This window comes from Plectropomus leopardus, chromosome 17 (assembly GCF_008729295.1).
Source record: "Plectropomus leopardus isolate mb chromosome 17, YSFRI_Pleo_2.0, whole genome shotgun sequence".
NCBI lineage: Eukaryota > Metazoa > Chordata > Actinopteri > Perciformes > Serranidae > Plectropomus > Plectropomus leopardus.
In genome coordinates this window covers 13,226,495-13,295,479 of record NC_056479.1, presented here as the reverse complement: position 1 = coordinate 13,295,479, position 68,985 = coordinate 13,226,495, and the positions used below count along the sequence as shown (strand labels likewise).

The following is a 68,985-nucleotide window of genomic DNA, read 5'->3' as shown; positions in this document are numbered from 1 at the left end:
ACAACAGCTGAACTGTAATTAAGTACATTTATTCAAATACTGTCCATAAGTACAAATCTTAGATTACTTGATCATCTTAATGTCATGCCACTGTCCACTTTTGGCACTTTTCAGCTGTAGTATGGCATTATTGTTCATTTTTTCGCAATGCTATAATGTGTGTGTGTTGGGACGTTGTTGCGACATTCTATGCTATGACGTGTCTCAGCACGCTACCTTATGTGGTTTTCAGCTGTTTTGTTGGACATGTCATATTTTGACATTTTTGGACATACTATGCCATGACGTCTTCTGTGTTTTTTTCGACATGCAAAATTATGTTGTTGGCCGTTTTTTCCACATGCTTTGTGATTTTCAGCTGTTTTTTCAACATGTCTTATTTTGACATTTTTTCGACATATTATACTATGATGTTTTTCTTTGTTTTTTTCAGTATGCTATATTATGATGTTTTTGGACGTTCTTGCAACATTCTATGCTATGGCATGTCTCAGCACGCTATTTTGGGCAGTTCTCAGGCTGTTTTTGGGACATGTCGTATTTTGACATTTTTTGCCATACTATAGTATGGCATTTTTGGTCATTTTTCCAACATGCTATGTTACGGTGTTTTTGGCCATTTTTGCAACTTTCTATGTGATGGCGTGTCTTGGCATGCCATTTTTCGCCATTTTAGGTTAGTTTTTTCGACATGCTATATAATCATGTGTTGAGCCGTTTTTGCAACATTCTATGCTATGGCATGTCGAAAAAAGTCAAATTTTGACTGCTTTTAAAAATGATTCAAAATGGGGCAGAATACCCTGTAGAGATGCGTCATAGTACACAAAGTGGGAATTAAGTCTATAAATTGCTCAGAATCTCATAATTCAGCATATGGCCGACAGAGCAATAGTATAGTATGTTGGAAAAAAGTCAAAATTTGACTGCCCCTAAAATGACTGAAAATGATGGAGAATTGCCTGTAGAGACGCGTCATGGTATGCAAAGTGGGAATGAAGGCCCAAAAAGCCCAAAAGCCTCATATTTTACCATGTCAAAAAATTGAACAAAAAGGCAATAGTATAGTATGGCGAAAAAATTCAAAATTTGACCGCTCCTAAAAATGGCTGGAAACGACATAGAATAGCTTGTAGAGACGCGTCATGGTATGCAAAGTGGAAATGAAGGACAAAAAATCCAAAAAACCCAATGTTTTACCATGTCAAAAAATTGGCCAAAAAGGCATTAGTACAGTATGGCGAAAAAAGTCAAAATTTGACCACTCCTAAAAATGGCTGAAAACCACATAGAATAGCTTGTAGAAACACGTCATGGTATGCAAAGTAGGAATGAGGGCCAAAAAAAGCCCCAAAACCTCATATTTTAGCATATCCAAAAATCGGACAAAAAGGCAATACTATAGTCTGGCGAAAAAATTCAAAATTTGACCGCTTCTAAAAATGGCTGAAAACCACATAGAATACCTTGTAGAGACGCATCATGGTATGCAAAGTAGGAATAAAGGCCAAAAAAAGCCCAAAAATCTCATATTTTAGCATGTCCAAAAATCGGACAAAAAGGCAATAGTATAGTAAGGCGAAAAAATTCAAAATTTGACCACTCCTAAAAATGGCTGGAAACCACATAGAATAGCCTGTAGAGACGCGTCATGGTATGCAAATTCGGAATGAAGGCCAAAAAAACAAATTAACCTCATATTTTAGCATGACAAAAAAATGGCCAAAAAGGCAATAGTATAGTATGGCGAAAAAAGTCAAGCTTTCACCGCTCCTAAAAAATGGCTGAAAACGACATAGAATAGCTTGTAGAAACACGTCATGGTATGCAAAGTAGAAATAAAGGCCAAAAAAATCCCAAAAACCTCATATTTTAGCATGTCCAAAAATTGGACAAAAAGGCAATAGTATAGTATGGCAAAAAAATTCCAAATTTGACCGCTCCCAAAAATGGCTGAAAACGACATAGGATAGCTTGTAGAGACACGTCATAGTATGCAAAGTGAAAATGAATGCCAAAACGGCTCAAAAACCTCAGATTTTAGCATGACAAAAAAATGGCCAAAAAGGCAATAGTATAGTATGGCGAAAAAATTAAAAATTTGACCGCATATCCCAAAATCGGACAAAAAGGCAATAGTATAGTCTGGCGAAAAACTTCAAAATTTCACCGCTCCTAAAAATGGCCACATAAAATAACTTGTAGAAACGCGTCCTGGTATGCAAAGTGGGAATTAAGGCCAAGAAAACAAATAAACCTCATATTTTAGCATGTCCAAAACTTGGCCAAAAAGGCAATAGTATAGTATGGCGAAAAAATTCAAAATTTGACCGCTCCTAAAAATGGCTGAATACGACATAGAATAGCTTGTAGAGACGCGTCATGGTATGCAAAGTAGGAATGAGGGCCAAAAAAAGCCCAAAAACCTCATATTTTAGCATATACAAAAATCTGACAAAAAGGCAATTATATAGTCTGGCGAAAAAATTCAAAATTTCACCGCTCCTAAAAAATGGCTGAAAATCATATAGAATAGCTTGTAGAGACGCGTCATGGTGTGCAAGATGGGAATTAAGGCCAAAAAGACAAAAAAACCTCATAGTTTAGCATGACAAAAAAATGGCCAAAAAGGCTATAGTATAGTATGGCGAAAAAAGTCAAAATTTGACCGCCCCAAAAAAATGGCTGAAAACAACATAGGATAGCTTGTAGAGACGCGTCATGGTATGCAAAGTGGAAATGAAGGCCAAAACAGCCCAAAAACCTCATATTTTAGCATGTCCCAAAATTGGCCAAAAAGGCAATAGCATAGTATGGCGAAAAAAATTCAAGATTTGACCGTTCCCAAAAATGGCTGAAAATGACACAGAATAGCTTGTAGAGACGCATCATGGTATGCAAAGTAGGAACAAAGGTCAAAAAAACCCCAAAAACCTCATATTTTAGCATGTCCAAAAATTGGCCAAAAAGACAATAGTATAGTATGGCGAAAAAAGTCAAAATTTGACCGTTCCTCAGAATGGCTGAAAACTACATAGAATAACTTGTAGAAATGTGTCATGGTATGTAAAGTGGGAATTAAGGCCAAGAAAACCAATAAACCTCATATTTTAACATGTCAAAAAATTGGCTAAAAAGGCAATAGTATAGTATGGCGAAAAAAGTCAAAATTTGACCGCTCCTAAAAATGGCTGAAAACGATATAGAATAGCTTGTAGACACGCGTCATGGTGTGCAAAGTAGGAACAAAGGTCAAAAAAAGCCCAAAAACCTCATATTTTAGCATGTCCAAAAATTGGCCAAAAAGGCAATAGTATATTCGGACCCGCGGGACATGGCGGGTATGGCGAAAAAAGTCAAAATTTCACCGCTCCTGAAAAATGGCTGAAAACGACATAGAATAGCTTGTAGAAACACGTCATGGTATGCAAAGTAGGAATGAGGGCCAAAAAAAGTCCAAAAATCTCATATTTTAGCATGTCCAAAAATCGGACAAAAAGGCAATAGTATAGAATGGCGAAAAAAAATTCAAAATTTGACCACTCCTAAAAATGGCTGAAAACCACATAGAATAGCTTGTAGAGACGCGTCATGGTGTGCAAAGTGGGAATAAAGGCCAAAAAAACAAATAAACCTCATATTTTAGCATGTCCAAAAATTGGCCAAAAAGGCAATAGTATAGTATGGCGAAAAAAAAGTCAAAATTTGACCGCTCCTAAAAAATGGCTGAAAACGACATAGAATAGCTTGTAGAAACACGTCATGGTGTGCAAAGTGGGAATAAAGGCCAAAAAAAAAAATAAACTCATATTTTACCATGTCAAAAAATTGGCTAAAAAGGCAATAGTATAGTATGGCGAAAAAAGTCAAAATTTGACCGCTCCTTAAAAATGGCTGAAAACGACATAGAATAGCTTGTAGAAACACGTCATGGTGTGCAAAGTGGGAATAAAGGCCAAAAAAACAAATAAACCTCATATTTTACCATGTCCAAAATTGGCCAAAAAGGCAATAGTATAGTATGGCGAAAAAAGTCAAAATTTGACCGTTCCTCAGAATGGCTGAAAACTACATAGAATAACTTGTAGAAATGTGTCATGGTATGTAAAGTGGAATTAAGGCCAAGAAAACCAATAAACCTCATATTTTAACATGTCAAAAAATTGGCTAAAAAGGCAATAGTATAGTATGGCGAAAAAAAGTCAAAATTTCACCGCTCCTGAAAAATGGCTGAAAACGACATAGAATAGCTTGTAGAAACAAGTCATGGTATGCAAAGTAGGAATTAGAGCCAAAAAAAGCCCCCAAACCTCATATTTTAGTATATCCAAAAATCAGGAAAAAAAAAGGCAATAGTATAGTATGGCGAAAAAATTCAAAATTTGACCGCTCCTAAAAATGACTGAAAACCACATAGAACAGCTTGTAGAGACACGTCATGGTGTGCAAAGTGGGAATAAAGGCCAAAAAAAAACAAATAAACCTCAAATTTTAGCATGTCAAAAAATTGGCTAAAAAGGCAATAGTATAGTATGGCGAAAAAAGTCAAAATTTGACCGCTCCTAAAAATGGCTGAAAACGATATAGAATAGCTTGTAGACACGCGTCATGGTATGCAAAGTAGGAACAAAGGTCAAAAAAGCCCCAAAACCTCATATTTTAGCATGTCCAAAAATTGGACAAAAAGGCAATAGTATAGTATGGCGAAAAAATTCAAAATTTCACCGCTCCTAAAAATGGCTGAAAACGACATAGAATAGCTTGTAGAAACAAGTCATGGTATGCAAAGTAGGAATTAGAGCCAAAAAAAGCCCCCAAACCTCATATTTTAGTATATCCAAAAATCAGGAAAAAAAAAAAAAAGGCAATAGTATAGTATGGCGAAAAAATTCAAAATTTGACCGCTCCTAAAAATGACTGAAAACCACATAGAACAGCTTGTAGAGACACGTCATGGTGTGCAAAGTGGGAATAAAGGCCAAAAAAAACAAATAAACCTCATATTTTAGCATGTCAAAAAATTGGCTAAAAAGGCAATAGTATAGTATGGCGAAAAAAGTCAAAATTTGACCCGCTCCTAAAAATGGCTGAAAACGATATAGAATAGCTTGTAGAGACGCGTCATGGTATGCAAAGTAGGAACAAAGGTCAAAAAAAGCCCCAAAACCTCATATTTTAGCATGTCCAAAAATTGGACAAAAAGGCAATAGTATAGTATGGCGAAAAAATTCAAAATTTCACCGCTCCTGAAAAATGGCTGAAAACGACATAGAATAGCTTGTAGACACGCGTCATGGTGTGCAAAGTAGGAATAAAGACCAAAAAAAGCCCAAAGACCTCATATTTTACCATGTCCAAAATTGGCCAAAAAGGCAATAGTATAGTATGGCGAAAAAAGTCAAAATTTGACCGTTCCTCAGAATGGCTGAAAACTACATAGAATAACTTGTAGAAATGTGTCATGGTATGTAAAGTGGGAATTAAGGCCAAGAAAACCAATAAACCTCATATTTTAACATGTCCAAAAATTGGCCAAAAAGGCAATAGTATATTCGGACCCCGCGGGACATGGCGGGTATGGCGAAAAAAGTCAAAATTTCACCGCTCCTGAAAAATGGCTGAAAACGACATAGAATAGCTTGTAGAAACACGTCATGGTATGCAAAGTAGGAATGAGGGCCAAAAAAAAAAAGTCAAAAAATCTCATATTTTAGCATGTCCAAAAATCGGACAAAAAGGCAATAGTATAGAATGGCGAAAAAATTCAAAATTTGACCACTCCTAAAAATGGCTGAAAACCACATAGAATAGCTTGTAGAGACGCGTCATGGTGTGCAAAGTGGGAATAAAGGCCAAAAAAACAAAAAAACCTCATATTTTAGCATGTCCAAAAATTGGCCAAAAAGGCAATAGTATAGTATGGCGAAAAAAGTCAAAATTTGACCGCTCCTAAAAAATGGCTGAAAACGACATAGAATAGCTTGTAGAAACACGTCATGGTGTGCAAAGTGGGAATAAAGGCCAAAAAAAACAAATAAACCTCATATTTTACCATGTCAAAAAATTGGCTAAAAAGGCAATAGTATAGTATGGCGAAAAAAGTCAAAATTTGACCGCTCCTTAAAAATGGCTGAAAACGACATAGAATAGCTTGTAGAAACACGTCATGGTGTGCAAAGTGGGAATAAAGGCCAAAAAAAAACAAATAAACCTCATATTTTACCATGTCCAAAATTGGCCAAAAAGGCAATAGTATAGTATGGCGAAAAAAGTCAAAATTTGACCGTTCCTCAGAATGGCTGAAAACTACATAGAATAACTTGTAGAAATGTGTCATGGTATGTAAAGTGGGAATTAAGGCCAAGAAAACCAAAAAACTCATATTTTAACATGTCAAAAAATTGGCTAAAAAGGCAATAGTATAGTATGGCGAAAAAAGTCAAAATTTCACCGCTCCTGAAAAATGGCTGAAAACGACATAGAATAGCTTGTAGAAACAAGTCATGGTATGCAAAGTAGGAATTAGAGCCAAAAAAAGCCCCCAAACCTCATATTTTAGTATATCCAAAAATCAGGAAAAAAAAGGCAATAGTATAGTATGGCGAAAAAATTCAAAATTTGACCGCTCCTAAAAATGACTGAAAACCACATAGAACAGCTTGTAGAGACACGTCATGGTGTGCAAAGTGGGAATAAAGGCCAAAAAAACAAAATAAACCTCAAATTTTAGCATGTCAAAAAATTGGCTAAAAAGGCAATAGTATAGTATGGCGAAAAAAGTCAAAATTTGACCGCTCCTAAAAATGGCTGAAAACGATATAGAATAGCTTGTAGACACGCGTCATGGTATGCAAAGTAGGAACAAAGGTCAAAAAAAGCCCAAAAAACCTCATATTTTAGCATGTCCAAAAATTGGCCAAAAAGGCAATAGTATAGTATGGCGAAAAAATTCAAAATTTCACCGCTCCTAAAAATGGCTGAAAACGACATAGAATAGCTTGTAGAAACAAGTCATGGTATGCAAAGTAGGAATTAGAGCCAAAAAAAGCCCCCAAACCTCATATTTTAGTATATCCAAAAATCAGGAAAAAAAAAAAAGGCAATAGTATAGTATGGCGAAAAAATTCAAAATTTGACCGCTCCTAAAAATGACTGAAAACCACATAGAACAGCTTGTAGAGACACGTCATGGTGTGCAAAAGTGGGAATAAAGGCCAAAAAAAACAAATAAACCTCATATTTTAGCATGTCAAAAAATGGCTAAAAAGGCAATAGTATAGTATGGCGAAAAAAGTCAAAATTTGACCGCTCCTAAAAATGGCTGAAAACGATATAGAATAGCTTGTAGAGACGCGTCATGGTATGCAAAGTAGGAACAAAGGTCAAAAAAAGCCCCAAAACCTCATATTTTAGCATGTCCAAAAATTGGCACAAAAAGGCAATAGTATAGTATGGCGAAAAAATTCAAAATTTCACCGCTCCTGAAAAATGGCTGAAAACGACATAGAATAGCTTGTAGACACGCGTCATGGTGTGCAAAGTAGGAATAAAGACCAAAAAAAGCCCAAAGACCTCATATTTTACCATGTCCAAAAAAAAATGGCAAAAAGGCAATAGTATAGTATGGCGAAAAAAGTCAAAATTTGACCGTTCCTCAAAATGGCTGAAAACTACATAGAATAACTTGTAGAAATGTGTCATGGTATGTAAAGTGGGAATTAAGGCCAAGAAAACCAATAAACCTCATATTTTAACATGTCAAAAAATTGGCTAAAAAGGCAATAGTATAGTATGGCGAAAAAAGTCAAAATTTGACCGCTCCTAAAAATGGCTGAAAACGATATAGAATAGCTTGTAGACACGCGTCATGGTGTGCAAAGTAGGAACAAAGGTCAAAAAAAGCCCAAAACCTCATATTTTAGCATGTCCAAAAATTGGCCAAAAAGGCAATAGTATAGTATGGCGAAAAAAGTCAAAATTTCACCGCTCCTGAAAAATGGCTGAAAACGACATAGAATAGCTTGTAGAAACACGTCATGGTATGCAAAGTAGGAATGAGGGCCAAAAAAAGTCCAAAAATCTCATATTTTAGCATGTCCAAAAAAATCGGACAAAAAGGCAATAGTATAGATGGCGAAAAAATTCAAAATTTGACCACTCCTAAAAATGGCTGAAAACCACATAGAATAGCTTGTAGAGACGCGTCATGGTGTGCAAAGTGGGAATAAAGGCCAAAAAAACAAATAAACCTCATATTTTAGCATGTCCAAAAAAATTGGCCAAAAAGGCAATAGTATAGTATGGCGAAAAAAGTCAAAATTTGACCGCTCCTAAAAAATGGCTGAAAACGACATAGAATAGCTTGTAGAAACACGTCATGGTGTGCAAAGTGGGAATAAAGGCCAAAAAAACAAATAAACCTCATATTTTACCATGTCAAAAAATTGGCTAAAAAGGCAATAGTATAGTATGGCGAAAAAAGTCAAAATTTGACCGCTCCTTAAAAATGGCTGAAAACGACATAGAATAGCTTGTAGAAACACGTCATGGTGTGCAAAGTAGGAATTAGAGCCAAAAAAAGCCCCCAAAACCTCATATTTTAGTATATCCAAAAATCAGGAAAAAAAAAGGCAATAGTATAGTATGGCGAAAAAATTCAAAATTTGACCGCTCCTAAAAATGACTGAAAACCACATAGAATAGCTTGTAGAGACACGTCATGGTGTGCAAAGTGGGAATAAAGGCCAAAAAAAAACAAAAAACCTCATATTTTAGCATGTCAAAAAATTGGCTAAAAAGGCAATAGTATAGTATGGCGAAAAAAGTCAAAATTTCACCACTCCTAAAAATGGCTGAAAACGATATAGAATAGCTTGTAGACACGCGTCATGGTATGCAAAGTAGGAACAAAGGTCAAAAAAAGCCCCAAAACCTCATATTTTAGCATGTCCAAAAATTGGACAAAAAGGCAATAGTATAGTATGGCGAAAAAATTCAAAATTTCACCGCTCCTAAAAATGGCTGAAAACGACATAGAATAGCTTGTAGAAACAAGTCATGGTATGCAAAGTAGGAATTAGAAGCCAAAAAAAAGCCCCAAAAACTCATATTTTAGCATATCCAAAAAAAAATCGGACAGTATATATAGTATAGTATGGCGAAAAAAGTCAAAATTTCACCGCTCCTAAAAATGGCTGAAAACGACATAGAATAGCTTGTAGAAACACGTCATGGTATGCAAAGTAGGAATGAGGGCAAAAAAAAAAAAGGCCCAAAACCTCATATTTTAGCATGTCCAAAAATTGGCCAAAAAGGCAATAGTATAGTATGGCGAAAAAAAGTCAAAATTACACCGCTCCTAAAAATGGCTGAAAACCACATAGAATAGCTTGTAGAAACACGTCATGGTATGCAAAGTAGGAATGAGGGCCAAAAAAAGCCCCAAAAACTCATATTTTAGCATATCCAAAAATCGGACAAAAAGGCAATAGTATAGTATGGCGAAAAAAAGTCAAAATTTGACCGCTCCTAAAAATGGCTGAAAACCACATAGAATAGCTTGTAGAAACACGTCATGGTATGCAAAGTAGGAATGAGGGCCAAAAAAAGCCCCAAAACCTCATATTTTAGCATATCCAAAAATCGGACAAAAAGGCAATAGTATAGTATGGCGAAAAAAGTCAAAATTTCACCGCTCCTAAAAATGGCTGAAAACGACATAGAATGGCTTGTAGAAACACGTCATGGTATGCAAAGTAGGAATGAGGGCCAAAAAAAGCCCCAAAACCTCATATTTTAGCATATCCAAAAATTGGACAAAAAGGCAATAGTATAGTATGGCGAAAAAAGTCAAAATTTCACCGCTCCTAAAAATGCCTGAAAACGACATAGAATAGCTTGTAGAAACACGTCATGGTATGCAAAGTAGGAATGAGGGCCAAAAAAAGCCCCAAAACCTCATATTTTAGCATGTCCAAAAATTGGACAAAAAGGCAATAGTATAGTATGGCGAAAAAAGTCAAAATTTCACCGCTCCTAAAAATGGCTGAAAACGACATAGAATAGCTTGTAGAAACACGTCATGGTATGCAATGTAGGAATGAGTGCCAAAAAAAGCCAAAAACCTCATATTTTAGCATGTCAAAAAAAATGGCCAAAAAGGCAATAGTATAGTATGGCAAAAAAATTCAAAATTTGACCGCTCCTAAAAATGGCTGAAAACGACATAGAATAGCTTGTAGAGACACGTCATGGTGTGCAAAGTGGGAATAAAGGCCAAAAAAAACCAAATAAACCTCATATTTATCATGAGAAAAAAAATGGCCAAAAAGGCAATAGTATAGTATGGCGAAAACAGTCAAAATTTCACCACTCCTAAAAATGGCTGAAAACCACATAGAATAGCTTGTAGAAACACGTCATGGTATGCAAAGTAGGAATGAGGGCCAAAAAAAGCCCCAAAAAACCTCATATTTTAGCATATCCAAAAATCGGACAAAAAGGCAATAGTATAGTATGGCGAAAAAAGTCAAAATTTCACCGCTCCTAAAAATGGCTGAAAACGACATAGAATAGCTTGTAGAAACACGTCATGGTATGCAAAGTAGGAATGAGGGCCAAAAAAAGCCCCAAAACCTCATATTTTAGCATATCCAAAAATCGGGAAAAAAAGGCAATAGTATAGTATGGCGAAAAAAGTCAAAATTTGACCGCTCCTAAAAATGGCTGAAAATAAACATAGAATAGCTTGTAGAGATGCGTCATGGTATGCAAAGTAGGAATAAAGGCCAAAAAAACAAAAAACCTCATATTTTAGCATGACAAAAAAAATGGCCAAAAAGGCAATAGTATAGTATGGCGAAAAAAGTCAAAATTTGACCGCTCCTAAAAATGGCTGAAAACCACATAGAATAGCTTGTAGAAACACGTCATGGTATGCAAAGTAGGAATGAGGGCCAAAAAAAGCCCCAAAACCTCATATTTTAGCATGTCCAAAAATCGGACAAAAAGGCAATAGTATAGTATGGCGAAAAAAGTCAAAATTTCACCGCTCCTAAAAATGGCTGAAAACCACATAGAATAGCTTGTAGAAACACGTCATGGTATGCAAAGTAGGAATGAGGGCCAAAAAAAGCCCCAAAACCTCATATTTTAGCATATCCAAAAATCGGACAAAAAGGCAATAGTATAGTATGGCGAAAAAAGTCAAAATTTTGACCGCTCCTAAAAATGGCTGAAAACGACATAGAATAGCTTGTAGAAACACGTCATGGTATGCAAAGTAGGAATGAGGGCCAAAAAAAGCCCCAAAACCTCATATTTTAGCATATCCAAAAATCGGGAAAAAAGGCAATAGTATAGTATGGCGAAAAAAGTCAAAATTTGACTGCTCCTAAAAATGGCTGAAAATAACATAGAATAGCTTGTAGAGATGCGTCATGGTATGCAAAGTAGGAATAAAGGCAAAAAAACAAATAAACCTCATATTTTAGCATGACAAAAAAATGGCCAAAAAGGCAATAGTATAGTATGGCGAAAAAAGTCAAAATTTGACCGCTCCTAAAAATGGCTGAAAACCACATAGAATAGCTTGTAGAAACACGTCATGGTATGCAAAGTAGGAATGAGGGCCAAAAAAAGCCCCAAAACCTCATATTTTAGCATGTCCAAAAATCGGACAAAAAGGCAATAGTATAGTATGGCGAAAAAAGTCAAAATTTGACCGCTCCTAAAAATGGCTGAAAACGACATAGAATAGCTTGTAGAAACACGTCATGGTATGCAAAGTAGGAATGAGGGCCAAAAAAAGCCCCAAAACCTCATATTTTAGCATGTCCAAAAATTGGACAAAAAGGCAATAGTATAGTATGGCGAAAAAAATTCAAAATTTCACCGCTCCTAAAAATGGCTGAAAACGACATAGAATAGCTTGTAGAAACAAGTCATGGTATGCAAAGTAGGAATTAGAGCCAAAAAAAGCCCCCAAAACCTCATATTTTAGTATATCCAAAAATCAGGAAAAAAAAAAGGCAATAGTATAGTATGGCGAAAAAATTCAAATTTGACCGCTCCTAAAAATGACTGAAAACCACATAGAATAGCTTGTAGAGACACGTCATGGTGTGCAAAGTGGGAATAAAGGCCAAAAAAAACAAAAAACCTCATATTTTAGCATGTCAAAAAAATTGGCTAAAAAGGCAATAGTATAGTATGGCGAAAAAAGTCAAAATTTCACCGCTCCTAAAAATGGCTGAAAACCACATAGAATAGCTTGTAGAAACACGTCATGGTATGCAAAGTAGGAATGAGGGCCAAAAAAAGCCCCAAAACCTCATATTTTAGCATATCCAAAAATCGGGAAAAAAAGGCAATAGTATAGTATGGCGAAAAAAGTCAAAATTTGACCGCTCCTAAAAATGGCTGAAAATAACATAGAATAGCTTGTAGAGATGCGTCATGGTATGCAAAGTAGGAATAAAGGCCAAAAAAACAAATAAACCTCATATTTTAGCATGACAAAAAAATGGCCAAAAAGGCAATAGTATAGTATGGCGAAAAAAGTCAAAATTTCACCGCTCCTAAAAATGGCTGAAAACCACATAGAATAGCTTGTAGAAACACGTCATGGTATGCAAAGTAGGAATGAGGGCCAAAAAAAGCCCCAAAACCTCATATTTTAGCATGTCCAAAAATTGGACAAAAAGGCAATAGTATAGTATGGCGAAAAAAGTCAAAATTTCACCGCTCCTAAAAATGGCTGAAAACCACATAGAATAGCTTGTAGAAACACGTCATGGTATGCAAAGTAGGAATGAGGGCCAAAAAAAAAGCCCGAAAACCTCATATTTTAGCATATCCAAAAATCGGAACAAAAAGGCAATAGTATAGTATGGCGAAAAAAAAGTCAAAATTACACCGCTCCTAAAAATGGCTGAAAACCACATAGAATAGCTTGTAGAAACACGTCATGGTATGCAAAGTAGGAATGAGGGCCAAAAAAAGCCCCAAAACCTCATATTTTAGCATATCCAAAAATCGGACAAAAAGGCAATAGTATAGTATGGCGAAAAAAGTCAAAATTACACCGCTCCTAAAAATGGCTGAAAACCACATAGAATAGCTTGTAGAAACACGTCATGGTATGCAAAGTAGGAATGAGGGCCAAAAAAAGCCCCAAAACCTCATATTTTAGCATATCCAAAAATCGGACAAAAAGGCAATAGTATAGTATGGCGAAAAAATTCAAAATTTCACCGCTCCTAAAAATGGCTGAAAACCACATAGAATAGCTTGTAGAAACACGTCATGGTATGCATAGTAGGAATGAGGGCCAAAAAAAGCCCCAAAACCTCTAATATTTTAGCATATCCAAAAAAATCGGACAAAAAGGCAATAGTATAGTATGGCGAAAAAAGTCAAAATTTCACCGCTCCTAAAAATGGCTGAAAACCACATAGAATAGCTTGTAGAAACACGTCATGGTATGCAAAGTAGGAATGAGGGCCAAAAAAAGCCCCAAAAACTCATATTTTAGCATATCCAAAATCGGGAAAAAAAGGCAATAGTATAGTATGGCGAAAAAAGTCAAAATTTGACTGCTCCTAAAAATGGCTGAAAATAACATAGAATAGCTTGTAGAGATGCGTCATGGTATGCAAAGTAGGAATAAAGGCCAAAAAAACAAATAAACCTCATATTTTTAGCATGACAAAAAAATGGCCAAAAAGGCAATAGTATAGTATGGCGAAAAAAGTCAAAATTTCACCGCTCCTAAAAATGGCTGAAAACCACATAGAATAGCTTGTAGAAACACGTCATGGTATGCAAAGTGGGAATGAGGGCCAAAAAAAGCCCCAAAACCTCATATTTTAGCATGTCCAAAAATCGGACAAAAAGGCAATAGTATAGTATGGCGAAAAAAAGTCAAAATTTCACCGCTCCTAAAAATGGCTGAAAACCACATAGAATAGCTTGTAGAAACACGTCATGGTATGCAAAGTAGGAATGAGGGCCAAAAAAAGCCCCAAAACCTCATATTTTAGCATGTCCAAAAATCGGACAAAAAGGCAATAGTATAGTATGGCGAAAAAAGTCAAAATTTCACCGCTCCTAAAAATGGCTGAAAACGACATAGAATAGCTTGTAGAAACACGTCATGGTATGCAAAGTAGGAATGAGGGCCAAAAAAAAAGCCCCAAAACCTCATATTTTAGCATATCCAAAAATCGGGAAAAAAAAGGCAATAGTATAGTATGGCGAAAAAAGTCAAAATTTGACTGCTCCTAAAAATGGCTGAAAACAACATAGAATAGCTTGTAGAGATGCGTCATGGTATGCAAAGTAGGAATAAAGGCCAAAAAAACAAATAAACCTCATATTTTAGCATGACAAAAAAAATGGCCAAAAAGGCAATAGTATAGTATGGCGAAAAAAGTCAAAATTTGACCGCTCCTAAAAATGGCTGAAAACCACATAGAATAGCTTGTAGAAACACGTCATGGTATGCAAAGTAGGAATGAGGGCCAAAAAAAGCCCCAAAACCTCATATTTTAGCATGTCCAAAAATCGGACAAAAAGGCAATAGTATAGTATGGCGAAAAAAGTCAAAATTTCACCGCTCCTAAAAATGGCTGAAAACGACATAGAATAGCTTGTAGAAACACGTCATGGTATGCAAAGTAGGAATGAGGGCCAAAAAAAGCCCAAAAACCTCATATTTTAGCATGTCCAAAAATGGACAAAAAGGCAATAGTATAGTATGGCGAAAAAAATTCAAAATTTCACCGCTCCTAAAAATGGCTGAAAACGACATAGAATAGCTTGTAGAAACAAGTCATGGTATGCAAAGTAGGAATTAGGCCAAAAAAAAGCCCCCAAACCTCATATTTTAGCATATCCAAAAATCAGGGCCAAAAAAAGGCAATAGTATAGTATGGCGAAAAAATTCAAAATTTGACCGCTCCTAAAAATGGCTGAAAACCACATAGAATAGCTTGTAGAGACACGTCATGGTGTGCAAAGTGGGAATAAAGGCCAAAAAAAACAAAAAACCTCATATTTTAGCATGTCAAAAAAATGGCTAAAAAGGCAATAGTATAGTATGGCGAAAAAAGTCAAAATTTCACCGCTCCTAAAAATGGCTGAAAACACATAGAATAGCTTGTAGAAACACGTCATGGTATGCAAAGTAGGAATGAGGGCCAAAAAAAGCCCCAAAACCTATATTTTAGCATATCCAAAAATCGGGAAAAAAGGCAATAGTATAGTATGGCGAAAAAAGTCAAAATTTGACCGCTCCTAAAAATGGCTGAAAAAACATAGAATAGCTTGTAGAGATGCGTCATGGTATGCAAAGTAGAATAAAGGCCAAAAAAACAAAAAAACCTCATATTTTAGCATGACAAAAAAATGGCCAAAAGGGCAATAGTATAGTATGGCGAAAAAAGTCAAAATTTCACCGCTCCTAAAAATGGCTGAAAACCACATAGAATAGCTTGTAGAAACACGTCATGGTATGCAAAGTAGGAATGAGGGCCAAAAAAAGCCCCAAAACCTCATATTTTAGCATGTCCAAAAATTGGACAAAAAAGGCAATAGTATAGTATGGCGAAAAAAGTCAAAATTTCACCGCTCCTAAAAATGGCTGAAAACCACATAGAATAGCTTGTAGAAACACGTCATGGTATGCAAAGTAGGAATGAGGGCCAAAAAAAAAAGCCCGAAAACCTCATATTTTAGCATATCCAAAAAAAAATCGGACAAAAAGGCAATAGTATAGTATGGCGAAAAAGTCAAAATTACACCGCTCCTAAAAATGGCTGAAAACAACATAGAATAGCTTGTAGAAACACGTCATGGTATGCAAAGTAGGAATGAAAGCCAAAAAAAGCCCAAAAAACCTCATATTTTAGCATATCCAAAAATCGGACAAAAAGGCAATAGTATAGTATGGCGAAAAAAGTCAAAATTTGACCGCTCCTAAAAATGGCTGAAAACCACATAGAATAGCTTGTAGAAACACGCATCATGGTATGCAAAGTAGGAATGAGGGCCAAAAAAAAGCCCCAAAAACTCATATTTTAGCATATCCAAAAAAAATGGACAAAAAGGCAATAGTATAGTATGGCGAAAAAAGTCAAAATTTCACCGCTCCTAAAAATGGCTGAAAACCACATAGAATAGCTTGTAGAAACACGTCATGGTATGCAAAGTAGGAATGAGGGCCAAAAAAAGCCCCAAAAAACCTCATATTTTAGCATATCCAAAAAAATCGGACAAAAAAGGCAATAGTATAGTATGGCGAAAAAAGTCAAAATTTCACCGCTCCTAAAAATGGCTGAAAACCACATAGAATAGCTTGTAGAAACACGTCATGGTATGCAAAGTAGGAATGAGGGCCAAAAAAAGCCCCAAAACCTCATATTTTAGCATATCCAAAAATCGGGAAAAAAAGGCAATAGTATAGTATGGCGAAAAAAGTCAAAATTTGACTGCTCCTAAAAATGGCTGAAAATAACATAGAATAGCTTGTAGAGATGCGTCATGGTATGCAAAGTAGGAATAAAGGCCAAAAAAACAAAAAACCTCATATTTTAGCATGACAAAAAAAAAAATGCCAAAAAGGCAATAGTATAGTATGGCGAAAAAAGTCAAAATTTCACCCGCTCCTAAAAATGGCTGAAAACCACATAGAATAGCTTGTAGAAACACGTCATGGTATGCAAAGTAGGAATGAGGGCCAAAAAAAAGCCCCAAAACCTCATATTTTAGCATGTCAAAAAAAAATGGACAAAAAGGCAATAGTATAGTATGGCGAAAAAAGTCAAAAATTTCACCGCTCCTAAAAATGGCTGAAAACCACATAGAATAGCTTGTAGAAACACGTCATGGTATGCAAAGTAGGAATGAGGGCCAAAAAAAGCCCCAAAACCTCATATTTTAGCATATCCAAAAATCGGACAAAAAGGCAATAGTATAGTATGGCGAAAAAAGTCAAAATTTCACCGCTCCTAAAAATGGCTGAAAACCACATAGAATAGCTTGTAGAAACACGTCATGGTATGCAAAGTAGGAATGAGGGCCAAAAAAAGCCCCAAAAACCTCATATTTTAGCATATCCAAAAAAATGGAAAAAAAGGCAATAGTATAGTATGGCGAAAAAAAAGTCAAAATTTGACTGCTCCTAAAAATGGCTGAAAATAACATAGAATAGCTTGTAGAGATGCGTCATGGTATGCAAAGTAGGAATAAAGGCCAAAAAAACAAAAAACCTCATATTTTAGCATGACAAAAAAATGGCCAAAAGGCAATAGTATAGTATGGCGAAAAAAGTCAAAATTTGACCGCTCCTAAAAATGGCTGAAAACCACATAGAATAGCTTGTAGAAACACGTCATGGTATGCAAAGTAGGAAAAAGGGCCAAAAAAAGCCCCAAAACCTCATATTTTAGCATGTCCAAAAATGGACAAAAAGGCAATAGTATAGTATGGCGAAAAAAGTCAAAATTTCACCGCTCCTAAAAATGGCTGAAAACGACATAGAATAGCTTGTAGAAACACACATGTCATGGTATGCAAAGTAGGAAATGAGGGCCAAAAAAAGGCCCCAAAACCTCATATTTTAGCATGTCCAAAAATTGGACAAAAAGGCAATAGTATAGTATGGCGAAAAAATCAAAATTTCACCGCTCCTAAAAATGGCTGAAAACGACATAGAATAGCTTGTAGAAACAAGTTCATCATGGTATGCAAAGTAGGAAATTAGAGCCAAAAAAGCCCCCAAAACCTCATATTTTAGCATATCCAAAAATCAGGAAAAAAAAAGGCAATAGTATAGTATGGCGAAAAAATTCAAAATTTGACCGCTCCTAAAAATGACTGAAAACCACATAGAACAGCTTGTAGAGACACGTCATGGTGTGCATGCAAAGTGGAATAAAGGCCAAAAAAAACAAATAAACCTCATATTTTAGCCTGTCAAAAAATTGGCTAAAAAGGCAATAGTATAGTATGGCCAAAAAAGTCAAAATTTCACCGCTCCTAAAAATGGCTGAAAACCACATAGAATAGCTTGTAGAAACACGTCATGGTATGCAAAGTAGGAATGAGGGCCAAAAAAAAAGACCCAAAATCTAATATTTTAGCATATCCAAAAATTGGCCAAAAAGGCAATAGTATAGTATGGCGAAAAAAGTCAAAAATTGACCACTCCTAAAAATGGCTGGAAACCACATAGAACAGCCTGTAGAGACGCGTCATGGTGTGCAAAGTGGGAATAAAGGCCAAAAAAACAAATAAACCTCATATTTTAGCATGACAAAAAAAATGGCCAAAAAGGCAATAGTATAGTATGGCGAAAAAAGTCAAACTTTCACTGCTCCTAAAAATGGCTGAAAATGACATAGAATAGTTTGTAGAAACACGTCATGGTATGCAAAGTAGGAATGAGGGCCAAAAAAAGCCCCAAAACCTCATATTTTAGCATATCCAAAAATTGGACAAAAAGGCAATAGTATAGTATGGCGAAAAAAGTCAAAATTTGACCGCTCCTAAAACTGGCTGAAAACGACATAGAATAACTTGTTGAGACGCGTCATGGTATGCAAAGTGGGAATGAAGGCCAACAAGGCGCAAAAACCTCATAGTTTAGCATGTCAAAAAAATGGCGAGAAAGGCAATAGTATAGTATGGCGACAAGTCAAAATTTGACCGCTCCTAAAAATGGTTGAAAATGACATAGAATACCTTGTAGAGACGTGTCATTGTATGCAAAGTGGGAATAAAGGCCAAAAAAGGCCAAAAACTTCATTTTTTAGCATGTCAGAAAAATGGACAAAAAGGCTATAGTATAGTATGGCGAAAAAAGTAAAAAATTGACCGCTCCTAAAAATGGCTGAAAACAACATAGAATAGCTTGTAGAGATACGTCATGGTATGCAAAGTGGGAATGAAGGCCAACAAGGCCCAAAAATCTCATAGTTTAGCATGTCAAAAAAATGGCGCGAAAGGCAATAGTATAGTATGGCGACAAGTCAAAATTTGACCGCTCCTAAAAATGGCTAAAAATTACATAGAATAGCTTATAAAGAAGCGTCGTGGTATGCAAAGTGGAAATGAAGGCCAAAAAAGGCCAAAAACTTTATTTTTTAGCATGTCAGAAAAATAGCCAAAAGGGCAATAGTATAGTATGGCGACAAAAGTCAAAATTTCACTGCTCCTAAAAATGGCTGAAAATGACATAGAATCGCTTGTAGAGACGCGTCATGGTGTGCAAAGTGGGAATGAAGGCCAAGAAAACTAATTAACCTCATATTTTACCATGTCATAAAATAGGCCAAAAAGGCAATAGTATAGTATGGCGAAAAAAGTCAAAATTTGACAGCTCCTAAAAATGGCTGAAAATGACATAGAATAGGTTGTAGAGACGCGTCATGGTATGCAAAGTGGGAATGAAAGCCAAGAAAATCAATAAACCTCATATTTTAGCATGTCCAAAAATTGGCCAAAGAGGCAAAATGCCGAAAAAATTCAAAATTTGACCACTCCCAAAAATAGTATAGTATGGCGAAAACTTGAAAAATTTTGACCGCTCCTAAAAAAGGCTGAAAACCACATAGAATAGCTTGTAGAGACGCGTCATGGTATGCAAAGTGGGAATAAAGGCCAAAAAAACAAATAAACCTCATATTTTAGCATGTCAAAAAATTGGCCAAAAAGGCAATAGTATAGTATGGCAAAAAAAGTCAAAATATGGCCGCTCCTAAAAATGGTTGAAAATGACATATTACAGCTTGTAGTGTCTGTCAGTGTATACAAAGCGGAAGTGAAGGCCAAATAAGGCCAAAAACGTCATAACATAGCATGTCAAAAAAATTACTGAAAACGAAAATCGTCAAATTTTTACGTCCAAAAAATGGCTGAAAATGACATATTATAGCCGGCAGAGTAACGTCATAGTCTAGCCTGTCGAAAAAACGGTATAATATACGGTAAAACAGTAAAATACGGTATTTTAGGCATCAGACTTGGATTTTAACTTGTTTTATGGATCTGCCTCTCCTGACCAATCACAGAAGAGAGCGCACCCCGGAGGGAGCCTTTTGTGGCCCAGTGTCAAATAAAACTTGTTTCTTTTTAACGATCACTGGATTACTTTTATAATTTCCTTTTTAACGATGTGGTTGTTCTATGTGTTATTTTCAGCCTGTATTCAACTACAATGGCAGTCTGTCACAAACTTCAGTTGCATTTTTTTTTTGAGCAATACATTTAATTAGCCTTTGATTATGTTCTGGCCCGCCATCTAATTGCTAAGAAAAAAACTGTCCCGAGGCCAAACTTACTTGCCGACCCCCGCTTTACGCGCTTCCACAACAGCATATTCATGCAAAATTCAGCGTGCAACTGCTTTGCACAAATGTTCACACTGAAACCAAGTTGAGAAGTTCTTCTTAAAAACTTTTTTAGACTCTACAGACACTGTAATGTATTCATTTACTTGTACTGGAATATGTGTATATAGTATTGCTACTTTTACTTGAGTAGAAGATCTGAATGCTTTGTCCACTACTGGTTGCAGATATGTATTAAATCAAACACACAGCAGTATAAACACTTATTTAAAAAAGAAGCTTTATTTTTTGTGGTGCCCATTACACTGGTAACACTATTAGATAAATGGAAAGTGAAAATGACCTATGCTGACAGATTAAAATAAGAGAATGTCAACTCAATTTATTTTAGACTCAACATATTGAAGGGTAAAGGTCATTAACATATACAAACTGCTTATGAAAAGAAATTACTTTAAGGTCAACTGTATCTGAACACGTCTCTGATCAAGGGTTACACATGCCATTTTCAGCACCGTTTTCAGATATTCTAGTGAATGGTGCATAGCAAAGCGTCAAGTGTCTTCCACTCAGTATTTGCTGTTAACGATAACACTCCTGCAGTTCAGATCAGAGTACACCGGCCACCAATCAGAGGGCCGGTCCTGAACGCCCTCTTTAAAATTATGCTGTCAGGCCGTTTCCTGTGCACCTCAGAGGCTCTCAAGGATCACCTGACTCAAGACTTTTTGAATACTGAACTCATTGCAACAGAGCATGAATATTGTCATCACATCATTATATAATGTCTTTAAGCAGAAAACTGTATTTTCCAAAGTCATTGTCATTTGGTGCTATAAGATGGTCTTTTCTGGCTTTGGCAAGTTTCATCAAAAGGAATTCCCTGCGCTCCATCCACTCTTTTAGTTCCTGCTCCCCGTGTGCCAGCTTACACAAGTCCTCCTCTGTGCACGTGCCTTTGAGGTACCTGTCAAAATACAAGATCAAAGGTCAACCATCAAAAACAGCTGGAATCAAACTGGTAACCAAAGACAGACAGCAGGGGTCGGCAAGTAAGTTTGGCGTCGGGACAATTTTTTTCTAAACAATTAGATAGTGGGCCAGAACAGAATCAAAGGCTAATTCAATAAATTGATTGATTAAAAAAAAAAAAGCAACTGAAATTTGCAACAGACTGCCTTATAGGACACACATTTGTGGGATATGTAGAGAATGGTTAAAAATAACTCAAGAAATAACATGACATGGATAGGCCCATTATGAAATTAAATCAGGAATTTCATACATAGAATCTAGTCATGAAATGCTCTTAATGAGCTTGGTTCTATTTCCCCTTTTCATATTGTGATTAATAAACATGTAGCCTGTCATTTTAATTTTGAAAATGACTGCTTCTTTTTTTTATACACACAAAACATCACCACTTGGACTGACCATGTACCAGAGCCTAACTTATTCTAATAATTATTTTATATCATTTTACTCTATTATTTCTTGGTATCGATGACCGCACTCCTCACATACAACGTAGCATTTTTTAAAATAAGGTTTGCGTGCTGGAGTTTACGTTGTGTGCAGAGTGAAGTTAGCTAAACATTTAGCCTGCTAGCTAGCAAGAGAAAATGTCACTATCAAAAAGTCTAAAGAGGAAAGTTGACAGCGAAAATAGGGCGTTCATTGAAGAATGGAAAGACAAGTATGCGTTCACCCTACCTGGTTTTTGTGAATGCAAAGCCGATGTGTCTCATCTGCAGTGAAGCTGTCGCTACGTGCAAAGATTATAATACTGGACGGCAAGTCAATGGATGGTATCATGGCCTCCGTGAAACAGGTGAGCCTTTCTGCGAGGTCCGCTACTCGCCGCATAGACGCGCAATTATTTTCCCAATTCCCAATTATTTTTCCATAGCTGGTGCATGACTCAGGGTAATCTATGTAGTTTGTATTTTTACAGTAACGGGCTATTCGTCAGATAGTTGCATCACTGTGTCATTTACCTCAGATTCTCCATTTTTTATTCGCTGCTTTTTGTGTCAGTGTTATTTCATAAATTTAAACTAAATTACCTTTGTTCCTGTTCACACGTGTGGTGCCGTGGCCCACAGTCACATAAGTAAAATAACATGTGAATGATTTACTGAACTTGTGCTATTTTTTTCATACCACCATGTCACTACTTTAGCACCGGGAGCTGTCTACTACAGTGCAGCCCACTGTGTCCGTCTCTGTCATTCACTCCCACTCTCAACATAGATATCAGCATTGTTCACACAGGGGTAGACTCTCTATTTGGACATTATAACCTATTTGTGGGACTGTCAGTCCAATATTGTAAAAAAAAAAATAAAAAAAATATGAGTTTATCAAAATAATCTGGTGGGCCAGATATTATTGTTGGAGGGCTAATGTTGGCCCGCGGGCCGGGCGTTGCCGATCACAGACATACAGTGTACTGTGGCTGGTAATCTCACCTCTCACAAACTTTGAAAGTGCCTGTGGGAAACCGATACTGCCAGCAGTTCTGATCATCCTCAGAGTTGAAAACTCTGTCTTTGTGTTTTTCTGAAGTGATATGCTGCTGCCACTGCTTCTCACTGTTGCAGTTTTTCCCACACAGCCAACAGTGATTGCCAGCCTGCGAAAAACAAACGAAGCAATCTCATTCACACAAACAACTAATTACCATCTATTTCGTTCAAATGTCTCGCTGTTTATTTCAAGAACTTAGCAAATAAATAAAACAAGATGTTATGAAAATGTTCACACAGTTTAACCATAAGGCACAAATTGCTTTTAAAGCATCAACACAATTCTGCCAACTCAATGCTTATTTAGCAAAAGGGAGCAATACAGCACCGCTGCTGGCAAGTTTGTGTGTACAGATAGACATGATAACCCCAAAATGAAAAACACATAGTTTATCTCTTACCTCTATTTTTCAATCTAGACTGTAATTCATGGAACTAGATGGTATTGGCTTGTGGTGCTTTTGAAAAACCAAAACAGAAATCTTGACTTGGTTACTCAAGATAATCCTCAGACTTTGCTGTGAGCAGTTTCATGTAGTAGCTATTTTCTTTCCGCATCACTGTGCATAAGGAAGCGTGCATCTCTTGCTGGCTCGCCTAGCACCACTAAGCTGGCTAACGTTAACAGTTTCAGCCAAGCAGAACGCACACTTCCTTCCACACAGTGTTACGAAGAGAAGAGAGAAAATAGTTCCTTCATGAAACTGCTTATAGCAACATCTGTTGATTATCTTGAGTCACCGGGTCATTATTTAGGAGAGAGACATTGTTGTTGGGTTTTCGATGTATTTTCTTGGTACTTAAAGCACCACAAGCCGAGGGCCATCTCGTTCTGTTATATTTGAGAGAAGGCAGACATCTCTGCGGCTGATCTCCAACACTCTGCAACTCACACCAAAACAATATAGATTGATAGACATCTCTACAGTTAAGAGGGAACATGTGTATTATGATTTTGGGGTGAACTGTCCCATTAAGGTTCCAAATGGCAAACCAGAAAGGGAATCAACTTCTTAAAGCTGCAGGGTTTCACTAAAACTTGGCTCTTAGAGATACAGTATAAACTGAACACCACTGGCCAGTTTATACACTTCCTTAACATCAGAAGATAACAATGTGTCATATCTGCTGTGCTTTTAAACTCACCACTTCTTCAGCGTAGTCTGTTGGCATGTGGATCTGTTTGCCATTCTCCCTGACAGAGTTATTGGAGGTCTCATCACCCCAGCCAGGCTTCTGAGACTGCAGCCACTGCTCATAAAGCTGATCCATATCTGGAACTTAACAAGAGGATAAAATGAGTGATTACTTTTGGTGCATCACATACTAATTAAATTCCACTAATTAGAATTCTACCAAGTAAGAGAGCCCATCTCCTTGACATAACTCACTGTTGTTTTCCTTCATGTAGGTCCAAAGGTCTCTTTCTTCTACACTGTGCGCAAATGTGCAATTCCCAATGTACTGACACTTCTTGCCAGCTGTCACATGCATGCAAATCTAAGAAAGGGAAAATAACATTTGGTGACCATTCCAGGAGATTTGTTTTAATGAGACGCAACGAGCAAACAACCTTGGGGTCGAAAAATGTTTGGCACGCACCTCGAATTGAGATGGGATGGGTTTTTTGGTTGGAAGTGGTCTAACTGTTGTCCACTTTTTCCTTTCATGGGAACTTACAAGCACAACCCGCCTGTCTTTTGCCCACCTGAAAAAGACAGAATCTGAGTTAGTGGTGATGTATTGGATTGCTTCGCTTATCAATTCACATCCTGTCCACGAGACACGTGTTCAAGAATTTGTGATACTCACGTGTGTCTCGCCTTAGCTGAGCAATACTTCTTGTTTTTGTCAGCTTCGCTTAGTTGGCCGTTTCTCCAGCACTGGCTGCAAACAAACATCATCTTCAGATTTGGAGGCCCGAATCTTCTCTGTGGGTTGGAAAGCTGCTGATAAAATGTGAAGGACTGGTTAAATCTTTGTGACTATCACAAATCAAGAGTGATTAAGCTAAAAGATTTAGCCAAAATGTACACAAATCAAGTGACTTTACTTTACTTGTCTTTGATTTTGCTTTGAGCAAAATCAAAGCCAAGGAACAGCCATCAGAAATGGACTCATGGTTACATTTCTACAAATGACATTATAACTAGATATACCACCACATATGCCTCTGCGCACCAGCCAAGGGGCACTTCATCCATTTCTTTACATCCATGTTGTTAAAAGCATGGATGCTTGACACACAGAAGATCTATATAATCAGCAATTTCAAGGTGGTTCTTATAGATTCTTGAGCTATGGCCAAAAACATGTTGTATGACCATGACATTTGATTTTCATCCACCAGATTTTAAACAGTTCATTCTTGAGTCCAAGTTTGTGCCGCATTTGAGAAAACTCCCTCAAGGCTATCTTTATATAGTATGTTCAGTAAAATGAGACGGAGGCAGGTTATGGTGACCTTGACCTTCGACCACCAGATTCTATACTCAGTTCATTCTTGCATCCAAGTGGACGTCTGTGCCAAATCTGAGAAAACTCCCTCAAGACCATCTTTTAGAAATATTGTGTTCATGAAAATGAGACAGATGCAAGTTCATGGTGACCTTGACCTTTGACCACCAAATTCTAATCAGCTCATTGTTGAATCCAAGTAAATGTTTGTGTCAAATTTAAAGAAATTCCCTTAAGGTGTCTTGAGATATCGCTTTCACAACAATGAGAGGAATGTACAAATAAATCCATGCTGTCACAGCCCTAATTTGTAATCACATTTTCAAAACTCAAAGCACAATTAGCACCACATCTGTCTGTTGTGGTCCCTACCATTAACAATAATCATGTCATTTATACAGACTTTACAGTCAATCAACATGTTTTCTAAATTCTTAAACAAACGTATCCACTACAAAGGTTATGGCTCTCTTGTCTTATTTACAAATGTTTGAACACAGCATACCAGAAATTAAAACCTGATGCTCAAAACCTAAAATATGGTATGAAGACTCTACTTCTGAAACAACAGCAGCTCAAATGCTATTTAAATTGTTGACAAGCATTTTTTAATCAACAGATCACTGAAAAATTGAAAAATAACTGATTTCAGTTGTGTTACATAAATCAACAGCCGATTCTAATCTCATTCAGAGACACTACCAGATACAATTGGATAACAAATACAGTAAAAAGGAAAGGGGAGTTTTTGGATTGATTTTGTCCAATGTGGATACAGAGCCGAAAGAGAAAATAATGTCTGGATAAAGGAGAAGAATAGTTGGACCTACAATATTTGTGTATTTTTTCTTTTCACACATTTGGCATGGAAGGCCTGTATGTTGGATATTTGCTGATTACTGGCAGCAATTCCATGTTGCCATCTAAGCTTTATGTGCAGAAATCACAATTTTTTGTACCGTATGTTAAAGTCAAGATAACTCACTCACTTTTTGATAGCATGTTATCAAAAATGCACACACTGGATATTCCAACAAAAAGTAGTGATTTAAAATAAAAAGAAACTAAATTGTATAAGGAGACGGATATGATAGTGTCTACTTTATGCAGGTAAAACGGAAACATGAAAAGTAGGGATGCATGATAAACTGGCACAGCATCGGTATCGAGAGATATTGGCTTCAAAATGAAATATCAGTATCAGCCAACAAGCCGATTTCTGCCAATATCACAAACCTATTTTTTATTTGTTTATTTAACAAAGTAAACATGTACAAAACATAAACCTTAAGTCCAAGTTGTTTTTTTTTTATCTTGCACAATTAATGCATATTACATGCATAGAAAAGCACAGTATTTATGTCTCCACTTGCTGGTTGGCCATCACAATGATAGTATGCATAATATGATGTTAATTTTGCACTACAGAAGAGACTTGATGATCACTAAAATTAGACGGAGAAAAAAGCGGACATATCGATATTGGTATGTGTTTCTCAGCAAAATTAATTGTTACATATTGGCGTATCAGATATTGGCAAAAAATCCAGTATCATGCATCCTTAATAAAAAGTAACGCTTTTTTGTAATGTGATCAACTGTTTGCATTTTGACTATAGGATTACTGTTCTTCGATAGAAAACATGTCTGTGTTGTGAAATATTGCTTTGATATTGAGTTGGGTTTGCCACATTTTGAAAATATAAAATTGCTTTTTGAAAAATATAGCTGGTATGCAATGAAGAAAATGTGGTTTTGAACAGTAAATATTTGTGTGATGTAAGTGTTTTGCTGTTTTAAGAATTTCGAAAAAAGCATTAGCAATCAGTGAAAAGAGTCCATATATTGGGCTTACCTGGGCTCCCTGCAACGAAGCTGTTGCATTCCAAAACTTCTTTGCCTCTTGGACAATACTTTCATGAGTGATACCTATATGATGCAAATATATATAACACATAAAAATGAAATATTCACTCAAGCAGTTGGAAATAAAATAATATTTTAGAACTGTATTTGAGGTAAAACACCACATAACCCTAGGAGGAATGTTTGAAGGTTTCTTACCGAGCTCGTGCTGCATCATCCAGACCTTCAGCTCAATGAGGCTGTGCGCGTAGAAGCACTCGTCCTCTCTCACACAGCCATAGCGGACTTCATGACGACAAAGATCCAGCTGACACTGATGACTCAACGGTCTGATTTTGGAATAACGGACCGTATTCTCCTTCAAAATGTGGACCAGGCACCTAAAAGATTAAAAGGATTTTCCACAGGTTGACCTTTTGTGCTATGGTAGATTTAATTATAAATCCATAAGCTATGTGATGGTTTCAGAGCTGTAAAATATGAAATGACTTACTTATGATCCTCAAAGTCATGCTTTGTCACTGGATGAGAGCAAAGCGAAGGATCATCTTTGTTGGTTTTGCTGATTATTCTGGGTTTATGGTCAAAGCACACCTGCAAATTAAACAACATGCATTTGGAAAATTTTATTAGTCTATAAAAACGCAGCAGACTGCAGCCGCTGCACAATGAGCACAAGACAAACATCACACAGAAGCAAAAAATTAGGAAAGCGCAGCATCACATTCATTATATTAACGTTTGTATTTAATGGCCTTATTTCTTAGTTTTGCTGTTATAAGCAATATGTGTGCTGTATGTATATGGTAATGTATATGCATAAATGTACAAAATATCTTTGAGGTGAATATCCATTTATAATAAGACAAGCATATTTTCGAAATAAAAAGCAATGCTGTGAATGGGTGTCATGACCACATCCACCTCCAGCAGCACTGTACAACTGCAGTGAGTGTCTCTTAAATTCACACTCTAAGGTCATACTCATTTCTAGAAATCAAATAAACACTCACTCCACAGAGAAACATGAATATCCCATGATGCTCCTGTAAGATCTTGGGGACAGTCAACCTGACGTTGGAGTTGGGCCCATAAGGATCGAAGAGGAGCTCTCTGGAGATAAACCCTTTCCGCTCCAGAGTCCAAACATCAATCTCTTCCTGGCAGTATGCAAATGTGCAGTGGCCAGGATACAGGCACTCTTTTCCAACAGCCACCTCTGAAACAACAGTTACCATTTAGTATTTGCTGTCACATCTCAGGCTGTACGACTCCTAACCTCATCCTCCTTACTCCACCATGATTTTTTTGTTTGTGTTCCCTTGTGTAGCATGAAGAGACTTCAACTTGTATTTCATTGTGTTGTAAAATGACAATAAATGTATGTCGACATGACTTGTCAGGAACTGCACAAAAGCTGCTACAAATGCTCCTCAAATAATGTCATTATTTATGTGAAAATACGTGCCATAGGATTGGTAACACCAAATGGCAAACCTACACCAAGCGATGGTTCTATCCTGACACATGAACAATTACTGATTGTTACTAAATAATAACCCCCTCCTTTTTATAAAAGTGATGCTTTTTTTTAAATTAAAAAATCTGTCTTGTTTCATATAACTTAAATTGTGAGTTCATTGTGCTAGAAATAATTTCATTTATAGTACAGATGGCCATTTTTTTTCTGTTCAAGTGCTGTACAAGTTCAACGTCTGTATTAAAAAATTGACAATCAATAATATATAATAATAATATAAATATAATATTAATAATAATACATTTTATCTATAAAGTGCTTTTCACACACTCAAAGACACTGTACAATAGTTAAAACATTTCAAACAACAACAAAAAAAAAAACATAGCACAAGCATATCAATAACATGTTTAAATAAACAAACAGCATATCAACAGCATATAAAACACGCATCACAGTCACACTATTTTTGTTTTATAGATGTAGGGGAAAGTTATATGACACAATTTAGACATTCTTTGAATTTCAATTGACTACCCCTGCCTGCAACTCATTATTTATTTATTTTAACAATAATGGTAATATGAAGGTAAATGAGACAAATTTCTGAGTAAGGAAAGAAATGTTACCTTTGCAAATGTAATAGGGTCCAACATATTGTGTTTTTGTTGGTCTGGGCCGAATGAGCTTCCACGTTTTGTCTGGTGAATGTTTGATTCTGCCGAGTAAAGCATCCTTTTTGCATTTATGCTCTTCTGTATGAAGTGTGTAATCCAACACACCAGGCCCTGTGGACATCAAAATTCAAAAAATAACATTCATTAGAACAAACAGTACCTCCCTCTTTTTACAAAATCCTACCACCCAACCTTACAAACACATACACACACACACACACACAAACACAGACTTTAACAAACAATTCCTCACCAGTTTTGACGTAGCAGATTGAGCATGCTTGTTTGAATTCATGTGTTTCAGCTAAGGGATTCTTTGCTAAATCCACAGCAGCAGGAAGACCCTTCACTTCAGGCATACCCACAGCCATTCCCATTGGGGTGTCATTATTGTTTAGCTGAAAAAAAAAAGAAATGTAAATTCTGACTAAATATAAGCCCATATATCTAGGCTGGCAACTGTTGTAATAATAATTACCTGTGGAATGAATGGACTCGGAACATAATCTGAAATTTCAATAGAGGGGAGAAAAATAATATTGTATTCGTCAGCTGATATTTTTCTATACTAATTGACATTTTCATTTGAACCAAAGTCAAACTCCATGATTAAGCAGGCCAGAAAGAGTACCTGTTTTATAGTCTGTTATGGAGAGACTATCCAGAGAGTCCAGTGGTGGGGGGAGGGCATCAAAAGTGTCCATCCCAAAATACGCACTTGACCCCGACTTGTGATACAGCGGGGGCAGAGTAACGGTGCACTGCTGGGCACTGCTGTAGGGAAATGGGCTGATGTGAGATGGCATCAGGAATGGACTCGACAAGGAACTGCCCGAGGCAATACTGGTTGGCAGAGGAAGAGGACCCTTCACTGTGGGAATAACCTGAAGGAAGAGACAAACCAGAGTCACACTTCTGCTTAGAAATCAACATGTTGTCACATTTTATTCATCAATGAGACCTTATGGTCATATTTGCTGACTAACCAAGGCTGATTCGGGGCCAGCTTGGTCCAGCAGATCATCTAGGTCGTCCCCAATGATGTCTGCGTCAAAATCTCGACTGGTTTCGAGCATCGTGCAAGGCTTACTGGTTCTGCATCCATTTACAAATGTGGGCACGGGCAGAGGGACTGACGTAGGGACAGACAGGGGGACAGACACAGGCAGGGAGACGGACTCGAAGCCCGGCGGCTCAGACAGGGTTACAGATGAGATGCTGTTGCTTGGAGGAAGTTCATCCACCGCTGCTTCATTTAGAGGCGGGTGCGCTGCCACCGGAGGTTGGATTGGAGCTGGGACTGGAGCCAAAATGCTGCTATCCTGGGTCAGCTGAGGCACTTCTAAAGCACATCAGGGGAAATCAGGGTGAGTGACTTTTGTCCTGCCCCCTTAAAATTAACTGTATAAAGCTGTATTACGTATTTTAACTTACCAATTTCTATATCTTCAACTGAAGACGAGCCATGAGAGAACTGTATAAACACAGAAGAAATTCATTCAACACGTAATTCTTGGGAGAGTATAGATATGCATTTTAGATAGTTATGTTGCTTACCTTGTCACATGATGCATCTTGATAACTTGATCCGCGCAAAACATTCAAGGCAGGCTGTTCAAACAGAAATTGACACAATTAGCTCAATTAAATTATGACTGTTCATTATACAGAAGGGCAGCATTTTGATGTCTGTGCAAACTCAATTTTTAAAAGCCACAACGCTGCAAGTCAGATTCAAATTTATGATATTTGCTACAACATGAAGAAAAAAAGTTTACAGGGACACAAAATAAGCCAAGTGCTGTGACGTTTAAAAATAGTTCCCGACACACTTACCTTACTCCTTACATAAGCTTTACGGATTTTCAATCCCAAAATTTTGGCAAGGTCCTGAGTCAGCTGTGTGACACTGGTATCCTGAAGAAACAACATAAATTATCAATCACTGCTTTGATCTTTGTTCATTTTCATTAACCAATAATTTCATGACTCCCTTTCCTTAAAACAAATTGTATCAAAAGTGTTTTGTTTTTTTTTAATTTTTGTTAAAGTTGCTTTTATCAATCACGAAAGGTCCATATGGTATGTATTTCAGTAAATCTAAAGGTAAGACACCACTAAGATTGCCCTTAAACTTAAGTGATTTATCATACTGGAGATGAAGAGAGGTTGTCAACATCTTGTCAAAACGTTTCTGCCACAACATATCCTGATACTGATACCACATATACAGTCTTATACATCACTCACATGTGATGGAGTGAGTGTATTTGTAGGAAAAACATTGGGATGCATGTACGTATAAGCCGTACATCAGTATTGGCCAGTAATCATGTAGCTGACTGCCTTGGACCACCGGCAAATAAGCAATGCAATTGGCTGATGGTAGTGACCGATGTTTTTTTTTTTGTTTTTTTGTAATTACTAAAACTGACTTATCAAACAAGTTTGTAATTAATTAAATAGTTAACACCCAAATCAGTTAAAGGTTTAGCTCCAGAACTAACAAAATGTCCAAAGAGAACATTTGATTATTCTTTCTAAGACAACAAAACAAAACAAAAACAAAAAAAACAGTTCAAATAGCTATTTTTGTGCATTATTTCCATAATAGGGCAAAGCAATACAATGAGAGACAAAGCTACTTGTATAGGCGGGTGAAGCTTAGCCCAGAACATGTGCTTTCGCTCCTCTATTTGTAACAGGTCCCCTTTTTTCAGTCAATTCCTTAAAAGCTACCTGACAGATCAGTGACCTCAGTCTAAGTGGTGGTAATGCACCTTAACACTGATTGTCACTGGCCTTAAAACGGAAAAACAAGAGGAAGCAAACTCTGTGGGTTCGTCAGTCACTCATGAAAGTGGGCTGGTGGCGGGCGGCAGCACGGCTCTAACCTGTGTAAAAGTAGCAACAGAGAGTTTGCTGATCCGGCGGTGAGTCGGGTCATTCCAATATCAGAACCCTCCCTCGGATTGATGCGAGAGTGAGCGAGATCAAAAGGAGTGATTCATAATTGACGTTATTTGATAACCTATTTTTTTTTATACATGTTAGGTAAAACTTATAATGGTTTGAATAAACAATCTTCCTGCCTTGCGACAGCTACTTTAGAGCTCCTTTTGTTTTAAATTATTATCATTTACCATCAAATATTAATTAATTTTTTTTTTTTTTTTTACAATTACAAAAAATTTAATTAAATGAAACATCATAACTCCACTGGGTGTGCTGTTCCCGCAAGCAGCATGGGCAGAATTTCATTTCGCTTTATTTTTGTCATATTTGCTGAGATGAAAAAGTCAGTGGATCTCCTGCACATTTGGATAAATCAACACAAAACACGCACATGCTACATCTTACCTGAGGCACTGCTAGAGAGCATTTGGCAACAGCCTCATAGGCCTCTTGATGTCTCCCCAACTCCTTCAAGGATTTTGCTTTTCTGTACAGCGCTTTGTAGTTCCCCTCGTTCAACTGGAGAGCCTTTTCACAGTCTTCTAACGCTTGATCATACAGTCCCTAAAAAAACAGATATGTTACAGAGTTACAAAAGCTATACTTAAACATTGTGCTTTTGTGAACTCAGAACAAAGAGGCTGCTGTTTGATCATAAATTGACTTTATGTGTTCAGTGAGTTGACTCAGGTATGGGTGGGGTTTCCCTGAAGATAGTGCTTTTACTGCCATGTAACATGATTCAATAAAAATGGACACCAACATCAAAAGAGGAACTGACTGTTTCTCTGAAAGCATCAATTTTTCCCAAATGACGTCTTCTTACTGGCTCCTAAGTTTCTCAACTGATTTTCAGATTTAAGTATTTAAGCAACATGAAAAATACTTCAAAAATACTTGAATCAGAGTTTATCACTATAACATATGAGGTGGTATGATTTTTTTTGTTTGTTTGTATAGTACTTGAACATGATACTTGGTAATAAAATGTCTCAGATATTACATGTTTTGCCTAGAAAAGTCATTCAGCCAGGCTTGGAAGCTGCCACTGTGCATACTGAATGTTTTCATACTGCAAGTATTATGAATGTAGTTTATAGTATTAGTCATTTCATTGTGCATGGAGCTGACACCTTTCAGATGGATAATTATTTGACATATTTATAATAATCAATTCATAAACTTCCCACTAATAGATGCATTTCTTTATTGATCCATATTTGCATGACAGCCAAATCATTGTAATTCGTATGGAACCTCAGACTGTTTCAAGTTGTCAAACTAAGGTTAAATTTCAAATTATTAGTCCAAATGTTGTGAAAAAAGATGCTAGTAAACAAATAAGTTTAGCAACAAAGTCGTTTTATGAACTTGCCAAGAGGTAAGTGAGAAGACTGAGTGTATCTTTGACTAGGGATGTAAACTCGATTAATGTTGCTTTTGAAAGCGCGACACCCATTAACTGGTAACTAATCGCTTATTTTTTTCAGAAAAAAATCCATTTCAAATATAGCACACATTTTAACAGAATTTTTCAGAGAATCTACAATTTATGTGCTTTTCTATCCTCTTCTTTCACGCAAATATTTGGGAGTCAAAACTTATACGAAGGAAAGCAAGGAACTTATAATAACAGCGAAAGCACCATGTTGGACACTGAGAAGGGAAACAAGACATTTCTGAACAACTAATGTTACAGCTCTGTTCTATTGGAAGAGGTCTGGTAACAGCCCTGCATGCATACATAAGCACATTAAAACAGCCATCCAGACAGCTTACCGTGGCCTTTACAATAACAACATGTCATGACCATGCATCATCATTTATTCACTAAATCTCTTTCCATTGCACTTGATCACATTTACTTTTCCAATACATCAACTTTTCCACCTACCCGTAGTTTAAAAGCTTATTATTGTTATTGTTATTTTTGTTGGCGTTTACTTTTGGGGGGTTTTATGCGCAAACTGAAAATGTGCATGAAAACAGGCAGATGAAGACGCACCTGTTGCTGAGTGAGATGAGTGTAATGAGAGGTCAACAACAAAAGATTGGCAGTTAGCAGCTGAACTGTGTAATGTACATGAATAGCAAAATATGCTGAGGACATGTACCAACAAAACCAGGTAATGGTTAACACTGCCTAATGGGCCAGATGCAGAGGTGCCTTCCTAAAAAGATGCTTACAAAACCAAGGACATTAAGGTGTTACAAAACAGGCCTTTTCTTTTGACGCTGCAGTGACATCAACAACCCACTTCCTACTGTTTTCTGGCATTCTGTGAATTTTGTTTTGATATAGGTGATATGTAGAGCAAGGAATCTCTAAACTTGTGAGAAACATTTAACCAAATGTGCAGAGTTCTATTAAACCACAATTAAAGGAACAATTTCATGAGACCAAAACAGTTTGTTGCATTTGGACTTTACATATACTATTTAAGAGAGAGGCAATTCAAAGTCATTGGGACTGAAACTGAACAGTGTGATGGTCACCACCCACTTACCGGAACAATGTTTAGGTAGGCAGCAGCTCGATTTGCATACAGCTTTTCCAGTAAACCTGTTTGAACACAGATGTCTTCCGAGTCAGCGTACTCCGCTATACTCAAGGCTTCGGTGTACATCTCAATGGATTTTGTCCAATCCCCTTCTTTAAAGACATCGTTTCCTTCTCCATAAAGATTCCACACAAGATCCTTAATGAACACCTGAAAATCACAGAGAAGCAAATCAAGATTAAAGAAACATACTGCACCTGATTTGTCCTTCCATCTTCACACTTTTATTTTGGAAAACGAAAAATTACAGGTTGCCTTTGGTGTGCCCCTGTCATCATCATGCTTGAATCGGTTTATCTCAACACAAGTGCTAATACAAGATGAAAGCTGGAAAACCCACAGTGAAATTTACATGGCTTACCTCATACTGCTCTTGACTTCCAGGAAATGGAAGGGTTGATCTGGGAAAAAAAAGGTTACATTACAAATCTCCAAAGTGTCATCAGAAAAAAAATAAGTGACAGTATTACTAGAGTTCATTAGCTTCCAGGGCTCATAACCTTTAATTTAGTACAAAGTACAGCTGTGACTAATGCTACTATCATTTGGTCATCCTTTACATCTTATTTTTCATGTTTATCACAATAAATTGAGTGAAGCAGCTTGTATATGTATATGAACTGACACTGTAATAAATTTTACTATGATGCATCAGTTGACATCTAGGGTATATTCTGTTTTGCATTGTCCAAAAGAAAACCACATCTATACTTGAGACAGCAGAATATAAAGACAGGAAGGTGTGTTTCTGTTTGTGTCAGTAGGTTTGACAGGTTGCTGTGTTTACAGTTGATGACGACATTGACTGCTGAATGGAAACACATCAGCAAAAGCAGCAACATTCTGTAAACAAACCTTTACTTTCTTTTTTTTATTATTTCTTACACTGCAGCTGTATTTACATGGTTGCTGTTTACCCTAAAAACTGGGTAAATAGGCCATATATATTGTAGATGTCTCATCATGGTTCAAATGGGGACAAATACTAAAAACCAAGCCAAGACATACAGATCTGTTGTGATTTGGTTAAACGGTATGATAACACACATTTGCATGATAACTAACTAACTAAACTGAAGTTACGGTCAAGATTAACGTCAGCAACAGAGATTAATCACTTGGTGAATTGTGAAATTGGGCAGATTATTAATTTTTTTTGGAGACAGGCTACATGATCGAAGGCTGTATCATAACACATCAGGAAGAAAAATTGCGCAATAATTACTGTGAATTTGTTTTTTTATACTGGTTTCTTGTTCAGCGGCTGCCAGGCATTTAAAGTTTTCTTTCCTTTTTGGCACACTGAACTATGGAGGGTAACGAGGTTTTAGATTATCATCAGTCTTCCACTGAGGCACACTGAGCTCTTTAGCAGATTCAAAGTAATGAAGAAAACAGCCACTACACAAATGTCTTAACTGTTATTAGTCCTTAGAGTTTAAGATGGTATATTGCAAATGACAAACTACTTTCTAAAATAATATGGCTCATAATAGTGCCATTACTTTTTGTGCATCAGACTTAGACAGTGTTGGAAGTAACTGAACACGTTTACCCAATACACTTTTGAGGTGCTTTATTGAATATTTCCATTTTATGCTACTTTCTGCTTCTACAAAACTACATTTTAAAAATGTATTTATAACATTTTTTTATTCAAAAGTTTTTGCTAATAGTTACTTTGTAGATTTAGATTATTAATAGAAAATGTGAATCAATTAATTTGTTATTATGTATTAAGCTGCCTATACAAAGTACAAGGTAGACTTATTTGTCATTTATTAAACATAGTTTAAAAAATGAAATTAAAATTTACCCATTCAAGCAATGGTTAAGTTAAAATAACTTCATTTAGGCCCACCTATACCTGCTGCATTATTAGAATGGTGCGCATATTAATGCTTCACTAGTTATAATCCAGTATTGTATTATTCTGAAATTGGCCATACTGCATAATGAGAACTTCTGTTTTTGGTACTTCAAGTATATTTTGATACTGATACTTTTGTTCATTTATTTAAGTAAAAGTCTGAATGCAGAGCTTTTGTTTGAAACAGAGTATTTTTTCAAATGTATTACAGAAAACTTCTTCCACCAGTGATCTTTGACAAGATATCACATCATTACATCAGTGAAGTTTCAAGTTGACTACACAACAATGACGTACAGAGCAGTAATTTATCTATCACTTTTGTTTTACAAATAAAGGTCCTGTCAGATGAGATGAAATCAACACTGCAGTGCCTGGCACTGCTCTAAAAAAATATGTGGACAATATGTGGCCATAGTAGTGCGTGTCTGCCTGATGCATGAATACAAAGCTCAGATCAGATCAGATGAGGAGAATATCCCACATTAAAAACAAAACATAAAGCCACTAATCAACTGAAACCTAGCTGATCTGAACAACAATGCATGATGGTATGCTGACAAATCATTCCAGCATCACGCTGTGTGGAGGTAGCCAGGCCTTTTAATTAAAAAAAAAAAAAAAGACAAAAAAGTGACCGGCAAACACAGACAGGCAAATACTTGTAGCCAGTAAGAGCCATCTAGTTATCCTTTGCAATATTTCCAAAACAGAATGGCAGGAAGGACTAGTGGGCATGGCAACATTATGAAATGGCAAACAGAGGATCATAACCATTAATAAGAACACTTTGCATACGTCTGCTTACGTTTTAAGGCTCCAAATATGAGTTAAATTTTGTTAAGCGCCTGACTTTAACAAAAAGTGATCTCAACCATGAAACTTACTGGATGAACTGCAAGCCTTTCTGAATCTCCTGCCAGCGACTCCTTCTGTCCTGACACGCTCCGGACATGTTTGCATTAATATCCACTCCTCTGTCAGCACCTGAAATTAAGACATGTACATTACTGTATTACCCAATGACATTCCCAGAAAAAAATGTAACAATGACAGCATAAAAGCACTCCTTGCTCAGCAGGCTGCCTAACTGGTTTTCTGACAACTTTAACCCTCAGTGTTCACAGTCATTATATTACCAACAAAAAGTCCTCTTGCCTTCAGTGTTATAGCTTCCGCATTTAGCAATGACGACACACGTGTAGTTCCGGAAATTGGGGCTTAACATTTTTGATAGCGTGCGAGTCGACAACGTTAACAAAACAGTTTGGCATAGTCATAATTTAACTGAAAACCAAATTACATAAGGTTGTGGACAACAAAGGGGACACTTTATAGGCCCAGGAAAATGGTTTAAACATAGCATTTGATAGCAGGTCTGTTATCCGACATCATTTAGATGGCACTGACTAATATGCCCGCTTTTTAAGTCTAAATTGTAAGAAAATCAAGTGTATAACAAGATACACATTTTCAGATCTACGTAGCTTTTAACGTATTTAGCGTGTAACATTATGCCATGATATCATGTCTAGATATGAAGGCTATGTCGCAGAACAGAAAACCGCCAAGTCAAACTGTCAACCCAGTTCCGTCAAAGCTAACATTTACTACCTGTTATTGTTTTTTACTTTACATTTCTTCAACATTATTTTGTAATCAAACGAGGATCTGGGTCACACGAAGAGGCAGGGAGATGGTGATAGTATTAGCTTTGAAAGGGTGTGCCTGTCTTGCCAAAATTAACTTTATTCCAGGAAGATTCCAGAGTATAGAAGGTCCAATTGCTAAACAGTCGTACCTATGTGAAAGCTACGGGCTGACTGTGGAGAAAGACAACCTTAAAGTTAAGTTTTATGAATCAGGAAGCACCTTGTACAAGAAGTGTCCGATAACGGATGCATGGCATTTAGCGCACGTGTGCTACCCGCGGCCGGGGTAACAGCCGAGAGTAACGCTACACTTCTAGTTAGCAATCATCAACTGCTAGCAAAGGTTAGCAGTCGGTAGCTCATATAGTATAACCGCTGCTGAGAGACAACACCTGTTAACCGATAAGACACAACACTGTCCTCCGGTGCTGGAAACTCAGTGGCCTAACCAGCCTCATGACGTTACCCGACTAAGTTTCTAGGAAGTACAGTGAACCTAACAAAGCATAGGCATGCCCAAGTTAAACTAGTTCCCCTACGCAAACAATAGCGAGCAGTAGATGTTTAGCTCCCGGCTGAGACCTGGTAAATAATCACGTAAAAGATCTAAAAATGGCCGATGTACATACTTACATGAATGTATCTTTATTCCAAACAACCCTTACGTCGGTTATCTAAAAGGAGGGAAAGTGATTTTTCGTTTAAGCTAAAATAACTGCTGTACCGCTGAAGGCCGCCTTTGCTTCTTCTTCTTCTTCGTTGATGTCAGGCAAACAAACTAAGACTCCAGCGCAGTGCTGCCCTCAACAGAGAGTGAGGGAGATTACAACATTTCACATATAAAATGACAATGCAACTTTAATAAGCATAGATCAATTAACAGCTGAGTCTGTAATAAATTCACCCCTCTGAAACAGCTAGTTAAACCATTAGAGGCTACCAAAGTTGGCCTCTCGCTGACCCACAATGAACTATTATTTTTTACAGTTTTGCGGCAGCAGTGACTGTAAATATCCCCCTGTAAACCCATCTACTGTGGGATATTTTTAAAGCCGGAGCATTTGCAGTTGTCTCTTTTTCTTGTGACATCGTTTCCTTTAAAAATATTTTATCTTTGATTAAATATATTACTACTACAACTACTACTACTACTACTACTACTACTAATAATAACCGGCTTTAAAAATATCCCACAGTAGATGGGTTTACAGGGGGATATTTACAGTCACTGCTGCCGCAAAACTGTAAAAAATAATAGTTCATTGTGGGTCAGCGAATATATTATTGTTGTTGTTGATGTTACATTTTTTTAATTGGACGGATGAATATGTATAGTAAAGACACTTACTACTACTACTACTTGTAAGAATTAATCACATTAATTACCCTTAATTCCTTTAACTTTGGGACTTGACTCTACACTTTTAAAAGAATAAACACCAAATAAATATGTCATGTTAGTATGTCTATGATTGAAAAGTTGCACTACAGTCATGTGTATTATTAAATACTTCATTTGTCATCACAGAGTTTTCCTTTGTGCCATGTAGCCTTGAAATTTAAGTGTGACAAGAATGTGTTTTTTCTATTTTTTCTAGGGTTAAATGTTGGCCATCCAAAGAAAATAATTATGTCTTAAGAAGCTGAAGAGCTCAAGGAAAGGCAGGTTTATAAATAGTTTTGGCAAAGATATGTATTATAATATTTGGTAACATAATAAAAAGAAAAATATTAATTTGAATAAAATTATGACTCTACCCCTATAAAATAATAAATACCCAACAAAAGACCAGTTTGTCAGTGCATGTAAATGATGGAAATAAGAGTATTTAAAGGTATGATAAAGAGGATATACCTGCAGAGAAAGTATGAGTCAAAGAAGTGAGAAAAAGGACTTAAGATCGAGGAACAGAAACATTTTTCTACATTAAACACAAATTGAAGAAATTGCTTGAAATTTCATCAGCCTCAAACCTGAATCATTTGAAGTAGGTCAATCTTCAGTTTACTTTTTTCCCAATAGTAATCAATATATTGCAAATTTAAACTAGGGATGTCAGTTTCAGTTCATTTTGCTTTCAATAGATTAACATTATTGATTATTTTCAAGAAATACAAAAAACACAAAATGACATGGACAGAAGAGGCCTTTCCTTTTAGTCTGACACTCCATGATCTCAAAGAGCTTTAGCATTGCATTTCATAGCACAATCTAGTCAGAGGTGGTGACATTTTCATGCTTTATTGAAGTGTCCGTTCAAAACATGCCTGCTCAGTGTTTCCATCCCCTCAGCCAATTCTACAAAGCACGTCACAGTTCAGACTGTTAAGCCTGAGGCAATGAAAACTCTCACAATCAACTCTCCTTCCAGCAAATCTCCCTCTGACAGTGAGTTTCCTGGTGGTTTCATCTTGAAATTAATCAACACATTAAGCCTTTCAGATCCTGCGCGCATGTAAATGTGGAACTAAGGCTCACAAAATAGAGACTAAGAACAAAACACAAGGATGGCTGATTTATGAGTGCATTGAGAAATTCACCATTACAATATTTTTTTTTTGGTTTGGAACATAATTGGTTTCTGAATGGGTTTGAGGAGCAAATGCATATCCATAGATAGTGTGGAGCCAGATAGCCAACCACTTGCCACTGCTTATTTTCTGACATAGTTTATTTCCCCAAATTAGGTCTGAGTTAATGTCTAAGTCTTAATCAGGAAGAATTCATGCACAGACTCCCAGCTGGACTGATAACTAACACTTTCTTCCTCTCAGTTTGTTCTTATATCAAAATAATTCTCTGGTTGTTCCTGAAACTCAGCTTGTTTCTCATTTAATCTGAAAAGTATATTTCTGGATCATTTGTTTGTGTTTATCTCAATCTCATACAAATATTATCTCATCCTCTGCCTCCTGGGAGGCCAATGTCAAGAAAACAAGTATCGGACACCATAAATTGTCTGGGATTTTTTTTTTGCTCATTATATATTGCACTTTTGTATCTTGTTCAGGCTTTTGCATCAGGTGCATTTGGCTCGATATGATCTGACTGTCGGCCAGATGTTTTGTGGCGATGCATAGGTTGAGCTGAAAATAATCAGATACAGGGGGATACACAGTGTCTCCTCTCATGAAGCGCAGTCATCATGACAGCTACAATAACTGCCAGGAGGAGGCGCTTATCTCACATTGTGCAGAAGAATCACAGAGGAACTGAATCACAAAAACACTGTGAATATGTCCCCTGTTATCAAAACCCCACAGCCTGTGTCTTTTATGATTTAGTTGCCCTGCTGCCCTGACATTAACACAATATGAATGACAACAGAGCCCAGTGTAACAGAGGTAAAAAAAATATACTTTCAGAGAACATAATAAAAAGATGAAACCCAAAGATATGACACAATTTATGCCATTTCCAGATCAGGTCTACAATTTGTCAAATAAACAATCTCAGCTGCTGAAATGAGACACTTGAAGTGCTGCTCAGTAAATCAAACAGACAATAATGATAGCCACAGTTTGTTTTATGGAGAGAGGGTCTGTTCTGTTCACACCACTGACAAGTTTATTTACAAGGGGAAGGAGATGAATGGAGTCTTCATGATTATAGAGGGGGGAGTATATTATTAGGGTGTAATTACCATAATCTGAAAGTCTAGGTGCATTTGTTGAGTGGAAGTGGAGCCACAAATTGTGTTGCATAGAGTAACTAAAAATGTGCAGCGTGAGCAACAGGTAAAGCTCATTGAAACCTTCTACCTTAATTCATCTAGCATTTTCCATACTCAAAGATTTTTAAAATTTGTTTAATTAAGCTTTTATAAGTCTTTCAACAGGCGGTTGCTACCAAGCGGCTAAATGAAACTATAGAATGTCATCAAGCCAAACCATGGAGAACATGGCTTTACTGCCTCATAGTGGTGACGACCAGTGTGTGGTTCGTTTATAGATTAACATTAACTTTTTACTTTTGGTAATTGCATTTGGGCTTCAAAAATCCTGACAGTGATTTTCATTTGTGGATATTAAATTGCTGTACAAAATATGTAAATATTATGAATGTTTGTTTGCCGATGATCTTATTTTCTGCAGTGATCCAAAATCCGCTGGAAAAATCCCATTGGCTTCAAGCCGATGGAAGCAGGGCAACGCTAACTACCACATTAGCCTAAAAACATCATCCCTGGGGCACTCTATGTCTTCATGTGGCCCTGGAGAAAATGGCCAAGCTCGCATTATGATATCTACCAGCTGCAGGAGCATTTATTGGTTTAGTGCTGCGCAGTTCTGATAGTTGCAGACAAAGTGAATGCCACAGCCTTTTTCCTCAGTTGTCTCAGGTCATGTAGCAGCAATTTCCAAAATATTTGTGTCCTTCTTTTGCATGGGCAGCCCTTTTTTGTGTAAACAATAAATTTCGTTAGAAATGATCACCCTGAGTGACTCCGGTCTGTGGAATTTGTTTGAACTGTGTTCTGTCTTCCTGCCTGTTATGTAACATGCTGTTCAATAAGTGAGTCAGAAACTTTATCTTCTTTAATATTGCGGTGCACGATCGGTCCAAGAATAAGACAAAAAGAATATTTCATCTAAAATGACAGACAAATATATTTCCATTTCTACCTGTATTTATTTGATTTCCATAAAGTTTCCAAATATAGAAAAGTTTTTTAAAAAATCATCAGGTATATACATGGCGCACATTATTGAAGCATAAATTCTGGAGATGCAAACACAAACACTCCCCCGACAGAGCTCAGAGGAAGAACCTTCAGGCTGTTTCCTCTAGGGGGCGTACAGTTTGACAAACACTGGATTAGCCTTTGGCCAATGGTGATGCTCAAAGGATTATTCAAACAGCATCTAAAAAAAGCTTCCCACTCACTTCTGCACTCACAGAGTGTAAGTGAACACTTGGTGTGGAGTTCAGCTGCCTATTGCATGCCATGACTGCGTTTTACCGGATACTTCTCCTGTTATCTGGTAAGGCTATTATTTACTTTGTAGTGGAGCTCCAACTAATGATAAAATGCCATAGACTTTAAAAGTTATTTTAAGGGCACATGGGGAGTGCAGGTTCGAGGCTTGAGGGGAAACTACTTGTGTTTACATATGCAGAGTGATTCAGTGAAAGTGTTATTCTAAGGCAGCAAGAGCAGACAAACTAAACTTATTTTTCTCTCTAACATTTTCTACTTTCACATCATTTCAAGTTTAAACCCAGCTGAGGTGTTCAGGCCAAAGCTTTCTGGTGTTCATGAGGTGTGAGATGTGAGTAAGTGTAAAGTCAGTTCTGTCAGTCCCATATACTGTCATACTGGGGCTCTGTGTGGAAACATGGGCATATGAAGAAACAGACTGAAAATGTTCATGTCGGCTGCTTTCCCAGATTGCTTAAATTATGTAGCCACTAAGAAATGGAACTTTATAGATATACTAAATTGCCAGTTTATTAGTGAGTTTATTTAGCCTGCTTCATGGATATTAATAGGCTGGGCAAAATAATGGAAACACTGGAACTGCCTTCTAAAAGATTTCACTGCTTTCACCTGGTTATACTAACAATAAAGTAACTTATTAACCACTAAATAATTTAAACAAGTCAAACAAATAAATGGGAGGAATCCATAAAGTCAACAATGTAGGGAGTGGATGAGGGAAAGTGTGCTGCCTGGGTGTAAAATCAGGATAAAGGAACCAAAAGCCACACTGTAAACATGTTTGGTGTGAGGAGATCTGCTGACTAAGGAGTGGCTGCTGCTCTGGTTTATGCACGGGGCACGCCGGGCCTATGTGTGTCCCATACCGCTGAATAACTGAACCTAACCTCAACAGGTCTGCAGCCCTGGAGAGAGAGAGAGCATAGTTAGACTCTATTGCAGGATTTGTTATATCAGGGTGCATTATTTTCAGTGAAGTGTACATAATAAACTGGCATTGAGTGTATAGAGGGCAGAGGTGTGGACTCAAGTCACATGACTTGGACTAGAGTTAGACTGGAGTCACAAATTTGATGACTTTAGACTGGACTTGTCAAATTTAGAAAAGACCTGCGACTGAACTTTAACTGCAGTGACTCGTGACCTTACTTCATCGTGAGCCTTTTGATTTGAAAACATGCGATACCTTCCTGAAAACCCATCGATTAAAAAGTATTTTATTTCAAAAGTATGCAACAAATCAGTTCATTTCTTTAAACCACTAAAATAAACACTACCATATCCAGCAAGTCAACTCTCAACTCCCCACTTTGTTTGAACCAATACAAAAGCATCCTGTCAAAATGCAGGAGAGAACGATGTAGAAGTAATCCTATGTTACTGAGTGTCAGTCGGCAAAAATCATACCAAAGATATTTTTCTTCTTGCACAAAAGTGGCACAAATTGCAGAATGCAAAGGAGATGCAACAACTTCCAACTTCGTTCATGATTTGAATTAACACAAAGAACAGTAAGCCAAGGCAAATGAGCTGATACTTAAAGTTAGCTTAGTTACATCTGAACTGAATTTTAACATATTTTTTCTCTGTTGAGTTCATTGTGGCCAAGCGACAAACCTCTGAGGCTGAAAATAAGTTATTTGAATTGCCACTTGAGGCTGGTCCCAGAAGCCAGTCCCCATAGACACCCTTGTTACAATGCCCAGGTATTATGTAACTTATATATATATTACTTATATAACTCACCTGCTAACACTTTATTTATGCTAAAGCTATACGTATAATTAAGGACCTGCATCTTTGAGTGACAGGCTGTCTGCCGATTGGCTTCTCAGTCACATCCACCCCTCCCTCTTCCACAGCTCCAACCTCTCACCCAAATATGGCTACTTCTGGTTTCAAAAAAACCAATATGGCAATGGCATAAATACTGACCTCTAGAGTTCAAAATGCATTCTATAAACCAGTGGGTAACTTCACCAGCTATGTATCTACGTCCATTATTTTTACAGTCTATGATTTTGACTTGTTTAGGACTCAAAACTCAAAGTTTAAGACTTGGGGCATAACTTGTGACATGTCAGTCTTGACTTGGGACTTAAGTGCAAAAATTTGAGACTTTCTTATGACGTGCAAAACTAATGGACAAAAGCAAATGAACAATCTAACACAAGACCATAAAATAAATATGGCCACCCCTGAGTGTCATCATAACAACAACAACAGGACAGTGATACTACACAATAGTATGGTTATAAAGAAACTGAGACGTGGTTACAAGATGAGAGATGAGTTTGTTTTCCCTCTTTAGTTCTCTATTTCTCTTTGCAGTGGCCGTGGCATCTGCGGCGACACGCAGGTCCCAGCGGACAAAAAGAGGGTTACTGGAGTTGGCGGGAGCTATTAAATGCAGCACAGGGAGATCTGCCTTGGCGTACATGATGTACGGATGCTACTGTGGACTGGGTGGTCAAGGCTGGCCCAGAGACAGGGCCGACTGGTGAGGAAGCAGCTTTAATCACACTTTTCTTGAGAAAATACGACACTGCCAAGCCTGTTTTTATTTTCACAAGGATTTGGACACCTGATGATAGTGTGGGCGAAAATGTAAACATTGAGCTGACACTCTATATGGTCCACCTAAACATTATGTGATGCAAAGATATAATCTAGCATGCAATGGTGATGTTTAGCCCTCCTCCCCATGGATCATGTGCACACATTATGTCATCTCAGTCACCCTCCATCCTGCAAGTGTAGACACAGTTTCCGTTTCTGAATGAGTCGACTGAACCACAAATGCTGTGCGATGGGACGGAAGGAGGGGATGATGATTTCCAAATTCAGCAGACTCACATGCTCCAATGGGTACTTCCAAATAGGTCCAAAAATTCCACACCCAAATCCTAATTGCCGTCTCCTTCTCTTCCTTCTTCACCACAAGACATTGAACCCCCTCAAACCAGTTAACTGCTAACTATCTGTTGTGAAAACTCATGTGGCGATCCTGCCCTGCCTTTAAAATAGTCGTGGTGTGATTTAAACCACGCTGCTGGGACTGAACCCACCTAATGCTTTCTGTCTTGACCCTGCCTTGTCTAGAGTTCAGCCTTCAAAATAAAACATTTATCATGCCGTTAATCTCTCTGTATGTAGGTGTTGCCACAGACATGATTGCTGTTATGGAGATGCAGAACGCCTTGGCTGCTATACCAAAACAGCCCAGTATCATTGGACGTGTGAGGACAGGAAAGCGGAGTGTGGTACTGCATATTTTTATCACTTATGCATACATAATATTTTGTTGTACTGAATGTAAAAAAGCTGCTTCTTTCTTCTTTTACTGGTATATATTATGCTTTGTGTAGGGGAGAGCAAGGTTGATTCGAACATTTTTGTAACATTTTGTTTTTAAATGTACAAGAAGTGCATTTTCCCAAAATTCAGCCTCCCAGAGATGGTTGGGACAGCAGGTTGGGTTGGTTGAAACACATTGTTCTGGGCTAAAAAGTAAAAAATTTGAACACCTTTACAATGTCTCTTGTTCACAAGTTTCTTTAAGAAAAAAGGAAAACATTTATAAAATTATTATATTTTCATAAATGACTGAGATATGGAATTTGGCTGATTTTTTTGAGTCTGTTCAGTGAAATCTATCAACTCAATGTAGTTATCATAGGCTATATGTAGTTTATAGGTTTACTTTGACTATTGAGTTTGTTTCATTTTGCAGAATAAAATTTGGGGGATAACAACTTGTGTTAAAAAGGTTTGAACCTTTCATATTCAAAATATGTTTAGGGGTATAATTGTAGGCCTATATGTAGTTCTTACAGTAAACACTCCCACAGTGACTTCACTGTAGGTCTTATTCAATTAGGAAATGCCTCTCTGTTAATTTTGTCCAAATTTACAACACTTTCACAACCACCTAACTTTCCTAACCGTTCCAGGGATAGCATACACATATTGGACTCTTGTGCTGGCTACCAGCTAAAATTAGCATTAACTGATAGGCCAGAAAATTAGCTTTCCAAAGATATGTTTTTACAAAACAGCCCAAAAACTTACTAACATGCTGTAGACTATAAAACTCTTCGTAAAATTTGAGGAATAGTCAAAAGGTCACCAAATTAAAGTTGAGAGCGAAGAAGGTGTGGCAGAATAGTTCCTTCAAACTTGCTAAAAAGGCCCTGTGCCTACTGTCCACCCGTTCCAACCGACCCCACTCTCCCCCACTCTGTAACACATTATCATAGGAAAATAAAAAGTAAGACAGATCGGGCTGTGTGTGATTTAGAAATATCCATGAAAATAGTTAGCATGTACTTAATTGGAGGGTAAGGGTGGGATGTTTATAACATATACTTAGTGGTATTTTAAGCCCCCATAAACCACATTCATTTCTGTACAGAAATAGCAACAGACTTAAGGTGGGTCACACATTTAGGTACCAAAGAAGTGGCTTGTTTATGATATTTTTTTAATAAATCAGTGTAAAAAATATTTCATTATATCTATAACTACTGTTCAGTAGCCCAATGTCTCTCATTTGCAAAGAAACTGCACCAAATTGACCATTAGGAGGCAAAATAAATAAAAACCTTGCTAACAACCGAGAAGCAAGCAGTAGGAAAAGTAATCACGATCATTTAACATCTGACAAAAAAACATGCATATGTAAGATCCTCTTTTCAGCTTGTAACTAAAAAAAGACATTTATTTTCTCCTCTTTATAGATAATTTGAAGGACAAGTGTGAAAAGCTGCTGTGCAAGTGTGACAGAGACGCTGCCAAATGTTTGCGAAAAGCACCTTTCATCCAGAAATATGCCCTATGGCCAGATTTCCTCTGTGGTCACAACCATCCAATGTGTAATATTTACTGACACGATAAATGTATGTCCTGTGCGCCTTTTGTAAATATAACATGCTGCAGTAATAATGGTGATGGCATTGCTGTAAAATAGTCAAACTATTTGGCTTATATTGGATTTTTTTTATTAATGATACAAAATGTTTATATCAAATATGCTGTTTTAATAAAAGACAAATGAACACCAACATTCTGACACATGATGATTGCCTGGAAAGTAAAAAGGATTAAAGTTGTGTGAGATTCAAAAATTTAAAACCAATTGTTGAAAGTCAGTCAAGGCTCAGGCGGAAGGTCAAATGTGAATCAGCGAGGGAAAGATCAAATGGCTGGGCTTTGTTTTTTTAAAACATGTACAGGACATTTATAACTCTGATGTTGACTCTCTGTGTTTTGGGTTTGTTTCTGACTTTTCTTTGAGGTTTAAAAAAAGCTTTTTGAAGTTTAGTGAGCTAATAGGGAAACTGACGTTTTTCTGCTTTTCCATCTTCAAGTCTACTGTGACATTTTCTTTCCTTTTCCTAGTATGAAATATTCAGCTAGCATTGTGTGTGTTTTTAGGGACATACCAGATGAAAATGCAATTGCTATTGTAGAACATATATAGAAGTTTTACGTGTTGATTTCCTTTTAAGGCCTTAATAGTATCATTACATAATTGTTTTGTTTTAAAGAACTTCCCAGTAAAATCAGCAGAATAAGATTGAAGTCAGACTTGAGCAACTGATTTGATAAGTTACACTTAAGCCCTCTGACTTGAAAATACTTGATTCCTTCCTGTACGCCCCATGATAAAAAAAGTATTTATTTAAATATTGTGCCACAAATCAATTCATTTCCCGAATCAACTAACATTAATGCTATCCATTCCCAGGAAGTCGACACTTATTTAATCACATCCATTTTGTTTGAACCAAACCAACTGTGTCCAAGTCAAGTTGCACGAGAGAATTATAAAGAGTAACGTTACATCACTGAGTGCCAGTGGGAAAAAAATTATACTAAAGATCATTATGTTTCCATACAGGAACTATGTTTCGGTCAACAAAAAGAACAGTAGCATGCAAAATGTGCAGGTCAAAAATAATAGATGGAGACACAACAATTTCCAACTAACTTGTTTTAACAAATAAGTCCAAATTTTAATAGAGATTTGTGATTTTTGGAAATTTTGTAGAAAGGTTAAGGGCTTGGAACTTGCCTGTCTTGACTTTAGACTTGACTTGAAACTTAGTTTGCAAAGACTTGAAACTTGCAAAAAATGACTTGCAAAAAATGTCCCACATCTGCTAAATAGCTATTAAGTGATCTAATGTACCCATAATATTATGACCATGTGTGATCTCTTTGCCAGTCTTTCCCTTTTAAACCAAGAGAAGCATTTCACATCTACAATCTTTGCAATATGGGATGCTTCTACAGCAAAAGAAAATTCCATCACGCCAGCAGGATGTTCCCTTGTTTGTAATATGTGAATACTAGATATTGGCCTGCAGATGGTACCAAAGTCACAAATACTAACCTAGAAATACACTGACATTAGAGGTACCAAGCATTTATGGAAAACGCCTAAACTATGACAGTTCATGATATAGATTTGTAAAAAAAAAAATAAATAAATAATGCATTGAAGTTCCTTGCAACCTGTTATTTACTCTGGTTTATATGTTTTACATGCAGTAAAAGACTCTATTTTGTTCCACCGCAGTTGGTTTTGGGTTTGGCTTGGGAACCTCCTTTGGATCGAACTGATGAAAGTCCCACTGTTGAGCCAAAGCCTTCATTTCCTCTCTGACACCCAGTAAACAGTATCACCACCACGGCTGTAATCAGAGTAAACACTGCCCTCCCAGATGTTCACTGCTCAAGTGAGCTTTCTCGCTGCTGAGCACCGTCCGTGAGCTCACACAGGAAACACAGCTTCTTTGTTGAATGAGTGCCTCGCTCGTGAGTGTGGACTGAAATGGGAGATGATGCCGTGGTGGCGGTGCAGTGTCCAAAGTCCAGGACTGGAAATAAGTATCTGGGTCACGGCCCACAAACACTTGCCCGATTGTGTCCAACCTTCAGTGGGTATGAGCTCTGAAGTTATGGAAGTCATACGCCATCTGAGAGGAAGGCTCAAAGTTCCACTCTCCTGTTTGTTGCTCTACATCTAATCCCTTCAAAATAAAAGAAAAATGTATGGTACTGCAATAAAGGCTGTGATATGTGTGCTTGTGATATGTATTCTTTAAAGTATTTACATGTAAACACCCAATGTTATATATGCATTAAGTATCTTGTTTTTGTGGTGCTAGTGTTAAAATTTGCTATTTATGTTTTTATTTGATGTAGTACAGGATGAATCAGTACAGTCGCTGTTTGAGTTCATGAAACTGAAAAATTGCTTCACATTTGCAGTACCCTGATCTATTTAGTATTCATGATGGTGTAACACAGGCTGTACTCTCTCTTGCACGAATATTTTGATCCTTAAAGTAGCTGTATGTGAATCAGAATATTAATGACACGGCAAACCACTATTTACTATGTAATGGTGTCCTTAACAGAGAATGAAGTTACACTACCTCTGTGTATGTCGTAATCTGAATCTTTCTGTTCTTCATTGAGGTAGACATGCCAGCCGCGCATGCATATCGTCTGAATGTTTACCAGCTCACGTCAGGCCTTTGGGACACTTGGATTACTTTGGACAAGCAGTATGGAGACATTTTGTGGTTTTATTATGTATTTTTTTAATATTTGAATCCTGGTCACCATTTGCTTCAGCTGTTTTGGGAGATGAGTGCAACACCTTTCCCTTTGAACCTCCAGTGTTTCGTGGACTGACTGAATGACTGAATTTTCATTTTTGGATGAACTATCCCTTTAAACCAACCTACACAGATGTGGCAAAAATTGCAGTGCCTTAAACAGCGTTTTGAGGCTGGCTCCAAAACACAGTCAAAGTAAATCCCTATAGACTCCCATGTTGAAATTCTTAGCTTTTCACCCCCTCATCTCTTCTGGCTCTAAAAACCAACATGGCAATGGCTGAAATGCCAAACGGCCAAATACGAGGCTTCGGGACATGAGTCCATTAACCAATGGGTAACTTCACGACTGCTACGTGCATTATTTTTGCAGTATATGCTTTAATATAACATAAGTATCATTGCAGATTTGCAGAGGAGACAGTTAGAGTCATAATTAATGAAGATGGTAAATCTCTGAATGTGTCTTTGCATCACACGGTTTGAATTTAATTTCTGCCTAGGAAGGTGCCTCATGAACCAATGAAACTCTTTATGAAAGCAGCCTGATTCCTGCTCCTTTCTTTTTTCCGCCGCCTGTGAAGGTTAATGAAGATTTTCTTCAGAGTGGCTCTCTGGCAGCAAACTTATTTCTGCTAATGGGCCCCTCAAGGATCTCAGCTCTTTTTTTGGGGGGGATCATTCTCTTATGTACTTTTGCCAACTGCCACCATCACACAGTCTGTGTCTGCGTCTTAAGGATCTTGACTGCACGTTCATGTGACCTGACTCTCTATCATTGCATTCACACTGGCTGCAGCTGACATACAATTCCTGCTTAAAATCTGACCATATATTAACATTTGTAATTGTAAGTGAAGGAACGTCTGTCCCACGTATGCATGACAGCGTGGTCGTCACAATGAATGAGTGCATTCTTTAATCCCCGCCGAGTGAGCTGACAGAGCCTGTTCCATGCTAATTGCATTCTTTAATCAACTGTTTGGCTCCCCAGCCGAGGGCCAGATGGCCTACAATGAAGTCTTGGCTTAAACAGCTCACAACATAAACAATAACAACCATGTGCAGAACAAAGTATGACTTCTTACCAGCAGAAGATCTGTGTGCCTGTTTTGACTGTTGTTCGAGCAAATTTGAGTATGGTGTCGGAGTCTGTTTCACATTTCAGATTCATAAATAACAACCTGAATGTTTGTGCATACATGAGTTTGTTTTGCCACAATCCCTTACACTTACTGTGTAAAAATCTATCTTGAGTTCAGAGTACCACTGCCCACACAAACAAGGAAATCAATGTGTGCAGCCAACAGCAGACTCGGACATGCTGCCAATTTATACTGCATGTTACAGAATCTTTTGTCCTCCTCCTCCTCCTATTTTAGTCTCCTTTATGTATTTTTCTTTGAAGGCTCTTTTCATTTCCAGGTGGCAGAGGAGACATTGCAAAAGAAATAACAAGGAAAGACAATCCCAAAGGTAGAAATATGTGTATAAATGCTCAGGACTGAAGGTCATTAAATGTGCATAGTTTTAAAAGTTCTGTACAAATAAATGATGGTGTAATTTTATCTATAAATATTCTATGAACATGTAATAACAGAGTGATTTTTGAAAGCATACTAATACTTGATCAAGTTTAAGAAGGGTATGCTGCACAAACTTACCTATATACAGGTCATGATCTTATCATTAAGGCAATTACTCTGCTATATTTCAATTCACACCACTTGCATTTCACGTACAACAGTGCAGGTACAAAGTAATTATGGTGTACCCTGTCAAAAGTTATTGCTTTAGCGAGTGAAAAAACTTCACCTCTATTTCAGAAAGCTGGCCTCAATGAAAAGTAACACCCAACTCATTTATGGGGTGAACCACGAACTAACACAAATATAACATTAACCAGCATAAACCACCATGTTCAGAACAAACACATTACAAATATTGATATTCTCCACGACCTGTGCCGTGAGAATGAACATAAAATTCGGACATAGGACATCTTGCAGTTCTGTGGCTAAATGCTCCTGGCTGTAAGGAGCTAGGACATTTTGAACTAAAGCCTCACTTTTTGTTCTTCCACATGACATTTTTGTGGCAATAGTAGAATCATTAAAGATCTTCAAACTTACTTTATTGCCACAATCCATTGATAAGTAGCTGTGGCCGTGTTTCACTCCATGGTACACACTGGTTAGCTCTGCCGCTGCAATCTTGTCTTCTTCTGGGGAACCTTTTTTGGTCTTCAAAGTTGCAATGGCTGCCTGTTTTTGTTTGTTTGATACCACAGCTTGATGCTTTTTTGTTTTTGTGTGGATTTCCAATGTGTTTTTCCCTTCATATTTTACAGAGATTTTCACCGGACACAAAACACGTGGCGGAAAAATTGTCTCCCTGGGTCGGCTGTATACATTCAAACTCTGACAGTGTCGCCCAGTCAGGTTTGTAACTAGTATATTGTTTTTTTTTGTGGTGGCTTGCATGTACTTTCTCCATTTCCTTCCTTGTCAGTCGTCTCTCCTCCCATTTCAAATGGAGACGCCAAAAGTTGGTGAAAAGAAGAACTCAGCACGGACGTCAGTCAATTCAGCTTGCTGTCTCTCTTAGGTCAAGTTTCCCTCCCTGCTTGAGCCGTTTTGAGCGCTAGGGTGCACGCGTGTGACGTACGCATAGACTAGAAAAGAAAACAGACAATTTTAAATAGAAGCAGCACGGGGAGCATTGCTAGACTACAGAACGAAGGAAATCAAATGAGGTTTCTGAATTTTTCCCAAAAAATGGGACAAATTGTTTCCCAGGAGAGATTTTTATTTTCCCAGGACAGCTGGTGAAAAAAGAGAACAATTCTGGGAAAAACGGGATGGGTGGCAACTCTAGCACGGACACGGAGCTACCAGCTTAAAAACACAGGAAAGGTTTGTGGATTTTTTAGCTAAATTTGTGTTATATAAAATTATTTTTTGTTAGCAGATATCTTAATCGTGACAAGAGTGAGTAAGCTATGCATTTCTGTGCTTATATCTGGTGTATTTATTTAGTTTGGGATACCCCACGATGTCACGAGCTAAAGAAATTGCTAGGTCGTTACTTGGGTTAGACCTACTTGTTGGAGTTGTAAGCTAGGTTCATAGCCTATGGGATTCCACTGACTTTCATAGTAATTAGTCAGAACCGGCGTATTTCAAAGGAAACGGAGATAACGGTCGCTGAAAGCCTTTTTATTTTGAGAGCTAACTGTCCCAAAACATAAACAGATTTTTTTTTATACGTTTTTATTTTGTTGGCATATTTGCAATATTACACTCAAGGGTCTGCTTTAACGTTATTTGAGCACTGTGGTGATGCGGTCAGGACCGAGACGCTTGTTTCATTCCCTGCAGATTCCATGTGAGGCTGAGTTTACACTATTTTATATTGTGCAAAAATAGAGGCAGCCAAAAAAGGTTGAGGAACATGAGAACTTTGGTCAAACAATGTAAAATACTTCCAGAATGATGATTAAGGTAAAGAAGTCAAACTTTAGCTTTTAGTGACCCCATCTGGCCAATTAGCTCCTTCTTTGGGGTTTATCTTGTTTTGCTTAGTGCTGCATATTTCCTGCATTGTGCTTGTTTCCTAATTAGGAGGGCAGCTCTAACTCTGCTCTTTTTAAAGAGCTAAGAGAGAATATGCACCACTCAGCCCCCACCTACGCCATAAAACAGACAAAAAAGTAAAGTTTGATTATTGAAACATAAGGGATGCAGACACATACTCTGTTTCTATGTCTGGAGTTTAAACAGCAGCTGTGAAATACAAAACTATTTCGAAGGGTCTCGATAATTGCTTTCCTAATCTTGTTTGGGGAGAAGGTATGAAACATACTCATTTCCACTAATGTGTCATATGCTTACATACATATACTTTTATGGTAAACTTACTTTTGAGATGACATTTTTCTCCAATTTACTGCCTCTGAATCTGTTTTATCAGCTATAACTGAAAAATAATATTGGCTAAAGTTGATGCGTTTTTAAAATGTTTTACCTTATTTTTACTCTCACCATCTGTCATCTATGAAAAGCTCAAATTCTCCAGGGGGATTTTTTTCAAGTACTTAGATTTTCCCATATTACTTTCATGGATCATGGGCTCAGTATTTTCAATATTATTGACACTATTCGCAAGAAATCATACAGGTTACCATAGAAATGAGCTGCTGGCACTGCAGTTTGAGCTTACTAATATACGTCAATCATCAAGGCCTGACTGCACAATGCATATGAGCCACTGTTTTGTGCTCTTGGAAAAAAGAGAACAGAGTTTGTTTACATGGTTAGAGCTAGTGTTGTAAAGGACAATATCCTTTTGTACCAATAAACTCCAGAAGTAGCAATTTTTCCATCTGGATCTTATTTTCAAGGTACTGATTTGTGTGCTAAATGCAGAATTTCGCCTCACAGTGATGACAGTTGGAGGTTATCCACCAGTGAAGTGCTGTGAATGTTGCTGACAAAGATTTTTGCAAACCACCGCAGCAGCTTCCACTTGTTTCCCATCATCATGCATCAGTTTACAAAAGGTGACTTCATCAGATGGGATGTAATGATATGCTGCAGCGTGAACCAGATATGAATCATTGATACTGCAACATGGAGTGTTACCAGGGAAACTGCACTAGTTTGTTAGATGAGTGTAAACTGAGGACACATGGTTATACTCATAATTATCACAATGTGAAAATTTTTTTCCAATCATTTTTGAACAGCATCTTTAATCTCTTTGAGCTAAAGACAAACCCACTTACAAGTGCTAAAACCACAAATGAAGACATTTCAACTTGTTAAAGAAAATGGAGGGAATGCATGTGTCCAAAAACCCATTTTAAACTAACTCCAGTATTAAGCTTTTGTCCATTTGTAGGATATGACTTAATTTGTTTGGGTGCTGTCATAACTATTTAAAATTTTGTTCTGATTGAAATGGCCGAAATCCTATTCTCAGTCCAGCAAATAGTAAGAATTATGTCTCATTTTGGGTTAACTGACTGCATTTGGCCTTTCTATGCATCAGAATTATCCTGAGTGTGTTAGGCCCACAGTGCCTCCTGTGGAGCTACTGTTGCACTACAGCTGACTTTCTTGTTTTTACTATACTGTATCTATTTGATATGGATATGAATGCTTGGGTGACTACAGACCATACAGACCCTGTCATCAAGTAAAACATGAATTTAAATAAAATTTCCCCATAAAATCAAGGAAAATCAATCTAAACAGAAATGCCTGCAGGTAATCCCTTTTCAATGTGTAGTTCTGAATTTGTCACAAATCCATAATGCCGAAGATATAGCACTTATAGTTTAGATCAGGGATACTCAACTTGTCTTGCCTGGGATGCACACATTTGAGTATCCCCACGTATAAATGGGCATTGGTGTTGGTTGTGGCCGGGTGCTCAAAAGGCACGGACGGGGTTCGAACCCGCGATCTTCGGTTTACGAGACCGACGCCTTACCACTTGGCCACCGCGCCTGCGCTGAAATGTTGGTTTTGATACTTTTTGTAGGAGTATCAAGCGCGGTCATTGTTCAATTGATGAAATATATTTAATATGGTTTCGGTGTTCTACAGAAATGTGTTCCCCATAGAATAGTGCCTCTGCCCATAATGCGTAGCGCCCTCCTATGGTGTTTAGGCTTAGGGACTAATGTTTGGTTCGGGTTCAGAGAAAAGGCAAACATATTGTTGGGGAAACAGTCTTCGACCAACCTGTTAATCAGACGGCTAGACTAACTGTTGTCCTTTACATGCTGCCGAGACTCACCCTCCTCCCTCCAACATATGCTGCACCTATAAATGTATCGCTGTAATTTGTCCACAAGGGGAGGCTGTTATCATCCGTGTGTGTACAACATGTCTGTCCTTTGCAGGTTTCCGCAAGTAGAGGTCTCTGCTCTCAAAGTTTTACTGTCAACAACAAAGAGGCACGAAGAAGGTGAGAGCTCGTTCTTCACAGTCTTCACTCTTGATCCTTTTGTTAAAACTTAGCTAACAGAGGTGTCCAGGGTACAACAGCAAAAATGCACAACCTACATTTAACCTATTGAGAAACAGCAGTTCAGGGAAAGCTACATATTGGATGCAACGATTACAGCCACAATACCTGAAGGATGGGCTGGACAGACTATGTTTGTGCTATTCTTGAAATCTCTGAGGTTGGTAGTTGGATAAAGGTAAAGACACTGTTATAATGCTCAGTAATTTCACTGCATGTGCTACAAAACAGGACTTGCAAAGTTTATTCATTTTATTTATTTAAAAGGGACTCTTTAGTGCATCAGAAGTGAATGTTTTTCAAAGTAAAAACAAGTTGTGAAGTGCAGATTTCAAAGTGAGTATGTACAGAGCTGAGCAGTTTTTAACTGTCTTTTCAAGACTGAGAATTTGGTCAAAAGTTTATATTTTGGGAACTTGAATTCACATCATTCTACCCATCAGATTTCTCTATGTCTAAGCTGATAGTGGAAGGAAAAGTTACAGGATTCATCCACTGAACTGATATCATTATTTTTTTGAGATACCTCAATAATGTATGACGATAATGGAAAAACAATAAATTCCATGTTGGTGTTTGGTCAGAGGGAATTTTGGCCCAACAGTAGTCCGACAGAAAAGGTCAGGAGGTCACCAAAATCACCAGGAATCTTCTGGGAACCATTAAACTAAATTTAATGGCAGTCTGTGCAGTACTGTTAAGATATTTTGCTCTGAATCGTATTGAACAGACTGAGATTGATCCTGCATAGCTAATAACTATGAGAACCACTAAGCCTGCTGCTTGTAATTCTTCTCTAAGCAATACAATATGCATGAAGCACAGACTGCAGCTTTTCACTGTCTTTCTTTTCAAAACATCAAAGATGAATGCTGCCTGAGGGGCTTTTTTTCTCCTCTTTTTTTTGGATCAGATATCCTGGAGGCTGTTTGAAAAATGAATAAGACTCATTTCCATTGGGAATGAGTTAGCAGTGAAAATCACAGATGTGGAGTTCTCACCTTGACCTGCTTATAGCAAATCGTCAGCAAAAGGCTTCTCTTGAATAAACCACAGAGGCAGGTTTAATTCAGAGCACCTTGAAATGTGACAGTTTCTCAAAAGTTCAGCCATGCTTTCTTGTTCCATCTGTCTGAAACATTTACTTAAAATAACAGATTTTAGATAGCATTTATGCTTATTGCACCCAGCCATGACAATTTGCAGAATATGCTACAAACAAAGTCTTGAGGTTTTTTGTGGAAGTGTGAATGCTGACTGTTGAGATATAATCCTACTAAGGGATAAATATCATTTTTTTTCTCAGTTATTTAGGATTTATGCTCTTGATGCCCTTAAGATGCAGCTTTATTTAGCAAATGTAGTTGTCTTACTGCACCAACGATGAGAAAAACGGATAAGCATCCTTGAGTGATTTTAAATCGCTGCAGGTGCTTATAGTTTATTTTATAATGTTGCATGGAATTGATTATTTTTAGCAGCTCTGCTTATTTATCATAAACCCTTGCAACATCGCAACCTGAGAGATACGATATGTTCCAGTCAGAGATCACATGGGGGATTTTTTTGTTCATGTGGGGAACACCAAGCAGCTCACTTCCTGAGAGAATAAGAAGTATTACTGTAGCAATCTATTTAATTATTTATTGGTCTATTGCTTTGAAAAATCATCTTGTTTTTCTGTGCTTGTGCTGGAATACCCCAGTGTCCTGAATGTGTGATGATATTTATACGGATATTTTTGTGCAGGCTTGCTCTTTCCTTATGTAAACAAGACTGAGATGCTGTTTCTATACATTTTCTATGTATTAATTCTGATAACTGGCCAGCAAAATGATACCCTCTCCACTAATGTAGCAGAACTCATGTTAGTGTTGTCAATTTAGCATTAAAAATGCCAAAGTACCATAGAGAACAACACAAATATTCAATAGCAGCTAATGAGGCAGCTAACTGTGTCATAACATGACATTTTCAGCTACGCCCAAACTGGTCCACCTGAACAACGACCATATTCTGAACAAAGTGGCTCTAAATCGGATACATTTTTTTTTAGATTTACTGAGTCTACTTTCATTGCAAATTGAAGCAATTGTTGTCTTAATTTAGTTGTAAGAAAAGACAACACAAGTTTTAAATTCAACTTAAATTCAACCTCAAGTTACCTTTACCTTTAGTACTTTTATTGTCTAAACCTAACTGCAGACCCCTTAGGTGAGTCGTCTCATGTTATTAACGTCAACCACAACCTTTCCCAACCATAACCAAGTCCTCTCTTACCGCTAAGCCCTTCTGTGCCAAGATACAATACAAAAGTCGCCCCCAGTGTCAGTTTTGCAACACCCTGGGCTTCTGCAGAAGCAGCAAAATATGACAAGTAGGAATGAGATCACATTGCTTAGCTCTTACAGCCTTACCGGCACACGAACACAAACTAATAGCAAATGCAGAACTTGTTTTGGAGGACTATGTTACAGAGTTAAAAGACTGATTAAGTGCTCAGTAGTGAAAGAATGATAGCACTAATGTTACCCAAATGCCCATGTTAGCATTTATCTTGAGATGTTGAACCAGTTCTTTGACCATCCATCCTGTGGCAAAAGAATAGCACCCCATCTTATACTTTCTGATGGGAACATTATCTATTTAAATAGACTGGGATTCAGTTCTTTGGAAAGTTTTGCTTGCATGATGCCAAAACTTTTGAGCATATTTTGTGTTCATTGTAATTAGCCCACGAGTTTAGCTAAATTAAGGACTTATGAACTAAAAGAAAAAAAATGGATAAAAACTTGCAGAGTCATGAAGGAATGAGTCTTGAAACCAGAGATGAGTTTGCGATTTAGCTCCCTTGTCTTGAAGATTATGGATTTTAGGTTAGATGCCTTAAATAAGGTCTGCGGTAAACACATGCTTAGGAGACTTTCACATATTGTTCTACAGTGTAAAATGTGTTGGTAAATATCCTACTCTGGATTTGCAAAGCTTTTTGTTGTCTTTAAAGAGGAAGTATGAGACGACCAAACGTCATCACACCGAACACATTTACAGCCTTGTTGTGTTGGCGAAGTCATCAAACTTCAGGGCAGTTTTTTATAGCCTACTGTTAGCTTTGTCCTTCTGATAATTGCATTTGCACTTGACAGTGGTGTTAATTTGTGAAGATTATTTTGCTGAACAAAACGCATAAGTATCATAAACTTTAGTCGCAACAGAGCTTATTTTCTGCAATAACCACAAATCCAAGGGAAAAATACTATTGTCATCACTGCAGCACTCTTAGAAATATTTGCAATGCCACTTTACAGAAGCCTACAACACATTCTTGCTATCCTCTTGAATTACATAACAGACATCCTTAGTTTTTTCAGTTCGTTCAAGTTATAAGAAGTTTTGAAGATCTCATTCCTTTAGTATCTTGCTGTTCATCTTCTGTTATGATCTCACTCCTGCCAGTCCTTTGCAACATGTTTTATTTTGTACAAATATATTAACTCATCTACATATTTGCATAGAGCACTGACAAGTTAAAATCTGGAAATAAATTTGTTTTGAATGCATCAAAATCCAGACAAATGCAAGTTGCAGCCGACACTGTGGCTCTCTGTCGGTGCAGTGTGAGGAGAAGATTGGTCATTGTGGGAGGGGTGTGCTGAATCTGACCCTGGCTACAATCAGACATGCAAGTGTGAAATCCAGTTGAAAGCTAAGCAGCTGATGAAGCTACATAACAAAGGCAATATCATCTCTCCCCCTCTCTCCAAAATTTCTTTTCATCCATCTTTCTCCCCCTCTCTTTGTATTCATCTCCTTGGCCACTGCTTTATTTTCACAACTTCATACAGAAGATAGACATAAGTTTTAATAAAATATGACTGCGATGCAGTTCATTGAAGAGCCTTTGGGGCTGAAATGTATAAAGTCTAAGTATTTGATTTGACACATCACTGCTTAATTTATGTTTCTCTTTTTTCTGTTGCTTAACATGTACGGAGCAATTAGGTGCACATCACTCATGCCTGTTGGGTCTGTTACCATAGCTACAATACGATTGTGCAGACAATCATCTGGTCCTTGTTTCCTCCAATAGGGTCGCACGGCTGAAGCTGCAATATAAAGTAAAGATGCTCATCTTTCAGCAACACACGAGTAAGAATCAGAAACAGGTTCATGAGTACCAGAAAGTATTGCAGAGTGGCAGGCAGGGGACTGCGCCCAGTCATGGCGGACCACAGAAACAAGATCCGACGAGCCACACAGCAGGAGAGGAAGGTGAGAGCATCTACCATTTTGAAATTCAACTCCTCTTATTGTTCAGTGAAAGAGTTTGGCGGAACAAAACAGTGACAGTAAACAAGATACGCCTTGCATGCAGGCTTTGAATGCAAAAAGGGAGCAGGAGGAACAAAAAGGAAGTGTCACTTTAAATTAAATGCATTAGTTGGATGAATGCAGGCAGACATGCTGCTTATACTTATAAATGTAGTCTGAGAGGCTGCTGAGGTCACATTTAGCTTCAGTTGGTGAGATCAAAGAATTCCAGCTGAGCTTTGCGTTAAAGGAAGATCTCATTTTTTACATTACATATGATGGACTGCTGGAAATGGGGGGAAAAAATGTCAACACAGTGTTTTAGTTAAAATTGTCAGAATCTGACGGAAATGAATATTTGTAAGTAGTTATGCAGATGTGGCCTCAATCAAAGAGAGCTCCAAATCTCATCAATCAGAACATCTGAGGAAAAAGATGCGTTCAGGGACAATCATGGAGGAGCTTTGAGGCCAGGCTTGTTGAAATCAAAGGCCTGAGAGCTGAAATAATTTTTTGCAGGCTATCTGTATCCTTCTGAGAAAAATAAATGTGGTCAGTTAATCTGCGGCTTGGAAAAGGACAACAGCCAATGCAGCATGTTCACGCTGCCCCCCTACTGGGCGGCCCATGAGCCTGTCGATATGGTGGTTTGATGTTGGATGGAAAATAAGAACCCCCCACAACAAACAGAGAGGGCTGGAACAGAGAGACTGGAACAGAGAAAGAGAGGGTAGAAAGGGAAGAACCATCGACAGATGGACTCTGTTGTGATTAAAGATGGCGGCAGCCTTTACTGCAGACTACGAAGGACTATACTCGATCCATAGAAAAGCGGTGGGAGTAGTCTGCGATTCAACACAACAAAACCAAGAACCCCACAGTAAGGTAAACCAGCAGGTATGATGTCTGCTTTTGAATCTCTGAGGATGAAAACTACATTCAGCAGTAACTTTCCATTGTATTGTTTATCGCTCTATTATGTGTTATCGTTTTTCATGTCAGTGCCATACTGTTTTTGTTCTGTCCTCTCATCAAAACCGAAGCACATCATTTGATTTGACCAGTGAATGTGCATCCCATGACCAGACTACTGAAGAACCCGATAGACTGAACGCTGGGATTAATTTGAATTTTTTTCAAGCAAGCAGATGTCTGACAATGTACTTTCGCTATTTGGTACATGGTTACGGATGTATGTCTTTGGTATTATATCACCATAGGAAATGTGGGCCTTTTTAATAAGATTGTTCCCTTCTTGTGGGAATATGGTGAGCTATAATATCCAGCAAAATAAACTCAAGTCTGAAAATTGCTCAATCCTCTGTGCCTAATCCACTCCAAGGCTTGTTAGTCATGATATATTCAGCCAGGACAAAGGACATCAGCGGGACTCCAGAATACATTTTCTGACAGTCTTTTGATATTACTCTTTCATTTCAGAACTAAAAACAGACACTGAATAACTTTATTACGTCTCGCACATTTTTGTTAAAGTTGTCCATAATAACTTGGTTAATCTTATCAATGGAATCAAGTGTGTCAGTTTAGTCTGTGTATGTTTTCTATTTTTTTTTTGTTTTGAGGGCTTTGAAAGAGGTCTTGTCTTGTTTGTTGTTTCTTTTTGTTCCTCTTAACTTTAATTGAATTCTTTGAAGAATTAAAAAAAATAGAAATCTGTATTGTGTGCACTCAGAATGGGAGCATTCATTTACACATCTTAATGGGCTTTTGTTCATCAGAGGGTTCTTCAACAGAGATAAGCCTATTTCAGCCAAGGCCTACTAGGGAGTCTAAATCCACACTGACAGGTGGAACAAAAGACAACTGAAAGGACTAAACTGGGAAACATGAAGTTGTCCTCTGCTAACACTTAACTGCATCAGGACGTTTGAAAACTCAGAAATATATGAAAACATCAGCATAATTCTTAAAATGGAAATTATGCACACAGCTTTCTTTAGATGTCATGATTATAATACCTTTTTGACAAGCTACTTAATCAGCATTTTTCAGTAATCGATACCTCTTATCAATAAACACATGAAAAAGATTTACAAATAGGTCTCCGTAACTCCAGTTAAAGGCTCTGTACAGCTACTTTACTCCAGAAATCCTGACACAGAGTACCACTTTTACATAAACTCAGCTGATTTCATAAATAGCCAGGTCTGGTTCATATAGTCACATCTCAGAGTTGAACACAGACATCTTCTATTGTTTCTCTGCCTGCTGAGCAGCTCCACTGGGCCAGTTGCTTAAGGGCTTCTTGTTTGTAGTTGCTGAGGAAACGAAGAGTATCTTTCATTCACCCTCCACACCCAGACGATTTTAGCTGTTGAAGGGATTCAATTTACAAACCTCCTGGTCACACGACCCCTTGTGCTACTGAAATCTTTTATCACTACAGTTTGCTGTAAAAGTGGTGGTGAAGGTAGTTTTTAAATAGGATGCCAAAACACATCAAAATGCATTTTCATTTTATATGGTAATGGAAGGGAAATAAAAGTCTCAAACTTGTGAGTTTTGATCCATATATTTGTCTTTAGTTTCGTATTGTAAATAAAGCTTTATAGAATAGACTATCGGCCCAGTCCCCAGAATAAAATGTTGGCTTTGATATGTCACATTTGTACGTTTCATAAGTGTCATATCAACATTTGTTCAGAGTGCATGTATATGAGCTGAGTTTCTGATCAGGAGGAGGAGGGATGGTTGATGGCATTACATCTGGTAAAGCCAACTGCTGAGCAACAGACAGCAGCAGACAACTGTTCAAGACCATCAAACAACAAAAGTGGATATTTTTTATCAACATGACGAAACGCACCCAGCCATGTTTGTTGCAACAAAACCATGTGTTTTTTTAACAAGACATTTCCAGCTGTTTGTTGCAATGAAAGCAGGTATTTTTAACAAAACATAGGGACATTTCCTTCCACTTTCGTCACGACCAAAGTGTGCATTTTATAACAAGATGTTGGGACATTTGTAACCATGTTTGTTGTGACAAAACTGTGTATTTTTTGACAAGACATCTGAACATTTCCAGTCATGTTTGTTACGACTAAACTGGGTTTTTTAAGCCAAAACATAAACTTTTACTAACTCTAACCAAGAGGTTATTGTGCTTAAACTTAACCACACGCTGACAACAGCATTGTCACAACAGAATATTATAACGTAAAGGTTTTCAACATATCCGCTCCAAATGAAATGTACAAATGTATCATATCTGTGGTTTGCAGAAGCATACAATGCCAACATTTATTCAGGCAATTGAGTTGGGATTACTGCACTGTCAATGCTGTTATTGTAATTCAATGCTGTGTACTCACAGCTGTCTCTGGAAAGATATTTATAATAATCCTTGTTGACCAGCGATGTAAAATGTATGCTATGGACAGGATCCACAATATCCTTGGTTTGACATGGGTAGGGACCTGTATGGATAGCAATCCTCTCATGGTTAATGATGTAAAAGCCTAAAGTAATCTGTTAAAAAAGCTGGTGCAGCTTATGAATAGTAGTCCAAGGTGTTTCATCCATCAGTAGATGCCCAGTGGGCCACGGAAAAAAAAACATTACAAGAGATAAAAGATAACACATGGAGTGCTTTAAAACCCAACCCGATGTGCACATTTTTCTGTTGTACTTGACTATATCATTAGTGATGTAACCTTGAACCTTGTGTGTGAAAACTCTTATCAACATCAGACACAGCTGTGGTTGATCAGGGCTGTTATGTTGTCACATTGGGCCTCTTGTCCTCAATACTGCCCTTCATTTGATTGTGCCAGGTTCTGACCACTGTTTTGATGCTTAAAAAAGCACTGCTGATAATTCAGTCTTTCTCTAGCTAGCAGAAAGGCTGGGATAGACTAGAGAGTGTGCTATGTAACCCTTAGTTTGCTATGCTCTTTAATAGGCTGTATATTAAAGGTTCTATGTATGAGATTTTTGCTATATAAAGATTTATGTATATATATATATAGGTATAGGTATAAGTAAATAAATGTATCCTGAGCAGAGAATGAAATCACACTCCTTATGAGTGTGTTGTAATCTGAGTTTCTCTCCTCTTTGTTTTGGTTGCTTGGGCAGGTGCACGTTAGTGCATGTGAGTCTCTTGTTTTAATTGCACAGTGGCTGGCTAATTGCTATCCCTAAGCACTGCTCATGTATGGCACTCACATGGTGGTAAACACTAATAAGGCTGTCCTGACCATGGTGGCTGGACTGCAGCATTAGGTGGAAGCATTAGCCTACTTTCTGGTCTACCGCCCAGGTTAACACTGTAACCTTTGTCAGCACTGTTGCTATTGTTAGTGCTGTTAGCACTGCTAGCACAGCCACCATTTTGGCTCAGCCACTTCCATGTTTGCTTTTGTTATCAGAGATGAAAGTAAAGTACAGGCAACACCAGCCCAGACTCTGAAAGTCATGTTCAAAACCTTTAAGTCATTATAGGTCCACAAAATTATTTTCTCCTAATAGCAAAGGCATGACCTGCCCTATTCTCCCTCTTATTGGCTAGTGCTTGTTGCCTTTGTTGGTTGGGTTGGTTAGGTTTAGGCAAGAGGAGTGAGATTTGTTAGGGTTAGGGTAGGATGTCAGGTTAAGCCAACCAGAGGCAGAGTAAGCCGGGTCATGCATTTACCTTACCCATTGCAATACTTTTGCGATGGGTCCAAACAACGGGAAGCAATTGACGAAAATTCAAAGCTCTAAACTGTGAACAGTAGAACTTATTTTTGCATTAACATATGTTATGTCAGTAAGCAGTGATATTAAGCACTATATTTTGTTTCCATCAGTATGCCTTCTGTGTTGCTAAATAGAAAACGTACTCTATGCAATAACATCATACTGGGTGATCATACAGGTTTGATTATATCCAGATTTGTGTGCTTTTAAGAACAACAGCGTTGCATGCTGTTGCGAAAGGGGTAAAGAAAAGCAAACATTTTAAAACCAGTAAATCATTATGTTCAGAAACCCTCTGTTGGGAAAACACTGTTTCACTAGAGAGCACCATGTAGCCTGAAAATTTGTTGCAAATTTCCCCATCGCTGAAAATTTCCCCATTGTGGGACTAATAAAGACTTATCTAGAGAGAGAATATATATTTAAACTACTGTATATATCAATGTTGGTATCTGACAATTGCTTGAAAAATGTTTTGTACGAGAATTGTCTTAAACATTGCAGAAATTAGGGCTGTACCCAACTCAAAATTATACTGCTTGAATCAGATTTGACTGCTCAATACAAATATTTGACAATTCATGTTTTCCCCATATAAGGATTTAAAGTTTCAACAGGCTCACCAGGATGTTAAATGTGAGAGTGGCATTCATGTAATACAGTAAATAAGCTAACTTGTTTACTGGGGGGTTCTTAATGTGCAACAACATATTTGCCGACACTAGATATCAAACAAAAGCTAGAGACTGTGTCATATCAAGTTGCTGTGAGCTGTAAATTTACAACTTCTCAGCAGAAGAGAGGAGACGTTTACACTCTCCTCTCCTCCTCTGTGCCACTGTCTGCTTGTCTACAGCTGCCTGTACCAAAGATAAGCATGAAAGTCAAGAGCACTCCCAGAACTAATAAACATTTCCTCTTCTTCAGAAACAAATGGATGGCAAAAACAAACTATGGCGACATTCTGCTTTGGCCAGGCCTTCTCATGTCAAGGTGATGGGAGGGATGTTACCGTTACTGCAGCCCAATGTGTTTAATAATCGTGCAATGGAATCCTCAGGAAATGGATGTACTGCTGGAGGATGTGTGCAGAAGACACTCAAACTCAAGGTAAAAAATGTTGATTTGCATGCATTTTCTCTATCCGCTTCATGTGATAAGTCTCAGAGGGCCATTGCATCTTCATTCTGAGGTTCTCATTTTTTATTTTTATTTTTTTCAGATGTACTAGTGGTAGAAATCCTTTGACATCTACAGTATGATGTGAGAACGTTGAAATACTGTTGAAAATGACAACAATGAGCTCCTAGAGCTGTTAAATGTGCGAGTATCAGGATGTTTAAATTATTGCTGCCCAAAATCAATTTTGCCTCGAGAAAGCTGAAATGTGTAGTGTCTTTCATGTTTTATCTTGCTGGCAGAAATATTGTAAGCACTGTATACTGCACACTTGAACAGGTTTCTAGGTTTGAGCAGGCAATTTAGGTGATGTGATGAGACAGGCTGAGAAATATATAGTCTGTCTCTTTGGCATGCTCCCCAATGGTGTGCTGTAATTACATAATCAAATGTGTTGATGTTTTTATGGTGTTTCCCATCAGACTTTCATCTTACACTCAGTAAAACAGTGTGACTGCTCAATGATCGCCTGGCATGAAAGCATAGGAACTGAAAACCTTTATTGTTGCGTTTGGTCTATCCTTTAGTCTTTGTGCTGTAAAGTCAGAAAGTAATGACATGATCGATTGTACCAAACACTACTGTGTGTTGTTGACTAAAACATCGTTCCATTGAAAGCCTGTCTCAAAGCGTCAGCACTACTTGTTACAACACAGTAAGGCACATGATTGCAGTTCTGTTTGCCAGCTGTGATATATGCTCAGCAATAACAGTCAAATAAAGTTTTTAATTTTCTCTAGTGGTGCAAAATGGCATGTTGATGGCTTTTTTTTAGAACTGCAGTGTTTATAAAGAGGACGTTCATCACTGCTTTGTTTGGTTTTAGCTGTAGATGTATTAGTTTCATTCATAAACACACCCAGACAGAAACAAATATATCTCTAGAGGACCTGCAAAACTCTGGGCAATATTAGGAGGTAGAAGACATATAATGCAAACAGAGGAAGGTTACAAGTCATTGCAAATGAATGTTCCCATTAAATGAATCTCAACTGTTTGTGTTTGAGTGTTTATGTCAAAAGGTCACTGCAATACGTGAATACTGGAAATCAAAACGAAATTCCTTGTTTGCATATTGGAAGCCTGAAATGGTTGAAATTTACTGTTTTTCTTGTGGTGATAGAGACTGGTCGTGACATTCATGGCTAGTTATCCATTATGTGTTGATATAAAATATCATAACTCAGAAACTTAGGTATCGTGGAGTTTACCAAAGTTGACAGCTTGTATTTACTGTTTGTCAGCTGCTCTGCTGAAACTTCCTGGTAAAAATGTTTGACAAAGGCTGCCTGAAATCACCACTTAACAGGAAAGGTAAAAGTTGTGCCATATACTCATGGATTTGAGGTTCCTACTCATGATAGCGTGAATTGCAAACATTAATGGCATCCTCCTCAGTTGAGCTGCAATGTAAACTAGCTCAGGTGAACAATTATGCTGTGTCTGTTTGCATTCTTCCATACTTACACTTGGGTGTGTGTTTTCACAATGACAAGTATGGCAGTATGTGGTGTACTATGAGTACCTGGATGGTGTACTTATTACGGTCAAAAAATGAGTGTGGAACGCTGGACACTTCTTATGCTCAATGATTGCCATCTTGGCTATGTAGCAAAAAGGATGGACCACTAACCTTGTGAAATGGGGCTGAGGACACTGCAATGGTTTTGGTTGCTCTGGTGAACAAGCTAGCAAGTCAGCAGATGTTTTTGGGGTGACAATCATAGTGTAATGTTGGAAGTAATACTTTGCCCAGTTGCAATTTGTCATTAAAAGAGTAAGAG

General features: G+C 37.5%; 2 protein-coding genes and 1 non-coding gene across 5 annotated transcripts; 1 reads left to right on the top strand and 2 right to left on the bottom strand.

Annotated features, from left to right (window-relative positions):
* Positions 1 to 20,614: 20,614 nt before the first annotated feature.
* Positions 20,615 to 39,149, bottom strand: zc3h7a (zinc finger CCCH-type containing 7A). Of its 3 annotated transcripts, none has more exons than XM_042504758.1 (23): positions 39,027 to 39,149; positions 37,633 to 37,732; positions 35,237 to 35,276; positions 34,822 to 35,025; positions 32,720 to 32,878; positions 31,196 to 31,276; positions 30,917 to 30,970; positions 30,794 to 30,833; positions 30,346 to 30,701; positions 29,991 to 30,243; positions 29,838 to 29,866; positions 29,613 to 29,757; positions 29,312 to 29,470; positions 28,216 to 28,421; positions 27,696 to 27,796; positions 27,401 to 27,582; positions 27,192 to 27,265; positions 24,692 to 24,828; positions 24,482 to 24,587; positions 24,271 to 24,379; positions 24,026 to 24,159; positions 22,823 to 22,986; positions 20,615 to 21,318 (listed from the first exon to the last, which is right to left on the bottom strand). In XM_042504758.1, exons 2-23 carry the CDS (start codon positions 37,698 to 37,700, stop codon positions 21,129 to 21,131), a joined length of 2,991 nt encoding a protein of 996 aa, XP_042360692.1. In that variant the 5' UTR covers positions 37,701 to 37,732; positions 39,027 to 39,149; the 3' UTR covers positions 20,615 to 21,128. The 3 variants fall into 3 exon arrangements, with proteins under 3 accessions (XP_042360692.1, XP_042360691.1, XP_042360694.1); XM_042504757.1 differs by having other exon boundaries at positions 39,031 to 39,149; XM_042504760.1 differs by having other exon boundaries at positions 24,692 to 24,825; positions 39,031 to 39,149.
* Positions 39,150 to 43,296: 4,147 nt separating this feature from the next.
* On the top strand, positions 43,297 to 48,394 carry pla2g10 (phospholipase A2 group X). Its single transcript, XM_042504761.1, has 4 exons — positions 43,297 to 43,383; positions 45,672 to 45,840; positions 46,497 to 46,603; positions 48,080 to 48,394. Exons 1-4 carry the CDS (start codon positions 43,347 to 43,349, stop codon positions 48,226 to 48,228), a joined length of 462 nt encoding a protein of 153 aa, XP_042360695.1. The 5' UTR covers positions 43,297 to 43,346; the 3' UTR covers positions 48,229 to 48,394.
* An 8,018-nt stretch (positions 48,395 to 56,412) lies between these two features.
* On the bottom strand, positions 56,413 to 56,484 carry trnat-cgu. The gene has a single exon. It is a non-coding gene; the product is annotated as a tRNA-Thr (tRNA).
* Between the last annotated feature and the right edge of the window lie 12,501 nt (positions 56,485 to 68,985).

Coding starts and splice junctions, on each gene's coding strand:
- zc3h7a (XM_042504758.1), bottom strand. CDS start 37,700: ATGTCCGGAGCGTGTCAGGACAGAAGGAGTCGCTGGCAGGAGATTCAG. Junction 31,277..32,719: donor GCTCTCTAGCAGTGCCTCAG/GTAAGATGTAGC, acceptor TTGTTTCTTCAG/GATACCAGTGTCACACAGCT. Junction 24,380..24,481: donor CCATCCCATCTCAATTCGAG/GTGCGTGCCAAA, acceptor TCCCTTTCTTAG/ATTTGCATGCATGTGACAGC.
- pla2g10 (XM_042504761.1), top strand. CDS start 43,347: ATGACTGCGTTTTACCGGATACTTCTCCTGTTATCTG. Junction 43,384..45,671: donor GATACTTCTCCTGTTATCTG/GTAAGGCTATTA, acceptor TTCTCTTTGCAG/TGGCCGTGGCATCTGCGGCG. Junction 46,604..48,079: donor GGACAGGAAAGCGGAGTGTG/GTACTGCATATT, acceptor TCCTCTTTATAG/ATAATTTGAAGGACAAGTGT.